Below are 72,089 nucleotides of genomic sequence, written 5' to 3' on the forward strand. Positions count from 1 at the left end.
CATCGCCACCGGGGCCTTCATCCTCGCCTTCGAGGGGGACGTTCTTCCGGAGAAGGTAAAGGTGATGTGCTACCGGTGTGACATGCGACCGTACGTCCCGCCTCCTATGCGCTGTTTTAGGTGTTTGCGCTTTGGGCACATGCCGTCAGGGTGTGAGGCTGAGCCCCTTTGTGGCGATTGTGGACGTCCTCTTCGTGAGGAACATACATGCACCCCACCACCTCGGTGCATCCCCCCTGCGGGTCCGGGGATTAGAATAGGCCCGCGGTATTCCTGCCTGTCGTAAGAGGCGACTAAAAGGAGTCCATCCCCCTCACGGGGGTAGTTCGCGCCTGCGTCCGGAGACGGACGGTTCCACGACCTATCATTGTGGTCCTTTTGGTTTTTTCACTTCTCGTTTCTTCCTTCCTTTTGTTGGTTCCTTTCTTTGCTCTTCTCCACCTCACTGTCTTCCTTACTCCTTCCCTTGCCTTCTCATTGCCTTTTTCTCCTTGCCTTCTCATTGTCTTTTTCTCCTTGCCTTCTCATTGCCTTTTTCTCCTTGCCTTCTCATTGCCTTTTTCTCCTTGCCTTCTCATTGCCTTTTTCTCCTTGCCTTCTCATTGCCTTTTTCTCCTTGCCTTCTCATTGCCTTTTTCTCCTTGCCTTCTCATTGCCTTTTTCTCCTTGCCTTCTCATTGCCTTTTTCTCCTTGCCTTCTCATTGCCTTTTTCTCCTTGCCTTCTTATTGCCTTCTTCTCCTTGCCTTCTTATTGCCTTCTTCCCCTTGCTTTCTCATTGCCTTCTTCTCCTTGCCTTCTCATTGCCTTCTTCTCATTGCCTTCTCATTGCCTTCTTCTCCTTGCCTTCTCTGGTCTCCGCCTTGGCGTTTGAGACAGTCTGTCCTCTTTCTCCCTCTCTTCTTTTTCCTCTTCTTCCTTCCTCCCTGTGCGTGCCTGAAGGCCGACCCACGCGTTCGCACACGTAGCCGGTGACGGGGTAACGCGTAAGTCCCCGCCCTGGGTAGACATGTAAGGCACGCGCGTACCCCCTGGTAAAGGCCAGGCCCGGGGAGGGGTGATTGCCTGAGCTGATACCTTCTGACCATGCCGATTGGTCCCTCCGTCTGTTTCTCGGGAGGTGTGACCTGAGGTGTAAACATTCACCTAAGGCGGGAGTGCCCTCTGAGAGGGTCCCCACAAGGAAGGAGCGCGCCATCGGAGACGCTGGCAATCATGGGGGATTCCTCCGCAATGGATTCTACTCCATCTCTTTCGACTTCGACCCAAAAACGGAAACGTGACCAGCCAACAGTGACAAAAGTACTACCGCCTGCCCCACAGTTCCTCGTAGTTTCTCGAACTGAGGATGGAAAGGATTTTTCCTCTGTCAACCCTTTCGTTATTCAGAAGGGCGTAGATGCCATAGCCGGATCTGTCAAATCCTGTACCAGGTTGCGTAACGGCACCTTATTACTAGAAACTGAGAATGCCTTTCAGGCACAAAAACTGCTTCGGGCCACCCTCCTGTACACGTTCCCTGTCCGGGTGGAGGCCCACCGAACTTTGAATTCGTCTCGTGGTGTGGTCTATACTGGCTCCCTCGACGGATTGACTGACGAGGAGCTTCAATCATTCCTCGCTGAGCAGGGCGTGACGGCTGTCCATAGGGTCATGAAAAAGGTCAACAATGACCTTGTACCGACCCGGACAATTTTCTTGACCTTCGATAGTGTTAAGCTGCCATCGCGCATCAAGGCGGGCTACGAGGTTATTTCTGTTCGCCCCTATATCCCGACACCTACGCGCTGCTACCAGTGTCAGCGTTTCAATCACACTCGACAGTCTTGTTCCAATGCGGCTAAATGTGTCACCTGTGGCAGGGATGCCCATGAGGGTGACTGTCCACCTCCGTCTCCTCGTTGTGTGAACTGTCAGGGTGACCATGCAGCATCCTCCCGCGACTGTCCTGTGTATAAGGAAGAACGCTGTATCCAGGAAATTCGGGTCAAAGAGAAAGTGTCCACCTCGGCTGCTCGCAAGCTATTGGCTAGTAGGAAGCCCACGCTGCTCCCAGCGGGGAAATACAGTACTGTCCTCGCCTCTCCTCGGACTACCCGGGAGGTAGCAACCCAGACATGCGATCTGACCTTCAGCACCACGGTCGTCCGTTCGGCCAGTGCTAAGATCGCGCGGTCGACGTCTCCTCTTCCTCCCATCACCCCACAGACACGAGCACCTTCTTCAGCTTCTGCTAAGACGAAGACACCGAAGTCAGATGCACGGGCCTTCAAGAAGGAACCATCCCGTGCAGACTTCCTCCGTACCTCGACCTCACAGCCTTCGACCGGTACTTCCACTACACGTCCTTCCAAAAAGGCGCATAGGAAGCACAGTTCTCCTTCCCCGCCACGGCGCATTTCTTCTCTTGCGCCACCCAGCGGCTGCCGCCCCAGGCCGTCATCAGTTTCGCCTGGCCGCACCGCTGGTCGCCGTACATCTGGCCGTTCACTGGCGGAGGAAGCTCCCCCTCCCGGCCATCCTCCCGAGATGGCCGATGACCCTATAGACCCAATGGACGATGACTGTCCGCCTACTGATAGCGGCGGCAGTGCTCGCTCGAAGCCAGGCCCTAAGCGGCCTTCGAGGTGACCACTTCTCTCATCTTTCTTTTCTTACGATGGCACTTATTCACTGGAATATTCGCAGCATTCGCTCCAACCGAGAGGACTTGAAGTTGCTGCTCCGCTTGCACCGTCCGCTTGTCGTAGCCCTCCAGGAAACGAAGCTACGCCCATGCGATCAAATTGCCTTGGCACACTACACCTCTGTGCGTTTTGACCTACCCCCTGTGGTAGGTATCCCAGCTCATGGAGGGGTTATGTTGCTGGTCCGGGATGATATTTACTACGATCCCATCACGTTGCACACCGGCCTGCAGGCAGTTGCCATCCGCATTACTCTCCCCACTTTTACGTTTTCCTTTTGTACCGTTTACACTCCATCGTCATCTGCCGTTACCAGGGCAGACGTGATGCAACTTATTGCTCAGCTACCTGCACCATTTTTGTTAACTGGAGACTTCAATGCCCACCATCCCCTTTGGGGCTCTCCAGCATCCTGCCCGAGGGGCTCCTTGTTAGCAGACCTCTTCAACCAGCTCGATCTTGTCTGCCTCAATACTGGCGCCCCTACTTTTCTTTCGGACACATCTCACACCTATTCCCATTTAGACCTCTCTATATGTACTCCCCAACTTGCACGCCGGTTTGAGTGGTATGCACTTTCTGATACATATTCGAGCGACCACTTCCCGTGTGTTATCCATCTCCTGCAGCATACCCCCTCTCCGTGCTTCTCTAATTGGACCATCTCCAAGGCAGACTGGGGGCTCTTCTCTTCCAGGGCGACCTTTCAGGATCAAACCTTTACAAGCTGCGATCGTCAGGTCGCACACCTCACGGAAGTCATTCTCGCTGCTGCTGAATATTCCATCCCTCACCCTCCTTCTTCTCCACGTCGCGTACCGGTCCCCTGGTGGACCGCAGCATGTAGAGACGCTTTACGTGCTCGTCGACGTGCTTTACGCACTTTTAAACGCCACCCTACAGTGGCGAATTGTATCAATTATAAACGATTACGTGCTCAGTGTCGTCGTATTATCAAAGAAAGCAAGAAAGCCAGCTGGGCTGCTTTCACAAGCACCTTCAACAGTTTTACTCCTTCTTCTGTTGTCTGGGGTAGCCTGCGCCGGCTATCTGGCACTAAGGTCCACTCACCAGTTTCTGGCTTGAAGGTCGCGAATGACGTCCTTGTGGCCCCTGAGGCTGTCTCCAATGCCTTCGGCCGCTTTTTCGCAGAGGTTTCGAGCTCCGCTCATTACCACCCTGCCTTCCTCCCCCGCAAACCGGCAGAGGAGGCTAGGCCACTTAACTTCCGCTCCTCGAATTGTGAAAGTTATAATGCCCCATTCACCATGCAGGAACTCGAAAACGCACTTGGCCGATCACGGTCCTCTGCTCCAGGGCCAGATTCTATTCATATTCAGATGCTGAAGAACCTTTCTCCTGCGGGTAAAGGTTTTCTTCTTCGTACATACAATCGCATCTGGATTGAGGGACATGTTCCCGCATGCTGGCGCGAGTCTATTGTTGTCCCGATTCCTAAGCCGGGGAAGGACAAGCACTTGCCTTCCAGTTATCGACCTATCTCGCTTACCAGCTGTGTCTGTAAAGTGATGGAGCGAATGGTTAACTCTCGATTGGTTTGGCTGCTCGAGTCTCGACGCCTACTTACCAATGTACAATGTGGATTTCGTAGGCGCCGCTCTGCTGTTGACCATCTGGTTACCTTGTCGACCTTCATTATGAACAACTTCTTGCGGAAGCGCCCGACCGCGGCTGTGTTCTTTGATTTGGAGAAGGCTTACGACACCTGTTGGAGGGCGGGCATTCTCCGCACCATGCATACATGGGGCTTTCGCGGTCGCCTCCCTCTTTTTATTCGTTCCTTTTTAATGGATCGACAGTTCAGGGTACGTGTGGGTTCTGTCCTGTCCGACACCTTTCGCCAGGAGAATGGGGTGCCACAGGGCTCAGTTTTGAGCGTCGCTCTCTTCGCCATCGCGATCAATCCAATAATGGATTGCCTCCCAGCTGATGTATCAGGCTCCCTTTTCGTGGACGATTTTACCATCTATTGCAGCGCGCAGTGTACACGTGTCCTGGAGCGCTGTCTTCAGCGTTCTCTTGACCGTCTTTACTCCTGGAGTGTCGCCAATGGCTTCCGTTTTTCTGCCGAGAAGACGGTCTGTATTAACTTCTGGCGATACAAAGAGTTTCTCCCACCGTCCTTAAGACTCGGTCCCGTTGCTCTCCCAATCGTGGAGACAACCAAATTTTTAGGCCTTACATTTGACAGGAAACTTAGCTGGTCTCCACATGTGTCATATTTGGCCGCCCGTTGTACCCGTTCTTTAAATGTCCTCCGTGTTCTCAGTGGTCTGTCGTGGGGAGCGGATCGAACCGTCCTACTTCGTCTATATCGGTCGATCGTCCGCTCCAAGCTGGATTATGGGAGCTTCGTATACTCCTCTGCACGGCCATCCATCTTACGCCGCCTCAACTCCATACAACATCGGGGTTTACGACTTGCGATCGGAGCATTTTATACCAGTCCCGTAGAGAGTCTTCATGCTGACGCTGGCGAATTGCCACTCACCTACCGGCGCGATATACTGCTTTGTCGGTATGCCTGTCGGCTACTGTCAATGCCCGACCATCCGTCTTATCGTTCCTTTTTTGACGACTCTCTTGACCTTCAATACGGGTTGTATGTCTCTGCCTTGCTACCCCCTGGAGTTCGCTTTCGTCGCCTCCTTCAACACCTTCATTTTTCACTCCCTGCAACCTTTCGAGTGGGCGAGAGCCGCACGCCACCTTGGCTCCAGGCTCAGGTCCGCGTTCACCTCGACCTCAGCTCGCTCCCAAAAGAGGTCACCCCCGGTTCGGTCTACCACTCCCGCTTTTTGGAACTTCGTTCAAAGTTCATCGACATGACTTTAATTTATACAGATGGCTCTAAGACCAATGACGGGGTCGGGTGTTCCTTTATTGTTGGGGCACAAAGTTTCCAATACCGGCTCCATGGCCATTGTTCAGTCTTCACAGCTGAGCTCTTTGCCCTCTACCAGGCTGTTCTTTACATCTGCCGCCACCGACATTCTGCTTATGTCATCTGCTCAGATTCCCTGAGCGCCATCCAGAGCCTCAGTGATCCGTACCCGGTTCACCCTTTCGTACACCGGATCCAACGCTCTCTTCAGCAGCTGGTGGACGTCGGTACGCCGGTTAGCTTTATGTGGGTTCCTGGCCATGTCGGTATCCCTGGGAACGAAGCTGCAGATGCCGCGGCCAAGGCTGCGGTCCTCCAGCCTCGGACAGCTTCTTGTTGTGTCCCTTCGTCCGATTTTAGCAGGGTCATTTGTCGGCGCGTTGTCGCTGTGGCATGCCGATTGGGCTGCACTTACCGACAATAAGCTTCGGGCCTTAAAACCTCTTCCCGTGGCTTGGACGTCCTCCTCACGCCCTTCTCGGCGGGAGGAGGTCGTTTTAGCAAGGTTACGAATTGGACACTGCCGGTTCAGCCATCGCCATCTGCTGACTGCTGCGCCGGCGCCGTTCTGCCCATGTGGGCACTTGCTGACGGTTAGACACATTTTAATGTCCTGTCCAGATCTTAACACACTGCGCCTCGATCTTAACCTGCCTAATACTTTAGATGCCATTTTAGCGGATGACCCACGAGCAGCTGCTCGTGTTCTTTGTTTTATCAATTTGACAAACCTCGCTAAGGACATTTGATGATGTTTTTTAGTCCTATGCCTGTCAGTCTGTCTTTTATTGTGTTTTCCCTTTTAGTTGTTGTTGTCAACTTGTGCCTCGCGGTGCATTCTTAGAGTAGTCAGGGCGCTAATGACCACTGAAGTTGTGCGCCCGAAAACCACAAAAAAAAAAAAAAAAAAAAAACCTCGGTGCATTAATTGTCCTGGCGTCCACTCGCCTAGATCCTCAGACTGCCCCGCCTATCAGAAGGAGAAGAAGATACAAGAAATCAGAACTTTGGATCGGCTCTCTTATTCTGAGGCCAGGAAGAAGTATGACCGCCTTCATCCTGTGCCATTGACCACTTCGTTTGCCTCAGTTGTGTCCACTCCTTCCGCGGTATCCTCACCCCTATCCTGTCCCCCCTCCACCTCCTCCGCCCATCAGGGGGCTCTGCCCCCGCCTCCCAAATCCCTCCCTTCCAAATCCTCCTCCCCCGTGGCCCCCACCCCTTCTGCCCCGAGGGCCACCCTTGCTCCTCCTCCTCCCCCCCCCCCCCCACGCCACCTGAGAAGCGATCCTCTTCTCAGGCGTCCATCGGGGAAACGTTCCGGACCCCAGCTTCCGAGGTCTGGCGTTCCAAAACGGACCCCGCGCGTGAGGACCTCAGTTTCGCCGGGACGCTCTGCTGCCAGGCGCTCCGCCGGCCTTTCGTCGGCAAATGATGCGGCCCCTTCTACACAACCAGGGACAGTGGCCGCAACTGGCGACGAGTCGATGGAACCGGATCCGCCTCCCGTCGGTTGTAGCGTTGTTCCCTCGCAACCTGGCCCTCCGCGGCCGTCGAGGTTACCAGCTCTTCCCCCGTCTCGTTCCCCCAACTTTTTGACTAGCGATCGCGTTGTTTCATTGGAACATAAGAGGTATTCGATCTAATCGGAAGGAATTACAACTGCTCCTCCGCCTGCACTGTCCGCTCGTCCTTGGTCTCCAGGAAACCAAGTTGCGCCCGACTGACCGTATTGCCTTTATCCACTATACCTCGGAGCGGTATGACCTCACCCCTGTGGACGGTATCCCAGCTCATGGTGGGGTCATGTTGCTCGTTCGGGACGATGTCTATTACCGTCCCATCCCATTGACCACCCCACTCCAAGCAATAGCTGTCCGCATTACTCTTTCTGCTTTTACTTTTTCAGTTTGTACCATCTACACTCCACCGTCATCTGCTGTTAGTCGGGCTGACATGATGCACCTGATCGTTCAGCTTCCCCCGCCGTTCTTATTGTTTGGCGACTTTAATGCGCATCATCCCCTTTGGGGCTCTCCTGCATCCTGTCAAAGAGGCTCACTCTTGGCGGATGTCTTCAACGATCTCAATCTTGTCTGCCTCAATACCGGCGCCCCGACTTTCCTCTCGGACTCTACTCATACCTACTCCCACTTGGACCTCTCGATCTGTTCTACCACTCTTGCCCGTCGGTTCGAGTGGTATGTCCTTTCTGACACCTATTCGAGCGACCACTTCCCCTGTGTCGTTCGTCTCCTGCACCACACCCCATCCCCACGTCCTTCGAGCTGGAACATACTGAAAGCTGACTGGGGACTTTACTCTTCCCTGGCGACCTTTCCGGACCACGATTTTCCCAGTTGTGACAGGTCGAATACCTCACGGCTGTTATCATCAATGCTGCCGAACGTTCCATTCCTCGTACTACTACTTCTTCTTCTTCACGTCGCGTTTCTGTCCCCTGGTGGAACGAGGCTTGTAGGGGCGCTATCCGTGCACGACGACGTGCTTTACGCACCTTTCGCCACCATCCTACGTTGGCGAATTGTATTGAATACAAACAACTCCGAGCGCAATGCCGTAGAATCATCAAAGACAGCAAAAAAGCTTGTTGGGCCTCTTTCACCAGCTCCTTTAACAGTTTTACTCCCTCTTCCGTCGTTTGGGGTAGCCTGCGCCGGCTGTCGGGCATTAAGGCCCACCCCTCGGTAGCTGGCCTGACCTCAGATAATGAGGTCCTTGTTGATCCTGTGGCTGTCTCCAACGCCTTTGGCCGCTTTTTCGTGGAGGTTTCAAGCTCCGCCCATTACCACCCTGCCTTCCTTCCCAGGAAAGAGGCAGAAGAGGCTCGGCGACCTTCCTTCCACTCGCTGAATCTGGAAACTTATAATGCCCCCTTTACTATGCGGGAACTCGAACGTGCGCTTGCACTGTCCCGATCCTCTGCTCCGGGGCCAGATGCCATTCACGTTCAGATGCTGGCACACCTTTCTCCGGCGGGCAAAAGCTTCCTTCTTCGTACCTACAATCGCGTCTGGACCGAAGGTCACGTCCCCAGGCGTTGGCGTGACGCCGTTGTTGTTCCTATACCCAAACCCGGGAAGGATAGACACCTTCCTTCTAGTTACCGCCCCATTTCTCTTACAAGCTGTGTCCGTAAGGTGATGGAGCGCATGGTTAATGCTCGGTTAGTCTGGATTCTTGAATCTTGACGACTACTTACTAATGTCCAATGCGGCTTTCGTCGCCGCCTCTCCGCTGTTGACCACCTTGTGACCTTGTCGACATTCATCATGAACAACTTTTTGCGAAGGCGCCAAACGGTAGCCGTGTTCTTCGACTTGGAGAAGGCTTATGATACCTGTTGGAGAGGAGGTATCCTCCGCACTATGCACAGGTGGGGCCTACGCGGTCGCCTGCCCCTTTTTATTGGTTCCTTTTTAACGGATCGAAAGTTCAGGGTACGTGTGGGTTCCGTATTGTCCGACGTCTTCCTCCAGGAGAACGGAGTGCCTCAGGGCTCCGTCTTGAGCGTAGCCATTTTTGCCATCACGATCAATCCAATTATGGATTGCATTCCACCTAATGTCTCAGGCTCTCTCTTTGTCGATGACTTCGCGATCTACTGCAGTGCCCAGCGAACATGCCTCCTGGAGCGCTGCCTTCAGCGTTGTCTCGACAGCCTCTACTCATGGAGCGTGGCAAATGGCTTCCGGTTCTCTGAAGAGAAGACGGTTTGTATCAACTTTTGGCGATATAAAGCGTTCCTTCCGCCATCCTTACATCTCGGTCCCGTTGTTCTCCCATTCGTGGACACCACTAAGTTTCTAGGGCTCACGTTGGACAGGAAACTGTGTTGGTCTCCACATGTCTCTTATTTGGCGGCCCGTTGTACACGTTCCCTTAATGTCCTCAGAGTTCTTAGTGGTTCGCTTGTATTGGTCCATAGTCCGATCGAAGCTGGATTATGAGAGCTTCGTCTACTCGTCCGCACAGCCATCCCTCTTACGCCAGCTCAACTCCATCCACCATCGGGGGATACGCCTTGCGACCGGAGCCTTCTACACTAGTCCTGTCGAGAGTCTTTATGCTGAAGCTGCCGAGTTACCATTGACCTACCGGCGCGACGTACTGCTGTGTCGGTATGCCTGCCGGCTGTTGTCTATGCCCGACCACCCCTCTTACCAGTCCTTCTTCGCCGATTCTCTCGACCGTCAGTACGGGTTGTATGTGTCTGCCCTGCTGCCCCCCGGAGTCCGCTTCCGTCGCCTACTTCGACAATTGGATTTTGCCCTCCCTACCACCTTCAGAGAGGGTGAGAGCCCGACACCACCTTGGCTCCAGGCTCCGGTTCATAATTATCTCGACCTCAGCTCACTCCGGAAGGAGGGTACTCCGGCTGCAGTGCATTGCTCACGGTTTGTCGAACTTCGTGCTCGCCTTGCCGGTCACACCTTTATTTACACCGATGGCTCCAAAACTGACGATGGTGTCGGCTGTGCCTTTGTCGTCGGGGCCGCCACCTTTAAATACCGGCTCCTCGACCAATGTTCCAGCTTTACGGCCAAGCTTTTTGCTCTCCATCAGGCCGTTCAGTATGCCCACCGCCACCGCCATTCATCGTATGTACTCTGCTCTGATTCACTCAGTGCTCTTCAGAGCCTTGGAGCTCCCTATCCGGTCCATCCCTTGATTCAACGGATACAGCAGTCCCTCCATTCTTTCGCTGATAATGGTGGTTCTGTCAGCTTTCTGTGGGTTCCCGGACATGTAGGAGTGCCTGGGAATGAGGCTGCGGATGCTGCAGCCAAGGCTGCAGTCCTCCTGCCTCGGCCAGCCTCCCATTGTGTCCTGTCATCTGACGTTCGTGGGGATGTAAGTAAGAGGCTTGTGTCGTTGTGGTGGGATGCTTGGTCATCCCACCAAGGAAACAAGCTCTGGGCAGTAAAACGGCTCCAAACTGCTTGGACGACCTCCTCCCGACCATCTCGGCGCGAGGAGGTCCTTCTGACCAGGTTGCGGATTGGGCATTGCCGGTTTAGCCACCGCTACCTGCTCTCCGGTGACCCAGCCATGCAGTGCCCTTCTGGTCAAGCATTAACAGTGCGCCATGTTTTATTGTCGTGTCCCCGTTTTAGTCAATCTCGTGTTGTCCTGTCCCTGCCATCTACTTTACCGGATGTTTTAGCTGATGACGCTCGAGCAGCTGCTCGTATTCTGCGTTTTATAACTTTAACTGGCTTGTCCAAAGACATTTAACCTTTTTACTTACTTTATCTGCATCTTTGTCAGGTCCTTCTGGTGTCCCCCCCATCCCCTTGAGTTGTAACAGATTCCATGTGCTCTAACAACAGTGACTGGGCGCTAATGACCTCAGCAGTTGAGCGCCCTTAAACCCAACCAAAAAAAAAAATACCCTGGGATCGTCTGTACGCCCTAAGGTTGCATGCTTCTTCCAGTTCGTTTCAGATCTTGTGGAAGCCTGCTCTACCTCTGTACCCTGCCCCCCTCTAAACGAGAACAACCACCGTAAGTCCCAGGAACAAGCCATACCCTCCATGCTTCCAGAGGGGCTGTCTCCCCCTTCACAACCTGAGTCTGACATATCATTTATGGAAATCACCCACCCTCATTGGTGATGACCACTGACCCAGCACCATGACTTCCTTCACCTTTTTTGTGTCAGCTGGACAATCGCCAAATGATAATACAGTGGAATTGGTTCAGGTATTACCATCACCTACCAGAAATATAGAAATTCGTTTCCTCCTATTCTGCATTCTGTCTTGCTCTTAAAGAAACACACTTCGGTGAGAACCACTCTCCAATGTTCTGTGGTTATCGGGCATTCTGTCAGAAACATGCCAGCGCTGGGATAGTGCCTGGAGGGATCTTACACTTTGGTTAATACCAATGTCATGAGTGAGAACAACTCCAGCAATCACCATTTACAATGTCTACCTCTGTCCAGGTAAACCACTTCCTGATGTTGATCTACACTATGTGATCAAAAGTATCCAGACACTCCCAAAAAATACGTTTTTCATATTAGGTGCATTGTGCTGCATACTGCTGCCAGGTACTCCATATTAGCATCCGCAGTACTCATTAGACATCGTGAGAGAGCAGAATAGGGTGCTCTGCGGAACTAAGACTTCGAACGTATTCGAGTGATTGGGTGTCACTTGTGTGATACGTCTGTATGCGAGACTTCCACATTCGTAAACTTCCTAGATCCACTGTTCCTGATGTGATAGTGAAGTGGAAACGTGAATGGACACGTACAGCACAAAAGCGTACAGGCTGACATCGTCTGTTGACTGACAGAGAATGCTGACAGTTGAAGAGGGTCATAATGTGTAATAGGCAGAGATCTCTCCAGACCATTACACCGGAATTCCAAACTGCATCAGGATCCACTGCAAGTACTACGACAGTTAGGGCGGGAGGTGAGAACTTGGATTTCATGGTTAAGCAGCTGCTCATAAGCCACACCTCACACTGGTAAATGCCAAACGACACCTCGCTTGGTGTAAGGAGTGTGAACATTAAACTATTGAATAGTGGAAAAACGTTGTGTGGAGTGACAAATCACGGTAGGCAATATGATGGCAGGGAGTGGGTATGGGTATGGGTATGGCGAATGTCCAATAAACGTCATCTGCCAGTGTGTGTAGTGCCAACAGTAAAATTCGGAGGTGGTGGTGCTATGGTGTGGTTGGGGTTTTCATGGAGGGGGCTTGCACCTCCTGTTGTTTCACATGGCACTATCACAGCACAAGCCTACATTGATGTTTAAAGGATCTTCTTGCTTACCAGGGCTGAAGAGCAATTCGGGGATGGCGATTGCATCTTTAAACACGATTGAGCATGGAGTGGTTACATGACAATAACATCCCTGTAATGGACTGGCCTGCACACAGTCCTGACCTGAATTCTATAAAACACCTTTGGGATTTTTTGAAACGGTGACTTCGTGCTAGGCCTCACCACCTGATATCGGTACCTCTCCTCAGTGCAGCACTCGGTGAAGAATAGGCTGCCATTTCCCAAGAAACCTTCCAGCACCTGATTTAATGTATTCCTGCGAAAGTGGAAGCTGCCATAAAGGCTAAGAGTGGGCCAACGCCATATTAAATTCCAGCATGACCGATGGAGGGCGCTACGAACTTGTAAGTCGTTTCAACCCAGATGGCCAGATACTTTTAATCACATAGTGTACCTAACTTAATACAGCAACTCCATTGCCCATGCTTCCTCCTCAGGGACTTCAGTGCACACCACCTCCTATGGGGCAGTTCTACGTCGACAGGTGGGGGTCTTATAATTGACAAATGACGATTCCCCTACCCATTTCAGTGCCACTCATGGCACCTTTATTGCTATTGATCTCACGATCTCTTTCCCTGCTCTCTTGGCTTCCCTACATTGGTCACCCCATGATCGTCTGCGTGACAGTAACCACTTCCTGCTGATTCTATCGTTCCCTGCCACCGCCAGGCATCCAGGCCACCACATTGGGCATTCCGCATTCCGCAGAGCTGGTTGCCTTTATATACACCCGCTGTGCACCTCAGCACCTCTCTCGGATTGCATTGATGCAGTCATGCAAGATGTCTCTTCTTCAGGCCACTGGCCCTGCTATCGCATATCCCCCACGTTATCGACCAGTACTCTAGTGGACCAAGAATGCTATCGCTATCCAGGACCGCCAACAGGCGCTGCAACGATTTGTGACATCCTTCGCAGAGCAACCTTACCGCTTATAAGCGCCTGTATGCTAAAGCTCGCTACCTTATTAAGCAGAGTAAAAAAAATTGCTGCAAGTGCTATGCTTCCCCCCTGGGGATGTATACCTTTTCATCCCAGGTTTGGTCCAAGGTCCATAGCCTTTTGGGCTGCCAACAACAATAAACGGTCCTAGGTCTTGTCCTACAGAGTGCTCTGTGCAGTGATCCATATGACACAGTTTGTGACAGCATTGGCGTTCTCTTCCTAACCTGCTACCTTTCTCCAGCACAAACGCAAAGTTCAACAAACCCCACTCTGTTTCAAACTCCACCCAGCTGAATCCTCTAATGAATGCTTCACTGAACGAGAATTCATGTGGGCTTGCACCTCTTCACATACATGGCCCGAGGCTCAGGTTCCATCCACAACCGGATGATCCATCACTTGGATGTTACCCAGAAACATCATCTCTGGGTCATCAGTGGCATTTGGCTCACAGGCGCCATTCAAACACAATGGCGAGATAGCATAGTTACCCTGTCCTCAATCCTGGGAAGAAACCATCTCTAGACAGCTACCACCCAATCAGCCTGACCAATGTACGTTGCAAATCGCTTGAGAGGATGGCTACCTTGGTGTGGTTTTCTTTGACCTACATAAGGCATAAGACACAGCACTGTCATATTTGTCACCCACCATGATTTGAGTTTCATGGCCCCCATCAGATTTTTATCGCAGAGTTCTTTTCCACTAGCTCTTCTGGGTTATCCCCCTGCGTGTCCAGGGGTTAGAATAGGCTCGAGGTATTTCTGCCTGCTATAAGAGGCGACTAAAAGGAGTCCCACACGTTTTGGCTTCTATGTGATGGTCCCCTGTTAGGTTTGACTTCCAGTCTTCCAAATTTTTCCGAAGAGCGAGCCAATTGGGGAAGGGCGCCGTGCATGGTGCATCATGTAGATCACGCATTGAGATCGTTAGCCCACTTTCTCGTTGTCGCATTGCAGTCCCGCTCATTCTCCATCTCTTGGGTGAGGACACCTTCCTGGGTGCGTTTCCCACCATGCACTACGCAGTGCCGCTTTCTGCGCCGACGATGACCATGGACTTCTTTGCACCTGATGTCCAGCATGGTAGTCAGTCCATTGTGGTAGGGCCACTGTATACCCTGTTGGTTGTACCCTCCTGACAATACAGGGATCGCTCTGCTGATGCCTGCACAGTTAACTCCCCACGTGTGCCATGGAGTAGATACCAATCTCCTTGGGGCATCAGGACTTCCAGAAATGGCCATCCTACCAAGTGGCCCTTGCTGAGGCTGTGTGGCGCCCGTGGGGAGGGCCCTTCGTTGGAGTGGGTGGCATCAGGTCGGATGACACACATTGAAGCGTAGTACGTCATCTCTTGCTGGTGGCAACCCACCAGCAGTCTCGAAGCGTTCCTGGGCTCAACTCAATGTGCAGAAATATGACCCCAAGATGTTTCCCTCCCTGGCCACACCATGGGAGGAACGCCAGGCTAAGGATGGCAGCAAAGCTTCATCATCCCAGTACAACATCAGTATGAGAGTTGATGGGGAATCATTCATGTCAACAAAGCCTCAGCATTTTGCGGAGCATTTAGAGGACAAGTTAGGGGAGGTGGAGGGCTTGTCCAAAATACGCTCTGGGTCAGTCTATAATAAAATCAGCGCCCTCTGCCCAGTCGTGGGCATTATTCGCCTGTGATTAGCTGGGGGATGTTTGTTTCAATCACACCCCATAAGAGCATAGATAGAGTCCAGGGTATTCTATTCCATAAGGACCTTCTTTTACAGTCTGATGACGAGCTGCGCGCCAATTGAGAGTGCCCAGGTGTTCACTTCGTCCAGCACATCCATTGGGGTCCGAGGGATAATCAGGTTGCCACCGGTGCCTTCACCTTGGCCTTCGAGGATGACAAATGACCCGAGGAGGTCAAGGTGATGGTCTACTGCTGTGGTGTCAAGCCATATATCCCTCTCCCAGTGCGGTGCTTTAAGTGCTGGAAGTTAAGCGACATGTCCTCCTGCTGTACTTCCAGCGCCGCCTGTCAAGATTGTGGACGTCCTTCCAATCCCAATACTCCATGTGCCCCGCCTCCCATCTGTGTCAACTGTGGAGAGCACCATTCTCCTTGCTCGCTGGACTGTAGGATTCTACAGAAAGAAGATAATAGAATACAAGACCCTGGACCACCTGACCTACACTGAGGCTAAGCGAAAATACACTCCTGGAAATTGAAATAAGAACACCGTGAATTCATTGTCCCAGGAAGGGGAAACTTTATTGACACATTCCTGGGGTCAGATACATCACATGATCACACTGACAGAACCACAGGCACATAGACACAGGCAACAGAGCATGCACAATGTCGGCACTAGGACAGTGTATATCCACCTTTCGCAGCAATGCAGGCTGCTATTCTCCCATGGAGACGATCGTAGAGATGCTGGATGTAGTCCTGTGGAACGGCTTGCCATGCTATTTCCACCTGGCGCCTCAGTTGGACCAGCGTTCGTGCTGGACGTGCAGACCGCGTGAGACGACGCTTCATCCAGTCCCAAACATGCTCAATGGGGGACAGATCCGGAGATCTTGCTGGCCAGGGTAGTTGACTTACACCTTCTAGAGCACGTTGGGTGGCACGGGATACATGCGGACGTGCATTGTCCTGTTGGAACAGCAAGTTCCCTTGCCGGTCTAGGAATGGTAGAACGATGGGTTCGATGATGGTTTGGATGTACCGTGCACTATTCAGTGTCCCCTCGACGATCACCAGTGGTGTACGGCCAGTGTAGGAGATCGCTCCCCACACCATGATGCCGGGTGTTGGCCCTGTGTGCCTCGGTCGTATGCAGTCCTGATTGTGGCGCTCACCTGCACGGCGCCAAACACACATACGACCATCATTGGCACCAAGGCAGAAGCGACTCTCATCGCTGAAGACGACACGTCTCCATTCGTCCCTCCATTCACGCCTGTCGCGACACCACTGGAGGCGGGCTGCACGATGTTGGGGCGTGAGCGGAAGACGGCCTAACGGTGTGCGGGACCGTAGCCCAGCTTCATGGAGACGGTTGCGAATGGTCCTCGCCGATACCCCAGGAGCAACAGTGTCCCTAATTTGCTGGGAAGTGGCGGTGCGGTCCCCTACGGCACTGCGTAGGATCCTACGGTCTTGGCGTGCATCCGTGCGTCGCTGCGGTCCGGTCCCAGGTCGACGGGCACGTGCACCTTCCGCCGACCACTGGCGACAACATCGATGTACTGTGGAGACCTCACGCCCCACGTGTTGAACAATTCGGCGGTACGTCCACCCGGCCTCCTGGCCTCCCGCATGCCCACTATACGCCCTCGCTCAAAGTCAGTCAACTGCACATACGGTTCACGTCCACGCTGTCGCGGCATGCTACCAGTGTTAAAGACTGCGATGGAGCTCCGTATGCCACGGCAAACTGGCTGACACTGACGGCGGCGGTGCACAAATGCTGCGCAGCTAGCGCCATTCGACGGCCAACACTGCGGTTCCTGGTGTGTCCGCTGTGCCGTGCGTGTGGTCATTGCTTGTACAGCCCTCTCGCAGTGTGCGGAGCAAGTATGGTGGGTCTGACACACCGGTGTCAATGTATTCTTTTTTCCATTTCCAGGAGTGTACAAGAGGCTCCATCGTGTGCACATGACATCAACCTACACTGCTGCTACATCAACAGTTCTACCATCTCCCGTTTCACTGCGTACTGTTGGCTCTCAGAGCCGTCAGACTCCACCAGCCCCCCCTTGATGGTGGTGGGCACTTTCTTCCCTGTTGTTCCTGCACCACCTACTTTGGGAGCAACACCCCCCAAACCATCAGGGACATCAGTCCCCACTTCTGAGCTGGGGAAGTCCACTGGACCTGACAGGATACCAATTCGATTCTACATAGAGTATGCGAAAGAACTTGCGCGCGCCCCCCCCCCCCCCCCCCCCGCCCGCCTTCTAACAGCTGTGTACTGCAAGTCTCTAGAGGAGTGGAAGGTTCCAAATGATTGGAAAAGAGCACAGGTAGTCCCAGTTTTCAAGAAGGGACATCGAGCAGATGCGCAAAACTATAGGCCTGTATCTCTGACATAGATCTGTTGTAGAATTTTAGAACATATTTTTTGCTCACGTATCATGTCATTTCTGGAAACCCAGAATCTACTCTGTAGGAATCAACATGGATTCCAGAAACAGCTATCGTGTGAGACCCAACTCGCTTTATTTGTTCATGAGACCCAGAAAATATTAGATACAGGCTCCCAGGTAGATGCCATTTTCCTTTACTTCTGGAAGGCGTTTGATACAGTTCCGCACTGTCGCTTGATAAACAAAGTAAGAGCGTACGGAATATCAGACCAGCTGTGTGGCTGGATTGAAGAGTGTTTAGCAAACAGAACACAGCATGTTGTTCTCAATGGAGAGACGTCTACAGACGTTAAAGTAACCTCTGGCGTGCCACAGGGGAGTATTATGGGACCATTGCTATCCACAATATATATAAATGACCTAGTAGATAGTGTCGGAAGTTCCATGCGGCTTTTCGCAGATGATGCTGTAGTATACAGAGAAGTTGCAGCATTAGAAAATTGCAGCGAAATGCAGGAAGATCTGCAGCAGATAGGCACTTGGTGCAGGGAGTGGCAACTGACCCTTAACATAGACAAATATGATGTATTGCGAATACATAGAAAGAAGGATCCTTTATTGTATGATTATATGATAGCAGAACAAACACTGGTAGCAGTTACTTCTGTAAAATATCTGGGAGTATGCATGTGGAACGATTTGAAATGGAATGATCACATAAAATCAATTGTTGGTAAGGCGGGTGCCAGGTTGAGATTCATTGGGAGAGTCCTTAGAAAATGTAGTCCATCAACAAAGGAGGTGGCTTACAAAACACTGGTTCGACCTATACTTGAGTATTGCTCATCAGTGTGGGATCCGTACCAGGTCGGGTTGACAGAGGAGATAGAGAAGATCCGAAGAAGAGCGGTGCGTTTCGTCACAGGGTTATTTGGTAAGCGTGATAGTGTTATGGAGATGTTTAGCAAACTCAAGTGGCAGACTCTGCAAGAGAGGCGCTCTGCATCGCGGTGTAGCTTGCTGTTCAGGTTTCGAGAGGGTGCGTTTCTGGATGAGGTATGGTGCGGTACCCCTGAATGTCCTGGCTGCCCTGATTGATCAGCTCCCTAAACTTTTCTTACTTCTGGGCGATTTTAACGCCAATAACCCCTTGTCGGATAGTACCATGCTTACTGGCCGAGGCAGAGGAGTTGAATATTTACTGTCCCAACTCGACCTCAGCCTCTTAAATACTGGGGCTGCCACACATTTCATTGTGGCTCACGGTAGTTACTCGGCCATTGATTTATCAATACGCAGCCCACGACTCCTCCCATCTGTCCACTGGACAGCACATGACTTGTGTGGTAGTGACCACTTCCGCATCTTCCTGTCACTCCCTCCGCATCACGCCCACGGACGCCTACCCAGATGGGCTTTAGACAAGGCAGACTGGGAAGCCTTCACCTCTGCTGTCACCGTCGAATCTCCCCCAGATATTACCATCGATGTTGTCGTTGAGCAGGTCACCATAACGGTCGTTTCTGTGGCAGAAAACGCTATCCCTCTTTCTCTAGGGTGCCCCCAGCGAAAGACAGTTGCTGAAACCATTGAAGAGCGTCGGTGAGACAGCGACATAAGCGGCATTATTCTGTAGAGCACCTCGTAGCCTTTAAACGGCTTCGTGCCTGCGTTCACCAGCTTATACAAAGACGGTAACAGGAGTGTTGAGAGAGGTTGTTTCGACCATCGGGTGCCATAAATCACCTTCCGAAGTATGGACCAAGAACAAACGTCTTTTAGGGCACCAGACCCCAACGGGTGTCCCTGGCGTTAACATCAATAGCGTATTGCCTACCGATGCAAATGCAGTTGCCGAGCACTTTGATGAGCACTATGCTCGCGCTTCTGCATCGGAGAATTATCCCCCAGCATTTCGCGTCCTCAAATGGCGGATGGAAGGGATGGTTCTCTCGTTCACTACACGTCACAGTGAAAACTATAACGACCCATTTACAGAGTGGGAGCTCCTCAGTGCCCTTGCATGTTGCCCTGACACTGCTCCTGGACCGGATCGGATCCACAGTCAGATGATACATCTCTCGCCTGACTACAAGCTGCATCTCCTCCTCGTCTGAAACCGGATCTTGTGCGATGGCGTCTTTGCACCATAATGGCGTGCGAGCACCGTCATTCCGGTGTTCAAACCCGGTAAGAACCCGCTTGACTTGGATAGCTATTGGCCCATTAGCCTCACCAACGTTCTTTCTAAGCTGCTGGAACGCATGGTGTGTCAGCGGTTGAGTTGGCTCCTGGAGTCAAGTAGCCTCGTGGCCTCATGTATGGGCGGCTTCCGCCAGGGTCGCTCTATCACTGATAATGTGGTATCCCTAGAGTCTGCCATCCGAACAGCCTTTTCCAGACGCCAACACCTGGTTGCCATCTTTTTTGACTACGTAAAGCATACAACATGGCCTGGCGACATCATATCCTTGCCACATTGTATGAATGAATGGGGTCTCTGGGGCTCGCTCCCGATTTTTATCCAAAAATTCTTGTCGCTTTGCACTTTGTGTCCAAGTTGGTGCCTCCCATAGTGTCGCCCCCCCCCCCCCTCCCCGCCTGTCCAGGAGAATGGCGTCCCACAAGGCTCTGTATTGAGTCTTTCTCTTTTTAGTGGCCATTAACGGTCTAGCAGCAGCTGTAGGGCCTTCAGTCTCACCATCTCTTTATGCAGACGATTTCTGCATATCGTACTTCCGCTCCAGTACTGGTGTTGCTGAGCGGCACCTGCAGGGAGCCATCCACAAGATGCAGCCATGGGCTGTAGCACATGGCTTCAGGTTCTCAGCCGCAAAGTCGTGTGTCATGCACTTCTGTTAGTATCGCACTGTTCATCCAGACTCAGAACTTTATCTTCATGACGATCCACTCACTGTGTTGGAGACATACCGGTTCTTAGGACTGGTTTTTGACGTCTGATTGACTTGGCTACCTCACCTCCAGCACCTTAAGTGGAAGCGCTGGCAGCACCTCAACGCCCTACATTGCCTGAGCAACCCAAATTGGGCTACAGATCCCCCTCTACGCTGCTGCAGCTCTGCAGATCCCTTGTCCAACCCCACATTGACTTTGGGAGTGTGGTTTATGGTTCGGCAATGCCCTCAGCGTTGCATTTACTCGTTCCTGTGCACCACTGTGGGGTTCGAATAGCGAAAGGAGATATTAGGACAAGTCCAGTGACCAGCGTACTGGTGGAGCATTTGGTCCCTCCATTGCAGATCAGACGTGCACAACTGGTCGCCAGTTCTGCTGCACACATTCGTAGTTCTCGTCAGCATTCGAAGTACTGTCCCGTTTTCCCGCCCGCGGCAGTCCATCTCTCACGTCGGTGGACCAGGTTGGCTCTAACGATTGCGGTTCACGTGTGGTCCCTTCTATCCAAACTGGAGTCCTTGCTTTTACCACCTCTACTTGAGGTCAGTTTACTTACGCTTCCATGGTGTACGTCTCAACCGCATCTTCGCCTGGACCTTTTGCATGCACCTAAGGGTTCTGTTAACCCCGCCACTCTCTGCTCTCACTTTCTCTCGATTCTTGACGTGTTCCAGGGCTCTGACGTGGTTTACGCCGATGGCTCGATGACTGATGGTCACTTAGGTCGCGTAGGGCGCGTAGGGCGCGTAGGGCGCGTAGGGCGCGTAGGGCGCGTAGGGCGCGTAGGGCGCGTAGGGCGCGTAGGGCGCGTAGGGCGCGTAGGGCGCGTAGGGCGCGTAGGGCGCGTAGGGCGCGTAGGGCGCGTAGGGCGCGTAGGGCGCGTAGGGCGCGTAGGGCGCGTAGGGCGCGTAGGGCGCGCGTATATTCATGGAGGGCATACTGAACAGCACTCCTTGCCAGACGGCTGCAGTTTTTGCACTGCATAGTTGGCGGCCATATCTCACGCTCTTCAGCACATCCGCTCATGCCCTGGGGCGTCATTTCTCCTGTGTACAGACTCATTGAGTAGCCTACAAGCTATCGACTGGTGCTACCCTCGCCATCCTCTGGTAGCGTCCACCCAGGAGTCCATCTATGGCCTGGAACGGTCATGTCGTTTAGTGTTTTTTTTTTTTTTTTTTTTTTTTTTTTTTTTTTTTTTTTTTTTTTTTTTTTTTTTTTTTAAATTCCGGGACACGTCGGAATCCCAGGCAACAAATTCACCGACAGGCTGACCAAACAGGCGATGCGGAAACAGCTTATGGAGATAGGCATCTCCAAAGCTGACCTGCATTCTGTCTTACGCCGCAGGGTTTACTGGCATTGGGAGATGGAATGGCATAACAGTACTCACATCAAACTGCGTCTTATTAAGGAGATTACGAATGTGCATAAGTCTTCAATGCGGTCCTCTCGCAGGAAATAAGCTGTCCTCTGCCTTCTCCACATGGCTAACGCATGGTTACCTACTCCGTCGCGAGGACCCACCTCAGTGTCGCTGTGGCTCCCAAATGACAGTCGTTGTCCTCTTGCTGGACTGCCCACTCTCCACCTCTCTTCGGCGGACTTTCAACTTTCCCAGCTCCCTACCTTCAGCGTTGGGCGACGATGCCTCAGCGGCAGCTTTCGTTTTAAGTTTTATCCGTGAGAGTGTATTTTATGCTTCTATATAGGTTTTAGCGCATGTCGTTTATCCCTCTGTGTCCTCCACCCTAGAAGCAGAGTGGCTGGCTTTTCCTTTTTATTCTCGTGGTCGGCCAGCCAGTGTAATCTGCTTTCTTGTTTTACTCTTCTGTTTCTAGCGTCTCTCTGTTGTTTTCTTGTCCTCTTTCGTTGCTTTTAGTGTTCGTTACCTTTCCTTCGTTCTTGTGCTTTTCTTTTCTTTCCATTTCGTGTTATATGTCTCGTCCGTTTTATTCTCACACTTGTATCAGTGTTCTTTTAGGACCAACGGACCGATTACCCCGTAGTTTGGTCCTTTCCCCCTTCTTTTCAATCAACCAACCAACCAACCAACCAACCAACCGATCTTCTGGGTTAGAGTTGGCACTTCACACAGCACCTCTCAGATTCAGGAGAACAGCTATCCTACAGGATTCTGTGTTAAGTGTCACACTTTTCCCTCGCCGCCAACAATGAATTTGAACCTCTGTTGCGCCTCTGGTAACTCTGGCGTTCTACACTACTGGCCATTAAAATTGCTACACCAAGAAGAAATTCAGATGATAAACGGGTATTCAGGACAAATGTATTACACTAGAACTGACATGTTATTACATTTTCACGCAATTTGGGTGCAAAGATCCTGAGAAGTCAGTACCCAGAACAATCACCTCTGGCCGTAATTACGGCCTTGATACGTCTGGGCATTGAGTCAAACAGAGCTTGGATGGCGTGTACAGGTACAGCTACCCATGCAGCTTCAACACGATACCACAGTTCATAAAGAGTAGTGACTGGCCTATTGTGACGAGCCAGTTGCTCGGCCACCATTGACCAGACGTTTTCAGTTGGTGTGAGATCTGGGGAATGTGCTGGCCATGGCAGCAGTCGAACATTTTCTGTATCCAGAAAGGCCTGTACAGGACCTGCAACATGTGGTCGTGCATTATCCTGCAAAATGTAGGGTTTCGCAGGGATCGAATGAAGGGCAGAACCACGGGTCGTAACACATCTGAAATGTAACGTCCACTATTCAAAGCGCCGTCAATGCGAATAGGTGACAGAGACCTGTAACCAGTGGCACCCCATACCATCACGCTGGGTGATACGCCAGTATGGCGATGACGAAAACACACTTCCAATGTGCGTTCACCGCTATGTTGCCAAACACGGATGCGACCATCATGATGCTGTAAAGAGAACCATGATTCATCCGAAAAAATGACGTTTTGCCATTCGTGCACCCAGGTTTGTCGTTGAGTACACCATCGCAGGCGCTCGTGTCTGTGATGCAGCGTCAAGGGTAACTGCAGCCATGGTCTCAGAGCTGATAGTCCATGCTGCTGCAAACGTCGTCGAACTGTTCTTGCAGATGGTTGTTGTCTCGATCCTGAGTCAACAGATGGGGACGTTTGCAAGACGTGGCCGCATGATCCGTTACACCAGTGCGGATAAGATGCCTGTCATCTCGACTGCTAGTGATAAGAGGCCGTTGGGATCCAGCACGGCGTTCCGTATTACCCTCCTGAACCCACCGATTCCATATTCTGCTAACAGTCATTGGATCTCGACCAACGCGAGCAGCAATGTAGCGATACGATAAACCGAAATCGCGATAGGCTACAATCCGACCTTTATCAAAGTCGGAAACGTGATGATACACATTTCTCCTCCTCACATGAGGCATCACAACAACGTTTGACCAACGTTTCAACTGCTGTTTGTGTATGAGAAATTGGTTGGAAACTTTTCTCATGTCAGCACGTTGTAGGTGTCGCCACCGGCGCGAACCTTGTGTGAATGCTCTGAAAAGCTAATGATTTGCATATCACAGCATCTTCTTCCTGTCGGTTAAATTTCGCGTCTGTAGCACGTCATCTTCGTGGTGTAGCAATTTTAACGGCCAGTTGTGTACGCCACGAGTTTTTTGCATGTGGTGCAGCTCCCAATAGGTAGCATCTGCTCAACATCAGCTCAAAGACACCATCCAATGGGTCTTTACGTGACCCTGCCTCGTGGCTTCCAGTTTTTTCCACATCAAATCATGGGTTAAATATTTTTGCCATCTTCCCACAGTACACCCCAATCGATAACTTTATTTTCTTGACCAGTGCGTAGATGTTGGAAGACAGTGCCATTTCTTCGGCCATCTTTTGTATAAAAAGCTGATGTGGCTGCCTCATATTCGTCACCTGAAGACTACTTGCATGTGTAAGCTTAATGCTCTTGCCTCTCGGTCCACACGTCTTGGGGTGCACACTGTGCTACTCTTCTCCATCTATACCGTTCTCTGATTTTGTCCAGAGTGGATTATGGTAATCAGGTTAATGGCTCTGTGGCTCCTTCCACTCTCAAACTACTTGACCCAGTTGATCATTGCAGGGTGCACCTGGCTCTCGGTGACTTTTCGCTAGTCCTATCGATCGTCTCCTCACAGAAGTTGGGATTCTCCCTCTACACATAACATGGAGCCATTCTTACGCAATCACCATTTGAGGATTCCCTGGCCATCCCAAGTACGCCATCCTCTCTGGAAATGAGTGATATCTCCATCCCAATAGCTGCCCTCAGGTGGGACTGCTGCTTGTAATTCGTCTCACTTCCCTCTGTCGGGATCTCATCTCTACTTTCTGGAAAGTGTCCCATGCATTTCCTCCCTGTCCTTGAACCAATGGTTCTAAAATGATAAAGTGGGATATGCTTTTACATCTCTTACTGGCATGGAACACCATTTACTGCTGGGATCACATAGTGCATTCACCTCCTCAGGGCTCTGGATTTGTTGGCTGGGTACGGGCTTGGCGATTCCGGGTTTCCTGAGCTGGGGATTTGTAAGCACTGCCAGTCTTCTGTCACCGTAAGCTCTCGTCATGCTTCACTGAGCACTATGTGGCGCAGCGGTGGAACATTGTATCTCAAGGAACAGGGCTCTTGGCTTGACTGTCCAGATCACGAGTACGGGATAAACCTCTATCAAAAAACTCTCAATCTCAAGGTGTGCTGTGTGCTGATGGGGTGCATGGCTGTTGAGGTGGAACAGTCGTTAGCCAGCAACCTCTGGGCAACCTGCCACATCTCAGTCATATAAGGCTTACTCAGCACGCAGGGCTCTGTCTGAGTGGACCATTATTTCCCTAACTGCTTCTGGGACTAAGATGGAACCCTTGACATCATCAGCGTCTCCTCCCAGTGGGACGGGTGTACCACCTGGTTGTGTTCACACCCATTCATCAAAAATAATGAGAGGGGCTACTCCTGATAATAAAAATACTTTGGATTACAGTAACATGCCTCGTGGAATCATGAGTAACAATGTATTTCTGGTGATAAAGTGGAAGGAGGGGACATATGAAAAAGTGTCCCCCTTTTAAACCCATAAGTGTCTGGAAGGCCTTGCTGGAATATAAAACTCTATAAAACAATTGCATAATGTCTCATTGTTGGTCGAAACAAACAGGTCAAAGCAGGTAGACCACCTTAAGAAATCGCAGAAACTGGCTGATTGTGATATAATCGTTGAGATGCACACCTCTCCCAACTCCACTAAGGGTCTTGTTACATGTCGAGATATCATGGACATGGATATAGCAGAATCGAAGCGAGAATGGGCATTTGAGGGAATAGTCGATGTGGAGCAACGAACTCGGAGGAATAACAGAGCAGCTCAAAAGACTGCCACTTTTACTGTCACATTCAATTCTCCGTCACTGGCTGAACATCTTACGGTGGGATTCCATCGACTTAATGTTCGGCCTTACATTCCAGACACTATGCAATGCTGTAAATGGCATTGTTTCGGTCGTACAACCACGAGTTCTGGAGGTGAAACGATCTGCAGGAACTGCGGAAAAGCCGCTCATGACCCTAGGTCTGACTGCCTGTATCTGGGGATCTGCATCAACTGCTCTGGGAACCATCCAGTCTAGAGCCGAGACTGCCTTGTTTTTGCTGAAGAACGCAAAATACTGGAGATAAAAAGTGGCCAAGCGGATCCCCTATGCCAAAGCCAAAAAAGAATACAAGGCAACAAAACCCCAGTCTTTGCCACCTCATTCTTTCATGGTGCGGAAACCTGTTCCCAAGCTGGACGCCTCGACACAGACGACGTCTCGTGTGCTTGTATCCACCACAAGCACCTGTACTTGCATGTGTGCATGTCAAGGGAAAAAGAGTAAGGGCAAAACAATCCAGGCAGCTGCACTAGGAACATCAAACAACAGTTCTGCAGCAAGCATGCCGAGGGTAAAAGAAAAGCAGAGTGCCTTTTGCGCCCCCTTTCCCCCCTCATCCTTGAAGGGACAGGGTGAAGGGAAAGGCTCATGATGTTTCGGTCAAAAGCTGTCCCGAGCGCTGTCAGAAGTAATTTTTTCCTGTCTGACGGATCCGGAGGATATTGTGGAGTTGCATGCCTTGGACCGAGGCAGCCCCTTCACGCCCCCTCATTCTTAAAGTGATCCTCCTCCCCGGAGGAAAGGGCCAAGGGAGGCGTTGCCATGTTTGTCACTCATACGCACCACTTCTCTGTTCTCCCCTTGCCTACTGATCTGCAAGCAGTTGCAGTTCAAATTCATGTGTGTTGGAGGATCACTGTTTGCTCACTGTATCAACCTCCGCAAGGTGCACTAGACTCTGAGGCTATCGCAGATCTTATTGCGCAACTCCTGCGACTATTCCTCCTCCTGGGACTATTCCTCCTCCTGGGAAACTTCAATGCCCATCATGTCTTGTGGGGCTCTACCAATACTTGCCCTCAGGGTTTTTTTTTTTGGAGGGCGTCATGACGTCTTATGAGCTGTGCATCCTGAACACGGGTATTCACCCACATTTCTCTACTGCTACTGGGAAATTCTCAGACACTGACCTCTTTCTGTCATTGACAACCTCCATTCCAGTGACCACTTCCCAATCGGCCTTCACCAACTAAATGGCTCACCACCTGAAGTTACACCTCCAAAACGGATGGTCAGCAGGGCTAACTGGACATGTTTCAGCCAGCTGGCTGTGTTCGAACACTGTAACAGCATCCAAGGATGGGTGGACCATATCACATGAGTGATCTATCATGCCACTGACTCCTCCATCCCACAGTCCTCAGGTTATCGTAGGAGACGACCAGTATCTTCGTGGACAGATGAGTGCCATTCCGCGATCCGGGAATGGCGTATGGGTCATCGACATTTTAAATCCCGACTGACAGCAGACAAGCTTAGGGCCTTTAGAGTTGCAAGGGCCAAGGCTCAACGCCTCATTAGGGAGAGTAAGAAAAGGTTGTGGCAAGTGTTCCTGGACTCCATCAATCGTTCCACTTCCATAAAAATATGGGAAGCCATCTAGAGGATGTCCAGTAAGCGAAGCTGTTTACTGATAGCTGCAGTGCCAAAACGGGCGCCTCCAAACAATACCCAGAGACATTGCTCAGATGCTATCCGAACATTTTGCACAAGCTACTGCCAATGCAAGCCAGGATCTGGCGTTTCATTGCTATCATGTGACTTTAGAGAAGGAAAAGTTGGACTTCAGGTCCAATAGTTCTGAGGCCTACATCTCCCCTTACTCCACTGACTGAGATTCGTGACACTGCACTTGGTCACAACCAAATCCGGTACTGCACGCTTAGACATTTGCCATCGCCATCAAAGGAAATCCTCATTGAATGTTTTAATCTAATGTGGCAGACAGGCAGCTTCCCCAACTCGTGGAAGGAGGCAATTCTGATCCCTCTCCTCAAACCAGGAAAGGACTACACATGTCCCATTAGTTATTGGAGTATTGCCTTCATGAGCTGTGCAGGAAAGACCCTGGCGCGAATAGTTAACCATCGCCTGGTCTGGTTGTTAGAGACCAGATAGGGAACTGGTCCTCCCAGAAGCCATGAAGAGCACAGGGTGCAGCCAACTGCAGATGGTTACTCACGTCAGTACCAATGATTTGTGTCGCTTTGGATCAGAAGATATTCTCTCTGGTTTCGAGCGACTAACAAAAGTGGTAAAGGCTGCCAGTCTTGCTTGCAACATGAAAGCAGAGATGAGCAAATGCGGCAGAGTCGACAGGACCGATTGCGGAACTCTGGTACAGAGCCAGGTGGAGGGTCTGAATCAGAGGCTCAGACAGTTCCGCGACGATGTACGCTGCAGATTCCTCAACTTGAGCCAAAGGGTGGTTGGATTTTGGGTTCCACTGAATAGGTAAGGTGTCTACTACACGCAGAAGGCGGTTACACGGGTAGTAGGGGCTGTGTGGCGTGGACTGGGCGGTTTTTTAGGTCTCGGGAAAACACAAGAAGGGCTTCAGTCACAAAGGGTTCAGGCCACACACAGGAAGAACGTAGATACAGGAACCATCGTTATAACAGTTGTAATCTGTCGTAGCTGTGTTGGGGAAGTGCCAGAGCTCCAAGTGCTAATAGAAAGCACTGATACTCGAATCGTTATAGGCACTGAAAGTTGGCTATAGCTGGGGATAAGCTCAGCCGAAATTTTTGCGAAGAACCAAACGGTGTTTCGAAAGGATAGGCTAAACAGTTAGGAGTGGCGTGTTTGTTGTTGTTAGAAGTAGTTCATCTTGTCGTGAAATTGAAGTAGATAGTTTCTGTGGGTGTGGGCTGAGGTCATTGTCGGCAACCGGAATAAAATAGTAATTGGATCCTTTTACCGACCTCCCAATTCAGATGATACAGTTGCTGAAAGGTTAAAAGAAAATTTGAATTTAATGTCAATATGTACCTGACTCAGACAGTCATACTTGGTGGAGACTTTAATTTACCCTCGATATGTTGGCGAAAATACATGTTTAATTCCGGAGGTACGCATAAAACATCACCCGAAATTGTGCTAAACGCATTCTTTGAAAATTATTTCGAGTAGTTAGTTCAGGAGGCCCATGCGGATAGTAATCGGTTGTGAAAAGACACTTGATCCCTTAGCAACAAATAATTCTGAGTTAATAACAAGCATCAAAACGGATACAGGGATTAGTGAACACAGGGTTGTCGTAGAAACATTGAATATTGTAACCCCCAAATCCTCCAAACATAAACGAAAAATATACCTATTCAAAAAAGTAGATAAAAATTCACTTGGCGCCATCCTGAGAGACAATCTCCACTCCTTCCAAATTAACAATGTAAGTATAGACCAGATGTGGCTTGAATTCGAAGAAATAGTGTCTGCAGCAATTGATACATATTTAAAAAAATTAATGAACGACGGAGCTGATCTTCCTTGGTACACAAAACGGGTCAGAATACTGTTGCAGAAACAAAGAAACAAACATGCCAAATTTAAACAGACCCAAAACCCCCATGATTGGCGATCTTTTACAGAAGATCGAAATTTAGCACGGACTTCAATGCGAGATGCTTATAACAGTTTCCACAACGAAACTTTGTCTCGAAACCTGGCAGAAAATCCAAAGAGATTCTGGTCGTATGTGAAGTATGCTAGCAGCAAAAAAACAATCAATGTCTTCTCTGCGTGACAGCAATGGAGATACTATCAAAGACAGCGCTGCCAAAGCAGAGAACTAAACACAGCCTTCATAAATGCCTTCACAAAAGAAGACGCCCCCCAGGGGGTCCACAACTCTTCTGTGGACACGTGCATAGCGAGCACGGGACCCCGAGCTCGTGGCCCTCCTTCCTTTCTGGGCTGCATACCTTCCCTTTCCGCATCCTTCCCCGTCCCCCATCTTGCCCACCCCCCCCCCCCCCCTCACCTGTGGCTCTTTCCTTCCCGTTCTCCCCCTCTGGGAGTATGGTTTGTGTCTACGTCTGGAGACGGACGCTCGAAACTGTTACAAATTCCTTGCTTTCTACACTTGCAAGTCTTTGTCCTTCCTCTGTCCTTCCCTCTTCCTTCCCTCTTCTCTTTGCCCTTTTCTCCACTGCAGCGTTTGAGACCCCCTCTTCTTTCCTTTCCCTTTCCCTTTCTCTTTCTTCCTCCCTGTGCGTGTCTGAAGGCCAACCCACGCATTTCCATGCGTAACCAGTGACGGGGTAACGCGTAATTCCCCACCACGGGTAGACAGGTAGGACACGTACGTACCCTCTGGTAATGGCCAGACCCAGGGAGGGGTGATTACCCGAGCTGATACCTTCCGAAAGTGCCGATTGGTCCATCCGTCCGTTTGCCGGGAGGTGTGACCTGAGGTGCGAACAATCACCTAAGGCGGGAGTGCCCTTAGAGAGGGCCCCCACAAGGGAGGAGCGCGCCATCGGAGACGCCGGTAATCATGGGGGATTCTTCCGCAATGATTTCCTCACCTTCCACTATGTCTGCTCACAAGCGTAAGTTCACTGAGTCTCAGCCACAGACAGTTCTTCCATCGTTGCCACAGTTCCTTGTTGTTTCTCGGTCTGATGGTCACGACTTCTCCACAGTCAACCCTTTCATTATTCAGAAAGGTGTCGACACAATTGCAGGTCCTGTAAAGTCTTGTTCCAGATTACGGAATGGCACCTTGTTGTTAGAAACAGTCAGTGCCCTCCAGGCACAAAAATCGCTACATACTTCACTTCTCCACACCTTCCCTGTCCGGGTTGAAGCGCACCGCACTTTAAATTCCTCGCATGGATTCGTTTATACACGCTCCCTCGATGGATTGTCTGACGAAGAAATTCAGCACTACCTGTCTGACCAGGGCGTAACGGCTGTTCATAGAATTATGGAAAGGGTTGACACGAACATCATTCCAACCCGCACTGTTTTCTTGACATTTGACAAAGTTCAACTCCCATCAAAAATCAAAGCAGGCTATGAGATAATTTCCGTTCGCCCTTATGTCCCAAACCCTACGCGTTGCTATCGGTGTCGGCGGTTCAATCACACCAGCCAGTCCTGTTCCAATCCGGCCAAATGTGTTACGTGTGGCAAGGATGCCCATGAGGGTGCTTGTCCACCTCCATCCCCTTGCTGCATCAACTTTATTGGTGACCACGCTGCTTCCTCTCGAGATTGCCCCAGTTTTAAGGACGAAAAGCTCATCCAGGAAATCAGAGTGAAGGAAAAGGTGTCGACCTTTGCTGCTCGAAAATTATTCGCAAGTCGACAGCCCACCGTGCCTCATACAGGGAAATACAGCACTGTCCTTGCTTCTCCTCAGCCAACAAAGGAGGCGGCCACGCAGACTTACGACGTCACCTTTAGTGCCACGGTCGTCAGATCAGCCAGCACAAAGATCGCCCGTTCAACATGACAACTTTCGCCTGCCCACTGTATGGCTCACCCTTCATCGGGTTCTGCTAAATCTCGAGCCCAAAAGTCAGACACCAAGACTTGGAAAAAAGAGCATACTCGAAGGTCTTTTACATACCCCAACTTCACAACCATCGGTTCCTCCTTCATCTAAGCAACATACTTCCAAGAAGGCTACTAAGAAACCCAGTTCATCTCCTTCTCTGCCAAGGCGTGTCTCATCTACAGCACCACCTGGCGGACATCGCCCTCGGCCGTCTTGTGTATCGCCGAGGCGCACTGCTGGTGGCCGATCAACTGGCCGATGGCTGGTGGCAGGAGCTGCTCCTGAACAACCCATGGATCAGGATCTTCTGCCTTCGACTGAATGCCATTCCATGCTGTCGGTCGCAAGCTCTGAGCAGTCGTCGAGTTGACAGCGACCTTGGTCACATTCCTCCATTTTCTGTTCACTCTATGTCCATTATCCACTGGAATATCCGAGGCATTCGAGCCAATCGGGATGAATTGTTGGTCCTCATACGATCCTACTCGCCGGTCATCTTCTGCCTTCAGGAAACAAAGCTGCGTCCCCATGACCGCTTTGTTCTCCCCCATTTTCAGTCTGTCCGATATGATCTCCCCTCTGTTGAAGGCACTCCAGCCCATAGAGGACTCATGATTCTTCTCCATGATACTCTCCATTATCACCCTATCCACTTAAACACTTCCTTCCAAGCTGTCGCCGTCCGCCTTTCCCTTTCTGGATACACGTTCTCTCTTTGTACTGTATACATTCTATCGTCCACACCAATGGCACAAGCTGTTCTCCTTCATCTTCGTGGTCAGCTTCCACCCCCCTATTTGCTGGTTGGGGACTTCAATGCCCACCACCCGCTTTGGGGATCTCCACATCCTTGTCCACGTGGCCCACTATTGCTAGACGTCTTCCACCAAGCGGATCTAGTTTGCCTCAACACTGGGGTCCCTACATTTTTATCTGCCTCCACGACAAATTTATCTCATTTGGACCTTGCGGTCGGTGCTGTTACGCTAGCTCGGCGCTTCTAATGGTTCGCCCTTGATGATACACACTCGAGTGACCACTTTCCATGTGTCCTTAGACTGCAGCCTCAACTGCCATATATGCGCCCGCGACGCTGGAAGTTTGCCCAAGCCGATTGGACACTTTTTTCGTCTCTAGCGACATTCGATGACCGTCACTTTCCCAGCGTCGACGATGAGGTCACACACATTACCGACGTTATTCTCACAGCTGCGGAACACTCAATACCACACACCTCCGACTTGCCCCGGCGCCCCCCAGTTCCTTGGTGGAACGAGGCATGCCGTGACGCAATACGTGAGCGGCGACATGCTCTTCGCGTTTTCCGCCACCATCCTACTTTGGCCAATTGTATCCGCTATAAGCAGTTCCGTGCGCGATGCCGTCGCGTCATCCGCGATAGCAAGAAGGCAAGCTGGAAATTCTTTATTAGCTCATTTAACACCTTCACTCCCTCCTCGGAAGTTTGGAGTCGACTTCGATGGTTCTCAGGCGCGCCTAGTTTCTCCCCGGTCTCTGGGCTCACTGTCGCGCATGATACATTAGTGGACCCCATCGTAATTTCTAACTTTTCCCCCCAGGGGGTCCACAACTCTTTTGTGGATACGTGCATGGCGAGCACGGGGCCCCGAGCCGCTGCAGCCTTCTTTCTCTTCGGGCTGCATTTCCTTTCCCTTCCCTTCGTTTCCCCTTCATGCTCCTTTCCCCTCGCCCTCTCCTCTCCCTCTATTGGTGTCCTTGCTTATGTTGGCCCCCGCTATCCTCCTGGTTCTGTTGCTTTTACACTCCGGCTTTGTTGCATAATCATTTCCTCCTTTTGGCATTCCTTGGTCCCCCTCTGGGGTTTGACCTCCATTCCAAAATTTCTCCTCCGTAGTGTGAGCCATTTGGGGAAGAGCACCTTACCTAGTGTCTCCGATGTGCGCCACCCTAGTACATTCCACCTTTTTTTTCACGTTGTCTGATGCTAGGGTGCATAGCCAGCACGGTAGAGCCAGCCCGTGTGGCGGGGTCGCTATGTACCCTTCTGGTTGAGCCCCTGAACACACAGGGATCACACTTTGATACCTGACCTGTGACCACCTCACGCATGCCTTGGAGTGGTTGCTCGTCATCCTGGAGCATCGGAACTCCCGGCAATGGCCGCCGTGCCAGACGGCCCTTGCTGTGGCTGGGTGGCGCCCGTGAGGAGAGCTCCTGATCGGTGTGGGTGGTATCAGGACGGACGCTATGCAGATGAAACACATACGGGTCCAAAACTCTGGCCATTCTTCTGCGGCCGTCTCTCTGCGTGGAACTGATTCATCAAGTGCTGCTTCTCTTGCCCCTTCGGCCTTCCCTTCCATGGCTACCCCCTGGGAAGACCCCCCTGCGGGTTCGGGGGTTAGAATAGGCCCGCGGTATTCCTGCCTGTCGTAAGAGGCGACTAAATGGAGTCTCAAACGTTTTGGCCTTAATGAGATGGTCCCCATTAGGGTTTGACCTCCATTTTTCCAAATTCCACAGAAGTACGAGCCTTTTGGGGAAGGACACCTTACGTGGTGTACCACTGGTCCTAAGTGCACTACGACCTTGGCACTCAGCATTGCACTGGCGTTGTAACCATACCCACTATTCCTCAAATTTGGCCTCAACGCGTGATGGGTTGTCCAAGTTACGCCCATAGTGCGTCTCCATCTGCACCAGCGATTATGATGGACTTTCCATGGCACCAGAAATCCAGCACGGTAACCAGCCCGTTGTGGTGGGATCGTCATGTACCCTCTAGGTTGTAGCCCCCTGACAACACAGGGATCGCCCCCCCAGGGGGTCCACAACTCTTTTGTGGATACGTGTGTAACGAGCACGGGACCCCGAGCTAATGTGGCCTTCCTTCCTTTCCGGGCTGCATACCTTCCCTTTCCGTATCCTTCCCCATCCCCCATCTTCCCCCCCCCCCCCCTCACCTCTGGCTCTTTCCTTCCCCTTCTCCCCCTCTGGGGAGTATGGTTTGTGCCTCCGTCCAGAGAAGGACGCTTGTAAATGTACCGCCCTCTTCGCCTTCCTTGCTTGTATGTCTTCATCTTTCTTCGTCCTTCTCTTTTCCTTACTTCTCTTTACCCTTGTCTCCGCTGCGTCGTTTGAGACCTCTCTTCTTTCCTTTCCCTGTCTCTTTCTTCCTCCCTGTGCGTGTCTGAAGGCCGACCCACGCACTTCCATGCGTAGCCGGTGACGGGGTAATGCGTAATTCCCCGCCCCGGGTAGACAGGTAGGACACGTACGTACCCCCTGGTAACGGCCAGGCCCAGGGAGGGGTGATTACCCGAGCTGATACCTTCCGAAAGTGCCGATTGGTCCCTCCGTCCGTTTGTCGGGAGGTGTGACCTGAGGTGTGAACAATCACCTAAGGCGGGTGTGCCCTCGGTGAGGGCCCCCACAAGGGAGGAGCGCGCCATCGGAGACGCCGGTAATCATGGGGGATTCTTCCGCAATGGTTTCCTCACCTTCCACTATGTCTGCTCACAAACGTAAGTTCACTGAGTCTCAGCCACAGACGGTTCTTCCATCGATGCCACAGTTCCTCGTTGTTTCTCGGTCTGACGAAGGTCACGACTTTTCCACGGTCAACCCTTTCATTATTCAGAAAGGTGTCGACGCAATTGCAGGTCCTGTAAAGTCTTGTTCCAGATTACGGAATGGCACCCTGTTGTTGGAAACACACAGTGCCCTCCAGGCTCAAAAATTGCTGCGTACTTCTCTGCTCCACACCTTCCCTGTCCGGGTGGAACCGCACCGTACCTTAAATTCCTCGCATGGAGTCGTTTATACACGCTCCCTCGATGGATTGTCTGACGAAGAAATTCAGCACTACCTGTCTGACCAGGGCGTCACAGCTGTTCATCGGGTTATGAAAAGGGTTGACTCGAACATCATTCCAACCCGCAATGTCTTCTTGACATTTGACAAAGTTCAACTCCCATCAAAAATCAAAGCAGGCTATGAGATAATTTCCGTTCGCCCTTATGTCCCAAACCCTACGCGTTGCTATCGATGTCAGCGGTTCAATCACACCAGCCAGTTCTGTTCCAATCCGGCCAAATGTGTTACGTGTGGCAAGGATGCCCATGAGGGTGCTTGTCCACCTCCATCCCCTCGCTGCATCAACTGTATGGGTGACCACGCTGCTTCCTCTCGAGATTGCCCAGTTTTTAAGGACGAAAAACTCATCCAAGAAATAAGAGTGAAGGAAAAGGTGTCGACCTTTGCTGCTCGAAAGTTACTCGCCAGTCGACAGCCCACTGTGCCTCAGAAAGGAAAATACAGCTCTGTCCTTGCTTCTCCTCAGCCAACAAAGGAGGCGGCCACGCACACTTGCGACCTCACCTTTAGTACCACGGTCGTCAGATCGGCCAGCGCAAAGATCGCCCGTTCAACCTCACCACTTTCGCCTGCCCACACTATGGCTCACCCTTCGTCGGGTTCTGCTAAATCTCGAGCCCAAAAGTCAGACGCCAAGTCTTCGAAAAAAAAGCATTCTCGTGAAGAGTTTTTACGTACCGCAACTTCACAACCATCTGTTCCTCCTTCATCTAAACATCATACTTCCAAGAAGGCTACGAAGAAACACAGTTCCTCTCCTTCTCCGCCAAGGCGTGTCCCATCTACAGCACCACCTGGCGGAAATCGCCCTCGGCCGTCTTCTGTGTCGCTGGGGCGCACTGCTGGTGGCCGGTCAACTGGCCGATCGTTGGTGGCTGGAGCTGCTCCTGACCAACCTATGGATCAGGATCTTCTGCCTTCGACTGAATGCCATTCCATGCTGTCAGTCGCAAGCTCTGAGCAGTCGTTGAGCTGACAGCACCCTTGGTCACGTTCCTCCATTTTCTGTTCACCCTATGTCCATTATCCACTGGAATTTCCGCGGCATTCGAGCCAATCGGGATGAATTGTTGGTCCTCATACGATCCTACTCGCCGGTCATCTTCTGTCTTCAGGAAACAAAGCTGCGTCCCCATGACCGCTTAGTTCTCCCTCATTTTCAGTCCGTCCGATATGACCTCCCCTCTGTTGAAGGCACTCCAGCCCATGGAGGACTCATGATTCTGCTCCACGATACTCTCCATTATCACCAAATCCCCTTAAACAGTTCCTTCCAAGCTGTCGCCGTCCGTCTTTCCCTTTCTGGATACACGTTCTCTCTTTGTACGGTGTACATTCCATCGTCTACACCAATGGCACGAGCTGATCTCCTTCATCTTCTTGATCAGCTTCCACCCCCCTATTTGCTGGTTGGGGACTTCAATGCCCACCACCCGCTTTCGGGATCTCCACATCCTTGTCCACGTGGCTCACTATTGCTAGACGTCTTCCACCAAGCGGATCTAGTCTGCCTCAACGCTGGGGTCCCCACATTTTTGTCTGCCTCCACGACAAATTTATCTCATTTGGACCTTGCGGTCGGTACTGTTCCGCTAGCTCGGCGCTTCGAATGGTTCGCCCTTGATGATACACATTCGAGTGACCACTTTCCATGTGTTCTTAGACTGCAGCCTCAACTGCCATATATGCGCTCGCGACGCTGGAAGTTTGCCCAAGCCGATTGGACACTTTTTTCGTCTCTAGCGACATTCGATGACCGTCGCTTTCCCAGCGTCGACGATGAGGTCACACATATTACCGACGTTATTCTCACAGCTGCGGAACGTTCAATACCACGCACCTCCGAATTGCCCCGGCGCCCCCCAGTTCCTTGGTGGAACGAGGCATGCCGTGACGCAATACGTGAGCGGCGACGTGCTCTTCGCATTTTCCGTCACCATCCAACTTTGGCAAACTGTATCCGATATAAGCAGCTCCGTGCGCGATGCCGTCGCGTCATCAGCGATAGCAAGAAGGCAAGCTGGGACTTCTTTACTAGCTCATTTTTAACACCTTAACTCCCTCCTCGGAAGTTTGGAGTCGGCTTCGACGGTTCTCAGGCGTGCCTAGTTTCTCCCCGGTCTCTGGGCTCACTGTCGCGCATGATACCTTAGTGGACCCCGTCGCAATTTCTAACTCATTGGGTCAGCACTTTGCTGAGATTTCGAGCTCTTCAAATTACCCGCCAGCGTTTCTCCTGAAGAAACGTGCAGCGGAAGTGCGACATCTTGCTTTCTCCTCTCAAAATCACGAAAGCTACAATACTGTTTTCTCCATGCGGGAACTCCAACATGCCCTCTCTTCTTCTCGCTCTTCCGCCCCAGGACCGGATGGTATCCATGTCCAAATGTTGCTGCATTTATCAACCCATAGCCTGCGTTACCTCCTTCGCCTTTACAATCGAATTTGGACCGACAGTACCTTTCCCAGGCGCTGGCGGGAAGCTATTGTCGTTCCCGTTCCGAAACCTGGAAAGGACAAACGTCTCCCCTCTAGCTATCGCCCCGTTTCTCTCACGAGTAGTGTCTGTAAGGTTTTGGAGCGTATGGTGAATTACCGTTTAGCTTGGTGGCTGGAATCCCGCAGTCTTTTAACACCAGCCCAATGCGGATTCCGAAAGCATCGTTCTGCCGTTGACCATCTTGTTGCTCTCTCCATTTCTATCATGAACAATTTTCTCCGGAAACGCCAAACGGTAGCAATATTTTTTGATCTGGAGAGAGCATACGATACCTGTTGGAGGACAGGCATCCTCCGCACACTGTTCTCTTGGGGCTTTCGAGGCCGGCTGCCCCTTTTTCTTCGCGAATTTATGGCAGAGCGCACATTTAGGGTGCGGGTGAACACTACTCTCTCCCTTACTTTCTCCCAAGAAAACGGGGTACCCCAGGGCTCCGTGCTGAGTGTTGTACTGTTTGCCATCGCCATTAATCCAATTATGGATTGTCTCCTTCCTGATGTCTCGGGCTCCCTCTTTGTGTACGATTTTGCGATCTACTACAGCTCTCAACGGACCAGCCTGCTTGAAAGACGTCTTCAAGGATGTCTCGATCGCCTCCACTCCTGGAGCATCGAAACCGGCTTCCGTTTCTCACCCAGTAAGACCGTTTGTGTTAATTTTTGGCGTCGTACGGAGTTTCTTCCGCCCTCCTTACATCTGGGTCCTGTCAACCTTCCGTTTTCCGACGTCGCTAAATTCTTGGGTCTTATGTTTGACAGAAAACTGTGCTGGTCCTCCCACGTTTCCTATCTTTCGGCTCGCTGTCTGCGTTCCCTCGACACCCTCCGTGTCCTGAATGGTACCTCCTGGGGAGCGGACCGAGTGGTCCTTCTCCGCCTCTATCGCGCCTTAGTGCGCTCGAAATTGGATTATGGAAGCATAGTCTACTCCTCTGCTCGGCCGTCTATTCTTCGGCGTCTCGACTCTATCCACCACCGTGGATTACGTTTAGTGTCTGGAGCTTTTTACACCTGCCCTGTGGAAAGCCTTTATGCTGAGACTGCTGAACCTCCGCTGTCCAATCGGCGAGCAGTCCTTCTGAGTCGTTATGCTAGCCATCTGTCTTCCATGCCTGCTAATCCAGCCCATGACATTTTTTTCGACGCCTCCTTTGATGTAGGATACGCAGGCCGCCCCTCCTCCCTACTACCACCGGGAGTCCGCTTCCGTCAACTGCTCCATTCTCTTTCCTAAAACCTTCTTGACAACTTGGGGTACAGCACCGCCTTGGCTCCGTCCCCGGATCGACTTGCTGAGAGACCTATGTCAATTTCCCAAGGATGGTACCCCTACACTTGTCTACCGTCGGGCATTTGCTGCTCTATGTGCACAAATGACGGAAGCCACATTTATTTACACCGACGGCTCGAAAACATCGTTAGGTGTAGGGAGTGCCTATATTGTTGGCGACACCCCAAATCACTTTCGGCTTCCCGACCAGTGTTCGGTTTATACTGCGGAGCTTTACGCTGTTCTCCAGGCTGTCCACTACATCCGCCGCCATCAGCGGATACAGTACGTAATCTGCTCAGATTCTCTCAGCTCTCTCCCAAGTCTCCAAGCTCTTTACCCTGTGCACCCTCTGGTCCACCGGATTCAGGACTGTCTGCGCTTGCTCCACCTGGGGGGCGTCTCAGTGGCGTTCCTCTGGCTCCCGGGACACGCTGGTATCTGTGGGAATGAGGCGGCCGATATAGCGGCCAAGGCTGCAGTCTCTCTTCCTCGGCCAGCTATTCAGTCTCTTCCGTTTACCGATCTACGGAGCGGTTTATGTCGCCAAGTTGCTCATTTATGGCATGCGCATTGGTCAACACTTCCCCATAATAAATTGCGGGAAGTGAAAGCCCTTCCTTGCCCTTGGACCTCTTCCTCCCGAACGCGTCGTCGGGAGGAGGTAATTTTAGCTAGACTCCGGATAGGGCACTGTCTTTTTAGCCATCGACACCTTTTAAGCGGTGATCCTCCCCCACTCTGTCCCCACTGCTCTCAGCTGTGGACGGTCAGACACCTTTTAATTGAATGCCCCTATTTTAATCCGTTACACTCCAGTCTACAGCTATCGCCTGATCTATCGTTGATTTTAGCAGATGACACGCGCTCAGCTGACCGCGTTCTACAGTTTATTAGTGACAGTGAAATGACGTCAGTCATTTGATTTTTTTTTTTTTTGGGGACAACCAACCCCTTTCTATAGTGGATTTTTAAGCATTCCTTCTGCCTTTAGTTTCTCACATTTTATGACATTGTTCCCCTTGCTGCTGATTTTAAATTTCGTTTTTTTCCTGTTTCCTACGTCACGGGCTGGGCGCTAATGACCATAGAAGTTTTGCGCCCTAAAACCACACAAAAAAAAAACACAGGGATCGTACTGCCGATACCTGAGCTGCACCCTCCCCACGTCGGCCAAGGAGTAGATGCCCGTCTCCTTGGGGCATCAGGACTCCCGGCAATGGTCATCCTGCCAGGTGGCCCTTGCTGCGGCTGGGTGGCGCCCGTGGGGAGAGCTCCTGGTCGGAGTGGGTGGTATCGGGGCGGACGTTTCGCAGATGAAACGTCAACATGTATCAGGTCGCTCTGCGGCCGAGTCTTTCAAAAGAAAAGGTACCGTTTCTAGTCCTGGTTCTCCTGCCCTTTCCCCCTTGGCCACTCCATGGGAGGAGGGACAGGCCCGCCGGCTTGGGGCGAAGTACTTCCCCCACTATTTGGTCTGTTCTCGAACAGATGGGGGGACGTTCGCCACCTCCAAGCCCATGTTCTTTGTTCAGCACATTGAGGACGTCTTCGGGGAAATAGAGGCTCTCAGCAAGATGCGTTCAGGGTCCGTTCTTCTCAAGACCACCTCCGCCACACAGTCGGCGGCGCTCCAGGCGTGCGACCGCCTAGGGGACATCCCAGTATCCATTGTACCACATCTGGCACTAAATAGGACGCAGGGGGTTATATTTCATCGTGACCTCCTGCTACAATCTGATGAGGAGCTCAGGGCCAACCTGGAGCGCCGAGGCGTGCATTTCGTCCGGCGAGTCCAGCACGGCCCCAAAGACCGTCGCATCGACACCGGGGCCTTTATCCTTGCCTTCAAGGGGGACGTTCTCCCGGAGAAGGTAAAGGTGATGTGCTACCGGTGTGACGTGCAACCTTACGTCCCGCCTCCTATGCGCTGTTTTAGGTGTTTGCGCTTTTGGGCACATGTCCTCACGGTGTGAGGCTGAGCCCCTTTGTGGCGATTGTGGACGTCCTCTTCGTGAGGAACATACATGCACCCCACCACCTCGGTGCGTTAATTGTCCTGGCGTCCACTCGCCTAGATCCTCAGACTGCCCCACCTATCAGAAAGAGAAGAAGATACAAGAAATCAAAACTTTGGATCGGCTCTCTTATTCTGAGGCCCGGAAGAAATACGACCGCCTCCATCCCGTGTCATTGACCACTTAGTTCGCCTCAGTTGTGTCCACTCCTTCTGCGGTATCCTCACCCCTCTCCTGTCCCCCCTCCGCCTCCTCCGCCCATCAGGGGGCTCTGCCTCCGCCTCCCAAATATCTCCCTTCCAAATCCTCCTCCCCCGTGGCCCCCATCCCCTCTGCCCCAGGGGCCACCCTTCCTCCTCCTGCCCCCACGCCACCTGAGAAGCGATCCTCTTCTCAGGCATCCATCGGGGCAACGTTCCGGACCCCAGCTTCCGAGGTCCGGCGTTCCAAAACGGACCCCGCGCGTGAGGACCTTCTGCGGGTCAAGTCCACCATCCCTGTGCCTCCTCGGCCTTCCAAGAAGGCCTCCAAGAAGAAGTCTCTATCCCCCTCTCCACCCCGGCGCGTTTCGTCTGACGCTCCATCCGTGAGTCGCTGCTCCCGGCCGTCCTCAGTTTCGCCGGGACGCTCTGCTGCCAGGCGCTCCGCCGGCCTTTCGTCAGCAAATGATGCGGCCACTCCTACACAACCAGGGACAGCGGCCGCGGCTGGCGACGAGTCGATGGAACCGGATCCGCCTCCCGTCGGTTGTAGCGTTGTTCCCTCGAAACCTGGCCCTCCGCGGCCGTCGAGGTGACCGGCTCTTCCCTCGTCTCGTTCTCCCAACCTTTTGACTAGCGATGGCGTTGTTTCATTGGAACATAAGAGGTATTCGATCTAATCGGGAGGAATTACAACTGCTCCTCCGCCTGCACTGTCCGCTCGTCCTTGGTCTCCAGGAAACCAAGTTGCACCCGACTGACCGTATTGCCTTTACCCACTATACCTCGGAGCGGTATGACCTCACCCCTGTGGACGGTATCCCAGCTCATGGTGGGGTCATGTTGCTCGTTCGGGACGATGTTTATTACTATCCCATCTCATTGACCACCCCACTCCAAGCAATAGCTGTCCGCATTACTCTTTCTGCTTTTACTTTTTCAGTTTGTACCATCTACACTCCACCGTCATCTGCTGTTAGTCGGGCTGACATGATGCACCTGATCGTTCAGCTTCCCCCGCCGTTCTTATTGTTTGGCGACTTCAATGCCCATCATCCCCTTTGGGGCTCTCCTGCATCCTGTCCAAGAGCCTCACTCTTGGCGGATGTCTTCAACCATCTCAATCTTGTCTGCCTCAATACCGGCGCCCCGACTTTCCTCTCGGACTCTACTCATACCTACTCCCACTTGGACCTCTCGATCTGTTCTACCACTCTTGCCCGTCGGTTCGAGTGGTATGTCCTTTCGGACACCTATTCGAGCGACCACTTCCCCTGTGTCGTTCGTCTCCTGCACCACACCCCATCCCCACGTCCTTCGAGCTGGAACATACTGAAAGCTGACTGGGGACTTTACTCCTCCCTGGCGACCTTTCCGGACCACGATTTTCCCAGTTGTGACAGGTTGAATACCTCACGGCTGTTATCATCAATGCTGCCGAACGTTCCATTCCTCGTACTACTTCTTCTTCCCGTCGCGTTTCCGTCCCCTGGTGGAACGAGGCTTGTAGGGACGCTATCCGTGCTCGACGACGTGCTTTACGCACCTTTCGCCGCCATCCTACGTTGGCGAATTGTATTGAATGCAAACGACTCAGAGCGCAATGCCGTAGAGTCATCAAAGACAGCAAAAAAGCTTGTTGGGCCTCTTTAACCAGCTCCTTTAACAGTTTTACTCCCTCTTCTGTCGTATGGGGTAGCCTGCGCCGGCTGTCTGGCATTAAGGCCCACTCCTCAGTACCTGGCCTGACCTCAGGTAATGAGGTCCTTGTTCATCCTGTGGCTGTCTCCAACGCCTTTGGCCGCTTTTTCGCGGAGGTTTCAAGCTCCGCCCATTACCATCCTGCCTTCCTTCCCAGGAAAGAGGCAGCAGAGGCTCTGCGACCTTCCTTCCACTCGCTGAATCTGGAAACTTATAATGCCCTCTTTACTATGCGGGAACTCGAACGTGCGCTTGCACTGTCCCGGTCCTCTGCTCCGGGGCCAGATGCCATTCACGTTCAGATGCTGGCACACCTTTCTCCGGCGGGCAAAAGCTTCCTTCTTCGTACCTACAATCGCGTCTGGACCGTAGGTCAGGTCCCCATGCGTTGGCGTGACGCCGTTGTTGTTCCTATACCCAAACCCGGGAAGGATAGACACCTTCCTTCTAGTTACCGCCCCATTTCTCTTACAAGCAGTCTGTAAGGTGATGGAGCGCATGTTTAATGCTCGGTTAGTCTGGATTCTTGAATCTCGACGACTACTTACTAATGTCCAACGCGGCTTTCGTCGCCGCCGCTCCGCTGTTGACCACCTTGTGACCTTGTCGACATTCATCATGAACAACTTTTTGCGAAGGCGCCAAACGGTAGACGTGTTCTTCGACTTGGAGAAGGCTTATGATACCTGTTGGAGAGGAGATATCCTCCGCACTATGCACAGGTGGGGCCTACGCGGTCGCCTGCCCCTTTTTATTGATTCCTTTTTAACGGATCGAAAGTTTAGGGTACGTGTGGGTTCCGTATTGTCCGACGTCTTCCTCCAGGAGAACGGAGTGCCTCAGGGCTCCGTCTTGAGTGTAGCCCTTTTTGCCATCGCGATCAATCCAATTATGGATTGCATTCCACCTAATGTCTCGGGCTCTCTCTTCATCGATGACTTCGCGATCTACTGCAGTGCCCAGAGAACATGCCTCCAGGAGCGCTGCCTTCAGCGTTGTCTCGACAGCCTCTACTCATGGAGCGTGGCAAATGGCTTCCGGTTCTCTGAAGAGAAGACGGTTTGTATCAACTTTTGGCGATATAAAGCGTTCCTTCCGCCATCCTTACATCTCGGTCCCATTGTTCTCCCATTCGTGGACACAACTAAGTTTCTAGGGCTCACGTTGGACAGGAAACTGTGTTGGTCTCCACATGTCTCTTATTTGGCGGCCCGTTGTACACGTTCCCTTAATGTCCTCCGAGTTCTTAGTGGTTCGCTTGTATTGGTCCATAGTCCGATCGAAGCTGGATTATGGGAGCTTCGTCTACTCGTCCGCTCGGCCATCCCTATTATGCCGGCTCAACTCCATCCACCATCGGGGGATACGTCTTGCGACCGGAGCCTTCTACACTAGTCCTGTCGAGAGTCTTTACGCTGAAGCTGCCGAGTTACCATTGACCTACCGGCGCGACATACTGCTGTGTCGGTATGCCTGCCGGCTGTTGTCTATGCCCGAACACCCCTCTTACAAGTCCTTCTTCGCCGATTCTCTCGACCGTCAGTACGGGTTGTATGTGTCTGCCCTGCTGCCCCCCGGAGTCCGCTTCCGTCGCCTGCTTCGACAATTGGATTTTGCCCTCCCTACCACCTTCAGAGAGGGTGAGAGCCCGACACCACCTTGGCTCCAGGCTCCGGTTCGTATTTATCTCGACCTCAGCTCACTCCCGAAGGAGGGTACTCCGGCTGCAGTGTATTGCTCACGGTTTGTCGAACTTCGTGCTCGACTTGCTGGTCACACCTTTATTTACACCGATGGCTCCAAAACTAACGATGGTGTCGGCTGTGCCTTTGTCGTCGGGGCCGCCACCTTTAAATACCGGCTCCTCGACCAATGTTCCAGCTTTACGGCCGAGCTTTTTGCTCTCCATCAGGCCATTCAGTATGCCCGCCGCCACCGCCATTCATCGTATGTACTCTGCACTGACTCTCAGTGCTCTTCAGAGCCTTGGGGCTCCCTATCCGGTCCATCCCTTGATTCAACGAATACAGCAGTCCCTCCATTCTTTCGCTGATAATGGCGGTTCTGTCAGCATTCTGTGGGTCCCCGGACATGTAGGAGTGCCTGGGAATGAGGCTGCGGATGCTGCAGCCAAGGCTGCAGTCCTCCAGCCTCGGCCAGCCTCCCATTGTCTCCCGTCATCTGACGTTTGTGGGGATGTATGTAAGAGGCTTGTGTCCTTGTGGTGGGATGCTTGGTCATCCCTCCAAGGAAACAAGCTCCAGGCCGTAAAACCGCTCCCAACTGCTTGGACAACTTCCTCCCGACCATCTCGGCGCGAGGAGGTCCTTCTGACCAGGTTGCGGATTGGGCATTGCCAGTTTAGCCACCGCTACCTGCTCTCTGGTGACCCAGCCCCGCAGTGCCCTTGTGGTCAGGCATTAACGGTGCGCCATGTTTTATTGTCGTGTCCCCGTTTTAGTCAATCTCGTGTTGTCCTGTTCCTGCCATCTACCTTACCGGATGTTTTAGCTGATGACGCTCGAGCAGCTGCTCGTCTTCTGCGTTTTATAACTTTAACTGGCTTGTCCAAAGACATTTAACCTTTTTACTTATTTCATCTGCATCTTTGTCAGGTCCTTTTGATGTCCCCCCATCCCCTTGAGTTTTAGCAGGTTCCTTGTGCTCTAACACCAGTGACTGGGCGCTAATGACCTCAGCAGTTGAGCGCCCTTAAACCCTACCAAAAAAAAAAAAAAAAACTGTTCCGAAACCTGGAAAGGACAAACATCTCCCCTCTAGCTATCGCCCCATTTCTCTCACGAGTAGTGTATGTAAGGTTTTGGAGCGTATGGTGAATTGCCGTTTAGCTTGGTGGCTGAAGTCCCACAGTCTTTTAACACCTGCCCAATGCGGTTTCCGAAAGCATCGTTCTGCAGTTGGCCATCTTGTTGCTCTCTCCACTTACATCAAGAACAATTTTCTCCGTAAACGCCAAACAGTAGCAATATTTTTTGATCTGGAGAGAGCATACGATACCTGTTGGAGGACAGGCATCCTCCGCACACTGTTCTCTTGGGGCTTTCGAGGTCGGCTGCCCCTTTTTCTTCGCGAATTTATGGCAGAGCGCACATTTAGGGTGCGAGTGAACACTACTCTCTCCTGTAGTTTCTCCCAAGAAAACGGGGTACCCCAAGGCTCCGTGCTGAGTGTTGTACTGTTTGCTATTGCCATAAATCCAATTATGGATTGTCTCCTTCCTGATGTCTCGGGCTCCCTCTTTGTGGACGATTTTGCGATTTACTACAGCTCTCAACGGACCAGCCTTCTTGAACGACGTCTTCAAGGATGTCTCGATCGCCTCTACTCTTGGAGCACCGAAACCGGCTTCCGTTTTTCTCCCAGTAAGACCGTTTGTGTTAATTTTTGGCGACGTAAGGGGTTTCTTCCACCCTCCTTACATCTAGGTCCTGTCAACCTTCCGTTTTCAGTCGTCCCTAAATTCTTGGGTCTTATGTTTGACAGAAAACAGTGCTGGTCCTCCCATGTTTCCTATCTTTCGGCTCGCTGTCTGCGATCCCTCAACACCCTCCGTGTCCTGAGTGGTACCTCCTGGGGAGCGGACCGAGTGGTCCTTCTCCGCCTCTATCGCGCCTTAGTGCGCTCGAAATTGGACTATGGAAGCATAGTCTACTCCTCTGCTCGGCCATCTATTCTTCGGCGTCTCGACTCTATCCACCACCGTGGATTACGTTTAGTGTCTGGAGCTTTTTACACCAGCCCTGTGGAAATCCTTTATGCTGAGACTGCTGAAACTCCGCTGTCCAATCGGCGAGCAGTCCTTCCGAGTCGTTATGCTAGCCATCTGTCCCCATGCCTGCTAATCCAGCCCATGACATTTTTTCGACGCCTCCTTTGATGTAGGATACGCAGGCCGCCCCTCCTCCCTACTACCACCGGGAGTCCGCTTCCGTCAACTGCTCCATTCTCTTTCCTAAAACCTTCTTGACAACTTGGGGTACAGCACCGCCTTGGCTCCGTCCCCGGATCTGCCTGCTCTGTGACCTTTATCGATTTCCCAAGGAAGGTACCCCTTCACTTGTTTATCGTCAGGCATTTGCTGTTCTATGTGCACAAATGACGGAAGCCACATTTATTTACACCGACGGCTCGAAAACATCGTTAGGTGTAGGGAGTGCCTATATTGTTGGCGACACCCCAAATCACTTTCGGCTTCCCGACCAGTGTTCGGTTTATACTGCGGAGCTTTACGCTGTTCTCCAGGCTGTCCACTACATCCGCCGCCATCAGCGGATACAGTACGTAATCTGCTCAGATTCTCTCAGCTCTCTCCTCAGTCTCCAAGCTCTTTATCCTGTGTACCCTCTGGTCTACCGGATTCAGGACTGTCTGCACTTGCTCCACCTGGGGGGCGTCTCGGTGGCGTTCCTCTGGATCCCAGGACACGTTGGTATTTGTGGAAATGAGGCGGCCGATATTGCAGCCAAGGCTGCAGTCTCTCTTCTTCGGCCAGCTATTCCATCGATCCCCTTCGCCGATCTACGGAGCGTTTTATGTCGTCGTGTTCTTCATTTATGGCAAGCACATTGGTCGACACTTCCCCATAATAAATGGCGGGACGTGAAAGCTCTTCCTTGTGCTTGGACCTCTTCCTCCCGAACGCGTCGTCGGGAGGAGGTAATTTTAACTAGACTCCGGATAGGGCACTGTCTTTTTAGCCATCGACATCTTTTAAGCGGCGATCCTCCCCCACTCTGTCCCCACTGCTATCAGCTGTTGACGGTAAGACACCTTTTAATTGAGTGCCCCTATTTTAATCCGTTACGCTCCCGTCTACAGCTATCGCCTGATATATCGTCGATTTTAGCAGATGACACGCGCTCAGCCGATCGCGTTCTCGAGTTTATTAGTGCCAGCGAGATGACGTCAGTCATTTGAAGCTCTTTTTGGTGACAACCAACCCCTTTCTGTAGTGGATTTTTAAGCTTTCCTTCTGCTTTTCGTTTCTCCAATTCTATGACTTTCGTTCCCATTGCTGCTGGTTTCCATTTTCGGTTTTTTACTGTTTCCTAAGTCACGGACCGGGCGCTAATGACCATAGCAGTTTTGCGCCCTAAAAACAAAGCAAAAAAAACAGAAGAAGACGAAGTAAATATTCCAGAATTCGAATCAACAACAGCTGCCAACATGAGAAACGTAGAAGTAAATATCTTAATAAAAGCAAGTGTTTCGATCCAGACTGTATACCAATTATGTTCCATTCATAGTCTGCTGATGCATTAGACAATCATATACAACTTTTCGCTCGAAGAAAGATTCTTACCCGAAGACTGGAAAGTTGCACAGGTCACAACAATATTCAATAAAGGTAGTAGGAGTAATCCACTTAATTACAGGCCCAGATCATTAACGTAGATATGCAGCAGGATTCTGGAACATACATAGTGTTCGAACATCATGAATTACATGGAAGAAAACGGTGTATTGACGCACAGTCAACATGGGTTTAGAAAACATCGTTCTTGTGAAACACAACTAGCCCTTTATTCGCATGAAGTGTTGAGTGCTATTGACAAGGGATTTCAGATCGATTCCGTATTTCTGGAAGGCTTGTAGCGGAATTGCGTGCTTATGGAATATCATCTCATTTATGTGACTGTATTTCTGACTTCCTGTCAGAGAGGTCACAGTTCATAGTGACAGAAAGTCATCGAGTAAAACAGAAGTGATTTCTGACGTTCCCCAAGGCAGTGTTAAAGGCCCATTGCTGTTCCTTATCTACACACACCAAAAAACGTTTTGCATCACCTCGGTTCTGAGAGTTCCGGGAACTGTACAGAAAATTGGAATAGAGATCAACATAAACATCATTCCTGCCCTTTCTATAGCTCATGAAAACCACACATTGCATGTTGTACCGTCATACAGCGAGACCTTCGGAGGTGGTGGTCCAGATTGCAGTACACACCTATAAGGAGGGGGCAAGGCAGTTTCTGGCGAATTTTGTTACTGCGGGTTGCCTACATCTGGGGCAGGTATGCACTCAATTGTTCTCCTTTGATTAACAGGGACTTACCCTATTCTGCTAAGTGGTTTTCCATGTCGCTGCATTCAACCTATTGTCCCCCCCTCCCCCTCCCACAACACCCTGTGTTGGGTGTTATTACCGGCCACCAGGTTCCACCGTGACAGTTCCAGAATCATTCAAAGGGAGTCTACACTCTCTATCGCTGAAGTACCCAGATCGTGCTATATTAGTTGGAGGCGACTTCAACCTACCTAGTATAGATTGAGATGTCTATGAATTCATTACAGGTGGTACAGATAAGCCGTCGTGTGAATAACTTTTGAACACATTATCCGAAAACTGTCTTGAGCAGCTAAATCGACAGCCAACATGTAATGGAAATATTTTAGATCTGGTAGCCACGAACAGACCAGACCTCATCAATGGTGTCAGTATTGAGACAGGGATTAGTGATCATGATGTTGTCATTACGACTATGGAGACAGTTAAAAAGTCGGTCAAGAAGGCTAGGAGAGTATTCTTACTAGAAAGAGTAGATAAGCAGTTCTTAGCATCCCACTATCCCACTTAGTAAATGAATCGACTTCATTTACTTCTGGTGCGATGGACGTGGAATAATTATGGGCAAATTTTAAACACATTGTAAATTATCCATTGGAGAATTTTGCGTTGAAAAAGTTGGTTACGGACGGAAAAGATCCACTGTGGTTTAACAGCGCAATTCGGAGAATGCTCAGGAAGCAGACAGTTGTACTCACGGTACAAGAAAGACCTGGAGAATGAGGACAGGCAAAAGTTAGTAGAGATTCGTGCTGCTGTAAAAAGAGCGATGCGCGAAGCATACAACCACTACCACCATCATACCTTAGCAAAAGATCTTGCTGAAAACCCAAGGAAATTCTGGTCTTACGTAAAATCGGTAAGCGGGTCGAAGGCTTCCATCCAGTCACTCACTGATCAGTCTGGCCTGGCAACATAAGACAGCAAAACGAAAGCTGAAATTTTAAATTTAGCATTCGAGAAATCTTTCACGCAGGAGGATCGTACAAACACACCGCCGTTTGAGTCTCGTGCGGATTCCCTTAGGGAGGACATAGTGATAGACATCCCTGAGGTTGTGAAGCAGCTGAATGAAAATAAATAAATCGCCAGGTCCTGATGGGATTCCAATTCGGTTTTACAGAGAGTACTCTACTGCATTGGCTCCTTACTTGCATTTATCGCGAATCTCTTGCCCAACGTAAAGTCCCAAGTGACTGGAAAAAAGCGCAGGTGACGCCTGTATATAAGAAGGGTAGGACGGATCCTCAAAACTACACCGAGCGAGGTGGTACACTGGACTCGCATTCGGGAGGACGACGGATCAATCCCGCGTCCGGCCATCCTGATCTAGGTTTTCCGTGATTTCCCTAAATTGCGCCAGGCAAATGCCGGGATGGTTCCTTTGAAAGGGCACGGCCGACTTCCTTCCCCGTCCTTCCCTAACCCGATGAGACCGATGACCTCGCTGTTTGGTCTCTTCCCGCAAGCAATCCAATCCTCAAAATTACAGACCAATATCCTTAACATCGGTTTGTTGCAGGATTCTCGAACATATTCTCAGTTCGAATATAACGAATTTCCTTGAGACAGAGAATTTGCTGTCTGTGTATCAGCACAGCTTTAGAAAGCATCGCTCCTGCGAAACGCAACTCTCCCTTTTTCACATATCTTGCGAACCATGGGTGAAGGGTGTCAAACGGATGCCTTATTCCTTGACTTCCAGAAAGCGTTTGACTCGGTGCCCCACTGCAGACTCCTAACTAAGGTACGAGCATATGGGATTGGTTCCCAAATATGTGAGTGGCTCGAAGACTTCTTAAGTAATAGAACCCAGTACGTTGTCCTCGATGGTGAGTGTTCATCGGAGGTGAGGGTATCATCTGGAGTGCCCTGGGGAAGTGTGGTAGGTCCGCTGTTGTTTCCTATGTACATAAATGATCCTTTGGATAGGGTGGATAGCAATGTGCGGCTGTTTGCTGATGATGCTGTGGTGGACGGGAAGGTGTCGTCGTTGAGTGACTGTAGGAGGATACAAGATGACTTGGACAGGATTTGTGATTGGTGTAAAGAATGGCAGCTAACTCTAAATATAGATAAATGTATATTAATGCAGATGAATAGGAAAAAGAATCTCGTAATGTTTGAATACTCCATTAGTGGTGTAGCGCTTAACACAGTCACGTCAATTAAATATTTGGGCATAACATTGCAGAACGATATGAAGTGGGACAAGCATGTAATGGCAGTTGTGGGGAAAGCGGATAGTCGTCTTCGGTTCATTTGTAGAATTTTGGGAAGATGTGGTTCATCTGTAAAGGAGACCGCTTATAAAACACTAAGACGACCTATTCTTGAGTACTACTCGAGCGTTTAGGATCCCTATCAGGTCGGATTGAGGGAGGACATAGAAGCAATTCAGAGGTGGGCTGCTAGGTTTGTTACTGGTAGGTTTGATCATCACATGAGTGTTACGGAAATGCTTCAGGAACTTGCGTGGGAGTCTCTGGAGGAAAGGACGTGTTCTTTTCGTGAATCGCTACTGAGGAAATTTAGAGAACCAGCATTTGAGGCTGACGGCAGTACAATTTTACTGCCGCCAACTTATATTTCGCTGAAAGACCACAAAGATAAGAGAGATTAGGGCTCGTATGGATGCATATAGGCAGTCATTTTTCCTTCTTTCTGTTTGGTAGTGGAACATGGAGAGATGATGCTAGTTGTGGTACGAGGTACCCTCCGCCACGCACGGTATGGAGGATTGCTGCGTATGTAGATGTAGATGTAGATGTAGATTCTCTGCAAACATTGCATCACTGAGGTCTATCAAATCCATGAAGTGTGCTAAGACACGAAAGACTGCAAAGTGGTTAACGCATTTCTACCATGGAATTCACTGAGATGATCCTGGCATACCCTATAAAGATATGGTGACTGCACTTAAATTATTCGATCACATGGATACCATCGTCTACGTGAAGGGAATGAGATCATCTCATGGACGTGTCGAATCTTTAAGTTTGCTGCTATTCAAGACCTGGAATTCTGAGAGTGTCCTTCTCTCCATCGAATCAAGAACATTTATGAAAAAAGTGTTCCTGTGTCTGCTTATGAAAATGTAAAATTACTGTTAAGTTGGATAAGAAATAAATGAATTTTTACCTCACAACCTCTGCGTTCTTTTTTCTCAACCCTACTCCCACTGTGATAGTGTACAGTTTATTAACCACATGCTATGTCTGTGGTTTTCTTAAAGTACAGGAGATATAATTTTAGATATGTCCGCTATATATCTTTGGAAGCGGACACGGTCACGTGCCTCCTGCTCCCATAACCCAATTCGTGCTGCATGATAGGCATAATGCCATGTAATCATTATATATATTTTGTTATCTTCCATCTTAAGCTTCACCTCCTTAATAGCACTCATCTTCAGCAACAACTGTCATTTGAGACGGCGCTCCCACACTGGCAGCAGCTGCAGTTTGACTGGTAAATTCAGTGACGATAGCTAGGAAGAATGCACCCTGTGTTATTCCGGAAAGCATTGCAATATCTCTCGGCCCTGGACCCACATCGCAGCTATGCATCATCGCGTATCGGACCAGCGTGAACGCGCCTTGGAGTTCTGTGACGGCAGTATCACACTCGAAGAATTCCAAGTGTATAGACGAAAATAGACCAAACTTTCACCTGCAGCGGTATGATAGCAATGGCTTGCGGCGGCGGGCGTGGAGTCGGCATTGGGCGCCGAGCCGCGGGATGTGTCTTTTATTAGCAATCTTTTGTTTAAACTATGTTCCATCGATTTCACCAACCAATAGGATGCTGCGAATTAAGAAAAACTACCCCCTACATGTGAAGAATACCGATTTCATTAATTTGCATTAATTTTTTGTCAATTTTTTATATCAATATGGTGTTAGAGGTCTAATAGGTTATGTACAGAATACTAAGTTAATTTACATAATTTTTATGTAAAACGCAGTACAATAGTTTAAGGGGGTGGGTGACAGAAGAATGCTTCATAAATCGCATTCAAAAAGCATGTGAAATCCGAAAAGTTTACCAGATGATGTTAGGATGAGATAACTAATTACTTAATTTGGTATAAAAGGCGGTACAATAATTTAAGGAAATTGGGGGTGACATGGAAAACCACTTAACAGAACAGGTTAAGCCCCGACAAAGGGCCAAACATTACGTTAAGACACCCAGAGTACAGAGCCGAACGTTAGGTAATGCAACATCTTTGCCCCATGTAATTGCTTGTTGCAAGACCTAGATGTTTCCAAATAGAGAATGATAAGCAAGAGAAATCCAACCTGCACAAACTGAATTTTTTATAAACAAATAATATACCCATTCCATACATTGTCTAAATTGTTTAAACAATATTCCATACAGAGCAATTCATTTCCCTCAAAATGACCAATCAACTGAGTCTCTTTCCCGCCATTTTCCAGGTGGGAGGGGACAGGGGTTTACCAGATGATCAGAGGTTAATTAATTGATAAACTTAATTTAGTATTCAAATTGATAATAGTGACAGGGCCTATTCCAACAACTCAGACATGAAAACGTAGCTCTAGCACTGAGGGGGAGGGGGCAGGGGGCCAATGGGTTAAGGGAGGTGACATGGAAAACCACTTAACAGGTCAATAGTTTAAGTACCTTTCAATCAAAGGAGAACAATAGGTCTGGCCCTGAATGCATACCTGCCCCTGATGTAGGCAACCTGCAGTAACAAAATTCGCCAGAAACCACCTTGCTCCCCCTACTCCTCTAATACCCAGTAGCACGTCATCTTGCATTGATGCTTGTCTGTATTCTTCATGACTTATTATCAAGTTCATCAAGGCACTGTTGGTCCAGATTTTCCCACTCCTCAACGGCTATTTGGCGTAGATCCCTCAGAGTGGTTGGTGGGTCATGTTGTCCATAAACAGCCCTTTTCAATTTATAGCATGCATGTTCGATAGGGTTCACGTCCGGAGAATATGGTGGACACTCAAGTCGAGAGAAGTCGTTATCCTAAAGGAAGTCATTCACAAGATGTGCACAATGGGGGTGCGAATTGCCGTCCATAAAGACGAATGCCTCGCCAATATGATGCCGAAATTGTTGCTTCTATCGGTCAGAAAATAGCATTCTCGTATTGTACAGCTGTTACGGCGCCTTCCATGACCACCAGTGGCATACGTGGGCCCCACATAATGCCACCCAAAAACATGGAACCTCCACCTTGCTGCACTTGCTGGACGTTGTGTCTACAGCGTTCAGCCTGACCAGGTTGCCTCGAAACACACATTCGACGATTGTCTGGTTGAAGGAATATGTGACACTCATCGGTAAAGAGAACGTGATGCCAAACCTGAGCAATCCATTCGGCATGTTGGGCCCATCTGTACCACGCTGCATGGTATTGTGGTTGCAAAGAGGGACTTTGCCAAGGACGTCAGGAGTGAAGTTGCGCATCATGCAGCTTATTGCGCATAGTTTGAGTCATAACACGACATCCTGTGGCCGCACAAAAAGCATTATTCGACATGGTGGCGTTGCTGTCAGGGTTCCTCAGAGTCATAATCCGTAGGTAGCGGTTATCGACTGCAGTAATAGCCCTTGGGCGGCCTGAGCGAGACATGTCATAGATAGTCTCTCTCTCTCTCTCTCTCTCTCTCTCTCTCTCTCTCTCTCTCTCTCTCTCTCATTAATGTCCGAACATCGCTTTCGTTCTCTCAGACACCTGGACATTTCCGTTGTTGAGAGCACTTCCTGGCACAAAGTAACAATGCAGACGCAATCGAACCGCGATGTTGACTGTCTAGACATGACTGAACTACAGGCAACACGAGACGTGTACGTCCTTCCTGGTGGAATGACTGGAACTGATCGACTGTCGGGCCCACTCCGTCTAATAGACACTGCTCATGGGTGGATGTTTACATCTTTCGGCGTGTTTAGTGACGTCTCTGAACAGTCAAAGGGACTGTGTCTGTGATACAATATCCACAGTCAACGTCTATGTTCAGGAGTTCTGGGAACTGAGGTGATGCAAAACATTTTTTTTATGTTTATATATAAACGATTTAGGAGACAATCTGAGCAGCCATCTTCGGTCGTTTGCATATGATGCTGTCATTGATCGACTAATAGTCATCAAAAGATAGACAAATTGCAAAACGATTTAGAAAAGATATCTGAATGGTGCGAAAATTGGCAGTTGACCCTAAATAACGAAAAGTGAGAGGTCATCTACATGAGTGCTAAAAGGAATTCGTTAGACGTCGGTTACACAATAAATGTCAAATCTAAAGGCCGTAAATTCAACTAAATACCTAGGAATTACAGTTACGAACAACTTAAATTGGAAGGAACACACAGGAAATGTTGCGGGGGAAGGTTAACCAGAAACTGCGTCTTATTGGCAGCACACTTACAAAATGTAACAGATCTACTAAGGAGACTGCCCACACTACGCTTGTTCGTCCTCTTTTAGAATATTTCTAGCTCATCTCCACATTCGTTAGTTTTTATAAGAGTAAGGGCGCTTATGACCTCACTGTTGGGCGCCCATCAGATCCAAACACACAGTGCATTCACATCAGAGCTGCTAGCCGTTAACAGGGTCCTCCATTTTGTTTTTCAGGGCTCCGTCCACATTGTTTTAATATGTACTGACTCAGAGTAGTTTGCGGACTGTCACCCTTTTGTCTCTGCTGTACATGACCTCTGTATTTGGCCATGCCTCCTGCTCCGTTGTCTTCCTCTGGGTCCCAGGCCACGTCTGCATCCTAGGGAATGAACTGGCTGACTATTTGCTGGAGAGGCAGATACTTACCAAATCTTCCCTTTCATGATTCCCGCTGCACCTATGCGAATAAACATCAAATAGCTCTCTTCCCGGGTGTGGAATGACATCTGGTATACTACTGCTTTCAGTAATAAACACGCAATCACGGAGACTACTGCAGTTTGACGCTCCTCCTTCCACTCCTGTGGGAAGGATTCCACTGTCTTGTGCCGTCTTTGCATCAGTCATACTACGCTCACTCTGTGTCTCCTCTTGTGTAACGAGCCACTCCCGCAATCTAGCTGTGGAGCCAGATGGTTTGTATCCCATATGTTGGTGGAATGTCCCTTCTTTTGGCCCTTCATACTAAGTATTGCCTTCCAGATTCTTTGCCATTAATATTAGATGATTTACGGATGTTTGAACTGGTTCTGTTTCCTATGTGAAAGTGGTTTTTGTTTTCAGTTACAAACTTTTACCTTGCTCCAGGAGCTGGGGTGGCAGGGAGCTTTTGTTTGGGGCCTCTCTTTATGTTTTCTAGGTCTGGGAACCATAAACACTCCACCCTGCAAAGACTGCTCTTTTATCTCCCCTCTGTTTTTCCAGTTTTTAGATTAGGCCTACCCTTTCATGCTTTCTGTTGTGTGTATTTTAATCTCCTCAGTTTATGGTTTGACTCATCTGACTGGATTCTCCAACTTTTAGTTTGCAAGTAGCTTTTGAATCGCAGGATTGATAAACTCGCTATTTAGTCCCATAACACCTCTCAATCAGTCAATCTCTCATAGTGCTAGCGTGGTGCGCGAAGCGAGAAACTGTGCCATAACCGCTCATTACCTAAAGTTTTAGTGCGGCTTTCGTCTGAATGCTGAAGTCTTGCGTGTAATGTTACTACAGCTACAATGTGTTTCACTTCCCGACACACCGGTAGTAACAGTTCCGTCCTATAACATTTTTTGGAAAACATTTCTCGGCAGACGGCAGCTGCCCGTGTCGAAAGCCGCTCATCGCTTTGGAGAGTATAAAATGCGTTACTGTTGTTGAGTAATGCTCCACAGAAAGTGTCAACGATCTGCATTTCATGCTCGATAGCAAGGTAGGCAGACACCATGTTACTATACGAGTATTGTATAACACTAATACGCAGACATGAGTGTGGCTCAAAATTAGTCACAGTACCTCGCTACGTTCTTCAATGTTGTTATTAATGCTTCATATATCATTTCTTTTTCTTTTAAAAGCGATTCTCCATGCAAAATTTTTTAGTCAGGATTTCGTATGTTTCCGCCAAGGCACAGTAACTGTGGTGTAGTTCGTTTCACTGTCGTTTGATTTCTTACGATAAATGTATGTGATAAACTGTATAGTAAACTATGTGTAAACTATAGCAACGAAAGCACACTGCATATTTTGAGATCCATGTATGGATTCAAGGAGAACTTAATGCTGAACTAAAATCATATTTAAGGTATTGAATTAGATTTAAACCAACAAAATTATCAATTTTTGAAGCTACCCCTAATGGAAGTAGATTTCTAACGCCGCACAGTGGGCCAGAATCTTGAAAACGTGGCCAAAAAGGAAAAAAAAAGATTAAAGATGGGGATTTTGGACTATCAGGTTGGCAGCAGAAATGCTGGGACAACTGAATGCCGGCTGTGCGGCGACCAGATGTTCATTTGTTCGGTAATATCTCAGGTCAAATACGGCAGTTCATTGTTAGCGTGTGCACAGCTGGCCAGGCTACAAAAACAGTCGTGTTGTTGAAGGAAGTTATTTATGTTTTGTGCAAGTGAAACCAATACTTTCAATATGGTATGTATTCCAGGAGGTATGTACTAGTGAAAAAGACTTACATCACTATTAAATCATCAATTATGCACGTTTCACATTTCAATTAACGTACTACAGGGAAATGAATGACAAAATCGTAAAATGCGCTTAAAAAATAGATAAGTTACGAATTCCACGACATTCCGCTTTCTTTTGCGCTGTGTACGCAAGTATTTATTATTACCTTTGTAAATTAAGCTTCAAATCCTGCGACTAGTTGTGACTCTGGCTTTGAGCCACGTTTTTAGCGACACTTGCAAAATGTCATTGTTCGGACATCTTCAAAAATTACAGTAGAATCAATTAAGTATGAGTTTTATTTGTTCAATTTTAATTACAATCGACACATACAAGCATTGTAAAGAATAAAATAATTAGAAAAATGACGAAAAGTGTAACACAGATTTTTTTTTAAATTTCAGTTTCATCTGATCCAGCGTATTCCAGAATCGGATTTTCGAGGAAAGATATTTTTCTAATAAGAGTATTTGTCAAATGATTTAGAAGGGGTCATAGAACATTTGGAAAGGTCGTTGACAGAAAAAAGTGGACATACAATTAGAATTCCCTATGATATGAGGCCTACCATTTCGATTTTGTTAACAAAGTTAAGAAGAAAGTATAAGGAAGCAACTCGGCGACAAGGATATTTTTTCAAGAAGAACTAAACCTGGTTAAAAACAATAGTATATATTCCGATTAATTCGAAACCTGCAAGTATGACTAAATCAACAGGCCGACCTGCCACAAAATTTGAAACATTATCTGATAGGTCTAAAAGAAGGAGAACTGAGGAGATTCGTACGAAGTTCAGTCCTGTCGAATTATCGTTCGCCGCGCAAATGAGTCTTCGATCTTCGGGGCACCCAGATGCTGCGAAGATTGTGAAAGACATCACACTCTAAAGTCCATCCAAGGTGGAAAAAATACAAGGCAGGCTTGCGATTTTCAACATCATCGCCATCCTCATGTGATGCAAATGAAGGTCTAGCACTCCTTCTCGACTTGAAATTGTCAAAAGAATTTTACCAGCATTTGAGAAATGGGGCTAAAGGAAAAGGCTTAAACACACTATATCCACCGTATTCAGCTGTTTTGGTAGCAAAAAAAGCTTGCTGCCCTCCAGACGTAACCCTCACTTTTACCGAATCAAAAGCTGACGTACGGTTGCAAGCTTTGTTAGACCACACTGTTCAACGTGTTCTACTGCTGAAACGAGACGATATTTTACATATGAGTGATTTGGAAATGTCTAATATGGCCCTTATTTGTAAGTGGGGCTTTGACGGAACCTCTGGGCAAAGCATGCATAAAATGTTTTCAGATTCGAGTATTTCAGATGCAACTTTATTTTTCACTTCGCTTGTTCCACTGAAACTTGCAGGTGTAAATGAAGAAACTAAAGAAGAAAAGATCTTATGGATTAATCCGAAGCCGTCTGAAACCCTCTTTTGCAGACCACTGAAGTTAGAATTTACAAAGGAAACAGAGCAACCGTCTTTAAATGAGAAAGCGTATTACGACAAACAGATCGAACAACTCCAGTCATTCGAAACAGTTATTCATGGGAAAGACATTTCCATTAAATACAATTTAAGCATGACCATGATAGATGGTAAAGTGTGCAATGCTATCACCAACACGAAATCTGCGCAACGGTGCTATCTCTGCAAGGCTACGTCTGCCCAATTTCAAAACATTGACGATGTTTTGAAAAAACAAGTTACCGCAGATTATCTGCAGTACGGACTATGAACTCTTCACGCCTGGATTCGATGTTTTGAATGTTGTATTCATTTGGCATACCAAATGAAAACAAAAAAGTGGCAGGCACGTAAAGCAGAAGATAAAGACGAAAAAGCAATACTGAAAGCCAACATTCAAAAAGCTTTCAAGGAGCAGCTTGGAATTGTAATTGACATGCCGAAGCAAGGGTTTGGCAGTACGAATGACGGAAACACCGCTCGACGTTTTTTTGAAAAGACTCCAACATCAGCGCTGATAACTGGAGTTTCCGAAGAACTAATCCACCGTTTCCATATAATTTTGCAGATCGACATTGAAAAGTTTCGAGCATACGCCTTAGCAACTGCCAGGCACTACGTGAAAGAATACCCCTGGTACAACATGCCAACAGCAGTCCATAGATTGTTGATTCACGGTCCAGACACTATTTCTTCGGCCATTTTACCCATCGGTCAACTATCGGAGGATGCTCAGGAATCAACCAATAAGTTGATAAAGCAATTACGCCCGAGTTTTTCTAGAAAATTTTCAAGAGTTAAGACTATGGAAGACGTGTTCAGGAGATTGTTGGCAACGACAGACCTCTACGTTTCTTCCTTACGCAAATCTTCGCCGAAGAAACTGAAGAGTTTGTTGCCAGAAGGCGTTGCCCTCTTAGTTCCTGTGGCGGAAGACTATGAAGATTCAGATGCAGATAATGAGGAAACAGTGTTTGAGAATGATGACGATTCAGTTGAAGCAGAAGATGAAAAAGAATAAGAAAATGAAAACTTGTAAATTAAGTTATAAAAAATTTACAAAATAAATAATTGTAATTAAAATGAAATAATTTTTTGTAATATTTTACACCATCTTGTAACCTATATTTGATCCTTTCTTCGAGTTTTCCACTTTTTTGGTTTATTTTCTAAGCATTAACTACAATAACCCCTAAATACTGACTTTTATCTGAATAAAAATATATAAATATAGATAAATATAAAGACATAAATTTTGACCGCCATCTTGGATCCACCATTTTTAAAATTTTTGAACTCTGTCATCAGTAACCTCGATAATTCCCTAAAAATTATTTTTCTACGTAAAAAAATATAAGTGTACATAGAGCCTGCCATCTTGGGTCCGCCATTTTGTTTTTTTTTCACTTTTTGATATCATATTCTTAATCAGAAACTCCGTAAACCCTTACATACTAAGTTTGGTACAAACTGAACAACTACTTATATTTTGACCAGCATTTGGGATTCAGACCCACTGTGCGCCGGTGTCAGCAAACGTCTGCAGGGGTGCCTAATTGCCGTTACACAATTCAACACAGAGGAACTATATTCTTTTCACAACTACTCCCCCTCACATGAGTCCTAAGTGAAGAACAAAACTAAAATTCGTGTCGTTGAGGGCAGAGTGGAAGTTTTTCAGAGAAGTTTGTCTAGTGAAGTAGACTGGTGTTCACACAGCAGACGTTGATGGCCATTAACTTAATGTGTCAAGGTTTTCTTCAAATTTTGTTAAAGAATTTCTTCTAACAATATGCAACTCTGTTAAATAAAAATGGAAAATATGAACCTAGAGCGCGCTGGTGTGCAATGCAATTAGAACTAAGATTTCTTGTCGCCCTTGCATCACAACGCAGCTGTGGAACAATTGAGGTACAGAGACGCTGATGGGAGCAGGTCTCCCTCGCCACAGTATTGGTCGCCGACCGTGATGACACAAAGTAAACAGCTAAGAACAGTTGTTACTTACGTGAAGTACGGCACTCCTGGAGTCCAAAAATTAAATTTTCTTTTCTCTCATCTTGTATCAGGATTATGTAGCACGGAGTCATCAAAGTGGAAAAGGATTCCTAAGTGAAGCTAGCGGAACAGTTCTGGCCCACATGCAGAAGTAAATGTGCTGTCACAGGGTTGCCAAATATTTGTAACCATGTTGCAATGTCTTCTTACCTGTGTTAGATGCAGCTACTTAGCGGCGAAATGCTTGTCGCGCTCGTCTTACAAGGTGCCTGAGGGGAGGTGCCAGCATGGTCTGTTTCTTACGCGGCTCCTGATAGTTCTGACATCACCTCTTGGGCTACCTATATTTAAAGCATTCAGTTAGATTTAATCTAGAAGTCCGTATTTAAGCTTTCCGGCGTGTAAGGGTGATGGTAACGCCAGTGATATAAAATTTCAGTGCAGGGATAGCAGAGGGTGTGATATTAGTTTTCGTTCATGCAGCTTATGGCATGTGAAATGTTGAGGTATATAATTTTCCATCATGATTAATTTCCCCGAAGCACAAACGTGCAAGACACTTTCTTTGATATCTTGCTACGAAAACTTATTTCGATGAAATAAAAAGTAATTAAAAAATCAACCTTCCCCTACACGTCTCGAAACACTAAGATGTCGAAGACGTAAATGTGGGCAATGTGCAATTTTGCACCTTGATGTTTTTCCACATTGAGGTCTACACTAACTAGCCTGTTCATTGCTTTCGTAACTGTCCCTTCATGTTTGGCCCCTAAATGATGAAAACTGATGAATGCTTCCTATGTTTCAAGCGACTTCTTACTGTGTTGTCGCTTGGTACTCGTAAAGCAGACGCCTATGCCTGCTACCACGAGGTACTGCACCGAAGTTGCCGGAAGGTTTAAGAGTTGTATTCGTAATAGAATGTTGCAGGTGCAACACACATTTGATTACCCGGAATTCCCATGTTGGTTTACACAGCATCATCTCATTTGAACAGCAGCAGAACAAAATTACTGAACATAATCATCCATTTAGCTGTCTGTATCAGTGGCAGAGTAAATTCCTGAGCACTATACTGTGAGACTGATTTATCTGTCGTGACGGTGTTAAATCAACAGGAAATGTTGCAGAGTCTTGCCTGCGTCACCGGCCTCCGGTTGTTTCGTACTGGGCAATTCCTGTTGCCCTGGCAATGAGACCCCAATGTAAATACGTGTGTATTCTGCGTGGTGAAACATTCCGTTATTCTAGATTCACAGTTCATGTGCATAGATACCAAAAGGGATCGGAAAGCTCTTGCGAGTGAATGAACAACAATAAAAGTAACAATAACAAACTGTTAATGAATGAAGTTTATTGTATTACAGAAAAAGATTGGCGATTAAAAATAAAACTAGGCTGATCGTTCACATCCTGCAATGAGTGTTTCCTTAGCATTTTGTTACTGAATTATGTTTTGGCCATTTACAGAGAAAAAAGAAGAAAAATGAAGTGATAGACATCGGTAGTCCAACGAGGTCTGAACCAACAACTACCCTTGTCTTTAGATCATGAGACGACCATTGCCCCATGGTGCCAACGGGACACTACTTCGATTTGCTCTGCTAGATTGGATATCCGGGTTTAGTCACGCACGATTCCAGCTACGAAAACACATACTTCTTGCCACTAGCATCTTCAAGGCTTTGCAATGTCGTCGGCATAGTTTTGGAAACACTGTTGACATGACACTGATTTGCGAGTTTGGGACTGATTGATTCCGCCAAATTTACTTAACATTTTCTTTTCAGCTCCCTAAATATTCCGAATAATTGCCACTGAAGATATCAAATTGTATTAGTAAAGTGAAGTTTTCTATTCCAAAAAGGAGCTTTCAAGCATAAGCTTCCTCTACTACCACGTTTCACGTTGTGAATGACAGTGACAATGAGAGTGTCTGTGTATAGTTGTAAAGTGCTCAGTTCCTTTAATAGTTGCTGCTTTCGAAATTAGTTTAAATTTTGCAGCAAAAGCTGCATCTTATTACTTTCCTTCGCTGCTACTTTGAGCTGCTAATAGTTACAAGTAATTGTCAAGTCTTAATTCTCCGTGTCATATGTCTCCGGTAACCTCGCAGGAGCAGCTAGTCATCTGCTTTGCAAATACCAAATTATAACTTCAACAAAAGTCTCTCCACAGATTCTTAGCAACTCTCAGGGATAAGAATCTTTAATGTATTAATCATCTCTGGATCAAACAAAACGAGAAAAATTATTGAAGCAATGATCAAGCTTGTTAGTTTGCATTGCCTAATGGTAGATCTGGAGGTGAAAAACTTATGAAAGTGTAAAACTGAACAGAGCCTATTATTTCTATTTTGTTTCTGCATTAGTAGTCGTAAATTCAATTTTTTTTTCTTGTGAAGCCATAATTTGATTGTGTATGGCCAAAAGACCAGATGCAGATAGTCCATTTTAGTATCTGGGCAGGGACTACTCAGAATGATGTCATCATCAGGAGAAACAAAACTGGCATTCTACAGATTTGAGCGTGGAATGCCCGATCGCTTAATCTGGAAGGTAGGTTACAAAATTTAAAATGGGAAATGGCTAGGTTAAAGTTATAGTGGGAATTAGTGAAATTCGGTGGTGGGAGGAACAGGACTTCCGGTCAGGTGAGTCCAGGGTTATAAATACAAAATCAGATAGCGGTAACGCAGGAGTAGGTTTAATAATAGATAAAAAATAGGAACGTGAATAAGCTACTGTAAACAGCATAGTGAGCGCATTATTGTGACCAAGAAAGACATGAAGCCCACACCCACCGCAGTAGTACAAGCTCTGCAGATGAGGAGGAGATTGAAGAAATGTATTGATGCGATAAAAGAAATTATTCACATAGTTAAGGGAGCCGAAAATTTAATAGTCATGTTTGACTGTAATGCACTTGTGGGGAAAAGGAAGAGAGAGAAAAGTAATTGGTGAATATGGACTGGGGGGAAAGGAATGAAAGAGGTAGCTGCCTGGCAGAATTTTGCACAGAGCATAATTTAATCGTAGCCAACACTTGGTTTAAGAATAATGAGAGAAGGTTGTATATGTGGAAAACATCTGGAGACACCAGAAGGTTTCAGATTGCTTATATAATGGTTATACAGAGATTTAGGAACCAGATTTTAAATTGTAAGACATTCCCAGGGACAGATGTGGACTCTGACCACAATTTATTGGTTATGAACTGCAGATTAAAACTGAAGAAACTACAAAAATGCAGAAATTTAAGACTATGGGACCTGGATAAACTGAAAAAAAACAGATATTGCAATATTTCAGGGGGAGCATTAGGGAACGACTGACGATATCAAGGGAAAGGAAAACAGTAGTAGAAGAATGGGTAGCTCTGAAAGATGAAATAGTGAAGGTAGGAGAGAATCGAGTACCGTAGGTAAAAAGACGAGGGCTTGCAGAAATCCTTGGGCAACACAAAAGATATTGAATTTAACCGATGAAAGGAGAAAATATAAAAATGTAATAAATAAAGCAGGCGAAAGGGAATACAAATGTCTAAACAATGAGATAGACAAGGAGTGCAAAATGGCTCAGCAGGAATGGCTAGAGGATAAATGTAAAGATGTAGAAACATATATCGCTGGAGATAAGATAGATAATTCCTATAGAAAAATTAGACCTTCGGAGAAAAGAGAATCATCTGTATAAATATCAAGAGCCCAGATGGAAAACCAGTCCTAAGCAAAGGAGGGAAAGAGGAAAGATGGAAGGAGTATATGGAGTGTCTATACAAGAGAGATGCACTTGAGGAGATTATTATGGAAATGTAAGAGGATATAGAAGAAGAAAATGGAGATATGATACTGCGTGAACAATTTGACAAAGCACTGGAAAACTTCAGTCGAAACAAGGCCCCAGGAGGAGATAACATTCCATTAGAGCTACTGACAGCCTTGGGAGAGCCAGCCATGCAAAAGTCTTCCATCTGGTGAGAAGATGTATGACACAGAGATGTGTGACACACCCTCGTATACATATCAGGAAAAAACTGTGAAAAATATCTTTGCTAATTATTGTAAATAAATCAATGTATGCAGATCATCCAAAATATTTATTATGCATTGCATTTGTAAATAAAACCATAAAAATGGTTAAGAAATAAATTATTGTAAAAAAATTTGTATTGCAAAGGAAATTGTAAATAATAAACCATTAATTAATTTGTTACAGCACTATTATTGCATATTAATAATAATAATAATAATAAAAATAATAATAAAAATAATAATAATGAAAATAATGAAAATAATAATAAAAATGAGGAGGGAGGAGGGAGGAGGGAGGAGGGAGGAGGGAGGAGGGAGGAGGGAGGAGGGAGGAGGGAGGAGGGAGGAGGGAGGAGGGAGGAGGGAGGAGGGAGGAGGGAGGAGGGAGGAGGGAGGAGGGAGGAGGGAGGAGGGAGGAGGGAGGAGGGAGGAGGGAGGAGGGAGGAGGGAGGAGGGAGGAGGGAGGAGGGAGGAGGGAGGAGGGAGGAGGGAGGAGGGAGGAGGGAGGAGGGAGGAGGGAGGAGGGAGGAGGGAGGAGGGAGGAGGGAGGAGGGAGGAGGGAGGAGGGAGGAGGGAGGAGGGAGGAGGGAGGAGGGAGGAGGGAGGAGGGAGGAGGGAGGAGGGAGGAGGGAGGAGGGAGGAGGGAGGAGGGAGGAGGGAGGAGGGAGGAGGGAGGAGGGAGGAGGGAGGAGGGAGGAGGGAGGAGGGAGGAGGGAGGAGGGAGGAGGGAGGAGGGAGGAGGGAGGAGGGAGGAGGGAGGAGGGAGGAGGGAGGAGGGAGGAGGGAGGAGGGAGGAGGGAGGAGGGAGGAGGGAGGAGGGAGGAGGGAGGAGGGAGGAGGGAGGAGGGAGGAGGGAGGAGGGAGGAGGGAGGAGGGAGGAGGGAGGAGGGAGGAGGGAGGAGGGAGGAGGGAGGAGGGAGGAGGGAGGAGGGAGGAGGGAGGAGGGAGGAGGGAGGAGGGAGGAGGGAGGAGGGAGGAGGGAGGAGATTTATCGACATAAAAAACCTACATTACGGACAGGTAGACAATTTAAGAAAATTCTTTATAGAACGAGCAGAAACTAGCAAAATACACAAAGCAATCACTCATATAAATACATCGGCTACACCACTGCAATTTCATAACCACTTCTACAACCCTTTAGATCACATAACATCAACAGGTACAAAGAAAGTAAATTGGAAAAAGAGAACACTACATGGCAAGCACCCGTATCATCTAACACAGCCACACATCGATCAAGACGCATCCAACACATGACTAAGAAAAGGCAATATATACAGTGAGATGGAAGGATTCATGATTGCAATACAGGCTCAAACAATAAACACCAGATATTACAGCAAGCATATTATTAAAGACCCCAATACCACAACAGATAAATGCAGACTTTGCAAACAACAAATAGAAACAGTAGATCGCATCACAAGTGGATGTGCAATACTAGCGAATACAGAATACACCAGAAGACATGACAATGTAGCAAAAATAATACATCAACAGCTTGCCTTACAACATAAACTTATAAAACATGTCCCCACATACAGGTATGCAACACAAAATGTAGTGGAGAACGATGAATACAAATTATACTGGAACAGAACCATTATAACAGATAAAACACCACCACATAACAAACCTGACATCATACTCACCAATAAAAAGAAGAAATTAACACAACTAATCAAAATATCCATACCCAATACAACAAATATACAGAAGAACACAGAAGAAAAAATTGAAAAATACATCCAACTGGCTGAGGAAGTCAAGGACATGTGGCATCAGGATAAAGTTGACATTATACCAATTATACTATCAACTACAGGAGTCATACCACACAATATCCACCAGTATATCAATGCAATACAGCTACATCCAAACGTATATATACAACTACAGAAATCTGTAATTATTGATACATGTTCAATTACCCGAAAGTTCCTAAATGCAATGTAACATATACCGTACAGTTAAAAGGAAGTCACACTTGATCAAGGTCTGCGTCACTTTCCATTTTAGACCAGACATAACGTCTGAGAAAAGAAACAATAATAACAATTGTTGTTACAGTTTTAGTAATAGTAATAATTTGTTTATAACAAACCTGTGTCTCTGCCTATGGTGCACAGACCTATAATGAAGAGGCCTATGTGACTGAACTAGTGAGAAAGGAAGATGGGGGGGGGGTGGGGGTGGGAGGGAGCGGAAGGTCATGGGAATGGATTAGGTTTTCTGCCATTTCAGTGTGCTCCCATTGATTCAGAAGTTTCCTCCAGTTTTGTATCCTGTGACCTGTGTCGAGTTCCATCATGACTTTCAATATAACTAGTCCACTTGCCTAAGTGGGGAGGGGGGGGGGGGGGCGTCGTCGGCGTCGGCGGCGGCGGCGGGAAGTAGAGGATGACCTTGAATATACAACCAGCCCAGTTTTCTAACCTGACACTGGAAGTCCACATTAGTGACATTGACATAAGATCATTTCTCAGCCAGAACTTTCACTAGATAACTACCGCGTATCTGTTACAGCATTGTCTTGTCACCAAATGTGCTGGTTGCCTGTCCCAATAGCCCCTGGGCTTCTTTGAACCCCATATAACTACTTACATAGGAGTTGTGTGGAGCCCCGTTTCCAACAGTGTGCTCTGAATGGTGTGCTCTGAAACGCTTGCACCTGCACTGGTATTGTACTATGTCGTCAAGAGTTGACACAGATATCTGTCTATCTTGCATAATAGAGTGGGCAAACATCCGAACTACATGTTATGTCATGAGGCGCGGTCATCCAACACCTTGCCATCCACTCACGGTTTCACTGTCCATCAACCAATTTCCATAAATGCTCACAACAGACTGACTCACAGCACAATGACTAGCTAGCCAGCACTGCAGAGATACTCATTCCTAGGCGTCTTCTTATTTGTCAAAGTCACTTGCGTCAGTGTCTTTCCCACCGTGGCCGTATCGTTTCTAGTATGATGATTCATTCGTCTCTACTTCGCTTATATTGTTTTCCTTTCCGTGCTATCGCCAATAGGTGGCATTCATTCTTGGTGTTGGTAGTGGTCATAATGTTTTGTATCAGTGTATCTCAGCATTAATTTTTTTAAGGTCCTCCATCTCCAGCAAGAGCATTGTACGAAGGGAAAAAGTCTGCTCAATGTCAACATTGTTAGTATTCACAATAAATCACGTGGTGCTCAGATTGGCAATTGATATTTATCCCATCACCTTAGTTTTCTTTCAGATGTTTCAAAGCTTTGTTAAATGGCTACAGCCATTACGCACTACATGCAGTGCGACATCTCTAAACATAAAAGTTTTTCTCTGTTTGGGCACATTCTTCACTGTTACTTAAAATATCTCACCTGGAGCCACAAATGCGTTGTAGAAATGATAGTGTTAGTGCAAATACAAATTCTTTTGATCGGTAAATTTGGTTTGTGTGCCTTTCGCAACTCCATTTTGTCCTTTATGAAATAGTACTGGTAGTGTAAAGTTTGTGGCTACAAAAATAATTTTTTTCGTTTATATGTATATTATTTCCTCTGTAAAGTGCATTTTCTTACTATATTATTACATCCTTAGTGTGCTGATGGCTTTGTCTGAAATACTGCGTAGTGATGGTGGATTCGCTTCAATATAAACATCCTAATATGGTATTGTAATGCAATAGCTTAATTTTAGAAATTATAAATTGAAGCAACGATACAGTAGCCGTGTGTGGGGCAAGCAGGAAGGCACATAGGCGCTGATAACGTAATTTCACAAGGGAGCCTGTTCGTATACAATGATGGGGCTGGGCTTTGAAACGCCAGACTGGCCTGTGCTACATTTCCACACCTTGGGGACACAGATGTTGATCTGCACATACCTGGAAGCAGTGTAACGGCACATGTGTTCTACCAACTGCTATGAATACCCTGTGATTACAGCACATTTATGCAGTGTCTTGCAGGACTCACCAGGTTAGCAGAGAGCGGTAATGCGCTGCTTCCTGGACTCGGGTAGGCGCGCCGGCTCCGGATCAAATCCACCCGCCGGATTAACGACGAGGGCCAGTGTGCCGGCCAGCCTGGATGTGGTTTTTAGGCGGTTTCCCACATCCCTTTAGGTGAATACTGGGCTGGTCCACACGTTCCGCCTCAGTTACACGACTCACAGACATTTGAAACACATTCGCACTTTCCCATGATTTACACTGGGCACAGACAGATGGGGTGCTCTGATTCTGTCCCGGGGGGTACGGGTTGGCGGCAGGAAGGGCATCTGGCCACCCCTTCACATTAACATGCCAAATCCGTTTTAACCACGCCAACCCCGCGCCGAATGCGGGACAAAGGCACAAGCGATAGAATGCAGTGTCCAGCAGCACCCTTCATGACGTCGGGTCCACAGTTTCCAGCACGCTGTGCACCAGACAGCAGCCGATGCCAGTCTGGGCAGCCAGCTCCACCAGACCAGTTAAAGTCCAGCACCGCATATTTAGGTGACAATGGAGCCAACCCTCAGCGGCCAAAGCCTCACCGAACTTCTGCTTTGGAGGGCAGTGGTTGGCAGTCAAGGCAGTACTGCCCCCATCCACCCACAGCAGGACGGGCTGCTAGCCTTGTAGCCATGGCCGCCTGAGGGAATTCAGTGGACGCACGCATCTGTGGCACTGCTCACTCGGGGCTACATAGTGCTAACTCAGGCACAGCCTGCTGAGTGAGGTAAACAGTGTCGGCAAAGTAGGACGCAGATGGTAATCGGCCATCACACCGCTGCGGCTTTCCGACGTCATCGGCATCGCTCGTCTACCATGCACCTGCCGAGGGCGTATCTAGGAGCGCCACAGCGCTCGGTCTTTGTAATCCAAAACTAATAAAAATGTATGTTGGAGAGGAGTTGCTCTAGCCAACCCCAACCAGTACTTCGCCTCCACAACCTGCCACTCCACCACCTTCTGCCCCGTAGCGGCCCAATTGACCCCTGGGTCTTCAACTTCGTATCTTGTCCTATAGATACTGAAAAATGTAAAAAATTTCAACTACAGGATTTTGAAGTGAACAATATAAGTGATTAGTTGCAAAAGTGAATCCCTGCTCCAGAAGACACTGGGAATTATAGAACCAAAATTACTTTTACATTTACACACAACTTTGACGTATTTACCTTAGTCACAACGTTCCAGCACCACACATACGCACCAAGCATCATAATTCACAGATCTTATGTGGTGAAATTATATGCTGACTGAAAATTATTGCATAAATAATGTGAATAAGTAACCTACTAGTAGGGAACAGGGTGTGCAAAATTTGTATGTTATCAGCTAATGATTTTTAAATCAGTTTCCAAATGGTTCAAATGGCTCCGAGTACTATGGGACTTAACTTCTGAGGTCGTCAGTCTCCTAGAACTTAGAACTACTTAAACCTAACTACCCTAAGGACATCACACGCATCCATGCCCGATGCAGGATTCGAACCTGTGACCGTGGCGGTCGCGCGGTTCCAGACTGTAGCGCCTAGAACTGCTCGGCCATCCCGGCCGAATCAGTTTCCACGCTGTAACAACTGTCTGAAAGCAATGTATCCTCGTCAACAAAAAGTATTCCAGATACACTACCCGTCATTCATGTAAGTCCTGTTGCGAAATTAAAGTGACTATTTTACAGTGAGTAGATGAATCGTGCTGCAGTTCATTCCACTGCTTGACGACAAATAATGACACTCATCCCGTGTACAATAAGTATTAGTTCTGCACACAAGTTAGTTAAGCAGAACTCGGGGCTTTTTCCCACCTGTCGTTTCGGACACACCCTTATCTCCAGTCTGACACACTGAGTCCTCACACATGATAGATCCTCTTCCCGTGGCTTGGACGTCCTCCTCACGCCCTTCTCGGCGGGAGGAGGTAGTTTTGGCCCGGTTAAGAATTGGACACTGCCGGTTCAGCCATCGCCATCTGCTTACGGCTGCGCCGGCGCCGTTCTGCCCATGTGGGCACTTGCTGACGGTTAGACACATTTTAATGTCCTGTCCAGATTTTAACACACTGCGCCTAGATCTTAACCTGCCAAGTACTTCCGATGCCATTTTAGCGGATGACACACGAGCAGCTGCTCGTGTTCTTCGTTTTATCAATTTGACAAACCTCGCTAAGGACATTTGATGATGGTGTTTTTTAATCCTATGCCTGTCAGTCTGTCTTTTATCGTGTTTTCCCTTTTAGTAGTTGTTGTCAACTTGTGCCTCGCGGTGCAATCTTAGAGTAGTCAGGGCGCTAATGACCATTGAAGTTGTGCGCCCTAAAACCACAAAAAAAAAAGACACATGATAGATCTTTGTTGATGAATTCAACAATCCACACCCTTAAAACGAGTCTCCAGATTTTAAACTGGGATGTTTGCTTTTGCAAAAAGTTGAACATTTCTTTGTCCAAAATAATCTGTCCTTTTATCCTTGTTCCATTAGCGTTATTTAAGCTTTCGAAGTAATAGTTAATTTTGAGTATTAGCTGAATTTCCTTGCCAGTGAACTTAAAGCTCCGGATTTAAAATGTTTCGTGACGTTCTTTTCCACACATTTCGGAAGTTTCAAAATCTGCAGAACATTGTTTCGTGTGTGCTGTGTATAATCTGCGATGAACGCGCTGGAGTTTTCGTGTGCATTTGTGGCCGTGCGATTCCTGTTATTATAGTCAACAACATAAATAAGAGCCGAATTGAATTGTACCCATTTCGTTGTTCTAAGATGCCATATTCTACCGCCAAGTTCTATGTAGTATGGTGCCATACGTTGCGTGTGGTTTTGCCTTGCACCCGCCCAACAGTTGGCAAGACGTACGGCTAGAACTTAAGTGCACTGATAACACCGTTGCGCTCATGCCAGTGATCTCTGGTTCGTGAAGAAGCGCGCTGTATAATTTGCAGACACGTAACAGAGAACTAGAGACAAGAAACTGTCCACAAAGGTAGGTTCACGTGTTTGGAGTTTACCATTTACAGAGGTAAATATTTCCATAGTTATACTCTACATCTAAGTTTAG

The sequence above is a fragment of the Schistocerca piceifrons genome, chromosome X, assembly GCF_021461385.2.
Source record: "Schistocerca piceifrons isolate TAMUIC-IGC-003096 chromosome X, iqSchPice1.1, whole genome shotgun sequence".
Lineage (NCBI taxonomy): Eukaryota > Metazoa > Arthropoda > Insecta > Orthoptera > Acrididae > Schistocerca > Schistocerca piceifrons.